Below are 72,089 nucleotides of genomic sequence, written 5' to 3'. Positions count from 1 at the left end.
TTTCATAGCTCTATAATGAGGGAAAGCAGCACAGAGCTCAGTGTATCTCCAGCCTGCAGTAAAAGCTTTATTCTGAAGTGTTTAGCAGCAGCCAGAGGCTGGAGTTTCCTGCTGATTCAGAATAAGAGCGTCCTCTGCAGGAGGAGAGGAGTATCACCTATTAGCCTCAGCTGGATCAAACTCAACTATTAACCAAACTAATAAAACTATAATAATAACTAAACTAACATTTATAACCAGATAAATCTAATCTAATCTAACTCAGTAAATACATTCTATATTAAAAGTCCCTGTTTATTTTTACTGAACATAATTTAACCCTTTTTTTGTCATAATAGTTACATTTATCACAGGTAATAATAACCAGTGTTACTGTGGTCAGTAATATTACTATAGTACAGTCCTCTGATTTAAATCACTGTTATACAGGTAATGATGTTTAGATTTATATACTTTAACCAAATCAATATTTTACCCTTTAAATGATTTAAACCATCAAATCATTACCAGAACAAACTGTATTTATTATTTATTTAATTTGTATTTAATTTAGTAAATATTGTTTACTATGTGTGTATTTTGATTAGTTATATATTATTTAATAATTAATTAACCACAAGGATGTTGCTGAGAACACAAAATATGCATTAACGTGTGTGTGTGTGTGTGTGTGTGTGTGTGTGTAGAGTGGAGCATGGAGGGAACATCAGATTGAAAACAGGACTAAAGAAATGTAAGTACACAAATACACACACACACATACACACAAACATACACACACACTCATACACACACAAACACTCATACACACAAAAATATACACACACTCATACACACAATCATACACACAAAATACACACACTCTCATACACACACACACTCATACACACAACAGTATACACACTCACACACTCATACACGCAAAAATACACACACACACATACACACAATCATACACACAAAATACACACACTCTCATACACACACAATACACACACTCTCATACACACAACAGTATACACACTCACACACTCATACACACAATCATACACACAAAATACACACACTCTCATACACACACACACTCATACACACAACAGTATACACACTCACACACTCATACACGCAAAAATACACACACACACATACACACAATCATACACACAAAATACACACACACTCATACACACAAAATACACACACTCTCATACACACACACACTCATACACACAACAATATACACACACAAAAATATACACACACAAAAATACACTCACACATACACAAACACTCATACACACCAACACACACACACACTCACACTAATACACACACACATTTAAATACACACTAATACACACACACACCCTCATACAGACTCACGCACACACTCAAATACACTCATACAAATATACACAAAAACCAGCACTCAAAAATATGGGAGGTAAATTCTACCAAACATTAAACTAAAAATGAAAACATTAAAATGAAAATGTAAATACTGTTTTGCGCTTTCTTTTACCAAACATGTGAAAAAATTATGACAAAAAAAAAAATAATTAAATCTTTGCATTGCAAAATTTGCAATTAAAGGTGTCAAAATAAAAAGGTAAAGGAAGATTAGCGCTGTCTGCTGGAGATTTACTTTTCATTTCTTATTTTTCTTTTTTTGTTTTTATCTTCAGCAGCAAATACATGTAAATTAACAGTAGGTGGAGCTACAGCTACTGAACCTCCGGAAAAAACACAAATTCATTTAATACCTGAGAAATGAAAAGTAAATCACCAGCAGACAGCGCTAATCTTCCTTTACCTTTTTATTCTATAAATAAAAACGCTACCATTGCATTTAGATTTTAGTTTTGATATTTATTATTCTTTTATTTTTCTTTTTACAAATAGCTTTTTTATTTTAGATTTGAGTGTAAAATACCCGTATGGTGATGAAGATGAAATGACAACATTTTGTATTTAAATGTTATTTTTGTCACATGTGACCCGTGCTCAAGTGAAAAATTAAATTTCACACGTTTGTGAAAAGAAATTTCATTTTAATTTTTCATTTGATTTATTTTGGTAGCATTTACCACCCATTCAAACACACACACACACACACACACACAAACATACACATACACACACACACACACACACACAAACATACACATACACACACACACACACACACATTTAAACACACACATTTAAACACACACAATCACACACACACACACACACACACACATTTAAACACACACATTTAAACACACACAATCACACACACACATTTAAACACACACAATCACACACACACATTTAAACACACACATTTAAACACACATTTAAACACACACATTTAAACACACACATTTAAACACACACACACACATTTAAACACACACATTTAAACACACACAATCACACACACACATTTAAACACACACATTTAAACACACACATTTAAACACACACATTTAAACACACACATTTAAACACACAATCACACACACACATTTAAACACACACATTTAAACACACAATCACACACACACACATTCAAACACAAACACACGCACACACACACACATTTAAACACACACATTTAAACACACACAGACACACACACACATTTAAACACACACATTTAAACACACACATTTAAACACACACAGACACACACGCACACACACACATTTAAACACACACATTTAAACGCACACAATCACACACACACACATTCAAACACAAACACGGACACACACACACACATTTAAACACACACATTTAAACACACACAAACACACACACACACATACACACACACACACATTTAAACACACACACATACACACACATTTAAACACACACACACACACAAACACACACACACACATACACACACAAACACACACACACATACACACACATACACACACACACACATTTAAACACACACAATCACACACACACACATTTAAACACACACAATCACACACATACACACACACTCACACACACACTCTCTCTCTAATGTGTGTTCTTGTGTTCAGACGGCTGTGATCTCACACTGGATCCAAACACAGCGAACAGTGATCTCTCTCTGAGTGAAGAGAACAGGAGGGTGGAGAGAGGAGAGCTGCAGCCGTATCCTGATCATCCAGAGAGATTTGATGGGTGGTCGCAGGTTCTGAGTAGAGAGAGAGTTACTGGACGCTGTTACTGGGAGGCTGAGTGGAGCGGAGACGTTGCTGTAGCTCTGAGTTATAAAACCATCAGCAGGAAAGGAGGAGGTTCAGACTCTCGGTTTGGAGAGAATGAAAAGTCCTGGAGGCTGATGATCTATAATAACAGTTACTCTGTTCATCACAATAATAACAGCACTGCTCTCCCTCCTCCTCCCTCTCCCTCTAACAGAGTAGGAGTGTATGTGGACTGTCCCGCCGGCACTCTGTCCTTCTACACCATCTCCTCTCATACACACACACCCTCCTCACACACACCCTCCTCACCCTCACACACCCAAACACTCACACACCTACACACATTCTACACCACATTCACTGAACCGCTCTATGCTGGGTTCAGACTTATATTTTATAACTCCTCAGTGCATCTGTGTGATATAGAATAGTGTGTGTGTGTGTGTTTGTTTATGACTGTGTGTGTATGTGTGTGGGCGAGAGATAGATTGTGAGTGATGGTGTTTGTGTGAGAGTGTGTATGTGCTTTTGTGTGTGTGTCTGAAAGAGAGAGAGAGAGAGAGAGAGAGAGAGAGAGAGTGTGTGTGTGTGTGTGTGTGAAAGAGTGTAAGTGTGCATTAGTATATGTCTGAGACTGTGTGTGTTTGTGTGAGAATGGGTGTTTGTGACTGTGTGTGTGTGTGTGCATTTTGTGAAAGAGAGTTTGTGTGCACTTATCAAATCTTCATCATAATAATATACAATTAAATTGTTTATGTTAATATATTGTGATTCTGAGTTTATAATTTATTATTGGTAATTAAATGATTATGATTGTAAATATATTGTTTATGATTGTGAGTTTATTGTTAATTATTGGTAATTAAATCATTATTATTGTAAATATGTTGTGTATGATTGTGAGTTTATTGTTTAAATACAGTAAATATTATAAATATAAATAGGACAGATATCAGTGAACAGAAGCTCTGAAGATCTCAGTGATTTTTAAGCTTCATCACAGAAATCTGTTATATGAAATGATTATGAGCGTCCTGTATCTGATATCTGAGAATATTCTGTACAGAAACTGATAATCTGATATTAAATTCTTCTTCAGATGTGAGATTATCGTGTGCTGTGTTCAGTTTACCTCAGAAATCTGATGATGGAGCTGGAAATTACGTTACACCTGAATTCCAATTAAACATCACGATAATTTTACACAATTTCAAAATAAAAGGTTTTTATTGTTAATGAAAATGAACAAAATAATGAAACTGCAGTTGAAAAAATTGTAATTTAAGTCAAAAAAACAGTAATTAAAAGAAAAAACTCAATTTGCCAGAGAGAACAGAGATGTTAAAATAAATGTAGGACACTGACATCAGACTCACTGAATATGAAAAAGAAATAAAATAAACTAAGAAAAGAAAGTTTATAAGAGATAAAAATGACTATAAAACTGGATACATACAGTGGCATGAAAAAGTATTTGCCCCCTACAGATTTATTTTGTTTTTGCTTTTTTGTCATACTGATATTTTTCAGATTATTAAACAAACTTTAATATCAGACAAAGATAACCTGAGTAAATATAAAAAGCATTTTTTAAATGATAATTGTATTTATTAAAGTAAAAAAAACATTCAAACTAATATTGTCCTGTGTGAAAAAGTATTTCCCCCTAAATCTAATAACTTAGTTGTGCCACCCAATCAAGCTTTAATGATAACTGATAACGAGTCTTTCTCATCTCTGTGGAGGAATTTTGTTCCACTCTTCTTTACAGAATTGTTTTAATTCAGACACATTGGAAAATAAACATCCTGTTTAAGATCATCCACAGCATCTCAATCAGACTTTAACTAGACCCTCCAAAACCTTCATTTAGTTTTTTTAAGCCATTCAGAGGTGATGTGTTAAATGATGATGTGTTAATTTTACACCAGATGTAAAGGAAAACACACCTTCCAAAAAGTTCCACTTTTGTCTCTTCAGTCCAAAGAATATTTACCCAAAGTTTTGAAGATCATCAAGATGTTAGTTGGTAAAAGTTAGACGGGCCATTGTGTTCTTTTTGGTCAGCAGTGTTTTTTTTTATCTTGGAAGACTTCCCTCAGTCTCTTTCTTATTATTGAATCATTAAAACTAACCTTAACTGAGGCGAGTGAGATCCTGCAGTTCTTTAAATGTTGTTCTGGGTTCTTTTGGGATCTCCTGGATGAGTTGTTCACGCCCTTTTGGAGTAATTTTGGTCGGCCGGTCACTCCTGGGAAGATTCACCAGTGTTCAGTGTTTTCTCCATTAGTGAATAATAGCTCTCACTGTGGTTCTCTGGAGTCCCAAAGCTTTAGAAATGACTTTATAACCTTTTCCAGACTGATAAATTAGCAATGACTTTGTTTTCTCATCTGTATTTGAATTTCTTCAGATGAGGGTATAATAATGTGCTGCTTTTTGGGATATTTTGTCTGCTTCATGTTGTCAAACAGGTTCTTTTTAAAATATTTCCTGATTCTACAGATCAGGAAATATTAAGAGGTTAAATAACTCTAAGTAACGCATTACTGACATCACTGATTTTGTACCACTTTGGGATGCCTTAAGTACCACCACTGGTACAGGTACCACTGTACAAAATAATTACTAGTAGATTTTCTACAAAAAAATTCCCCATTTCTTCCAAAATTTTCCCTTGGGGATCAATAAAGTATCTATTTATCATCTATCTACAGTGTTACGGTTCTGTACAGATGCATACAGTGCTGCATTTGTCCTGCAGATGTCACCATTACCCAGAGTTAGAAGTGAATACCAGTACAGTACAGGGCATGGAAATATTTACGCATTTACTATATGACACTTAAAGGCACACTAGGTAGGATTTCCTTAATTTTTGAACTTTTTAAAGAAGTGAAATTACAGCTTGAATCTCACTGCAGCGCTGCATTGAGGTGTAATAGGAGGAATAGCGGTGCTCTCGTGTCTGTGCCAGAGCTCCTCCTGTAAAGGCCCTGTCCCACTGCGATTGCGTCTAAATATCCACTAAAGTACGTCCAAATTTATCAGAAAACACTGCGTCCACTGAGTGAACGCGCTGCGTCCAAATTACATCCATATTCCGTCTAAATTGAAGTTGGACGCCGACTTCCAAATTTGTACGTCGACTTCCACTCTTTGGACGTCGACTTCCAACTATATATGGTTGTTTTTTCTAGTGAATCATCATTTCTTCTTGAGCTACAAGGGAGAGCACATCTATTCTCTTCTACACAACCATGGACCACAAATTCCTTGCAGTGATGGTGCAGCAGCAGAACATACTCCTCCATGTGCTGGACCAGACCGGGAGGAGGAGGAGGCGGCAGCAGGAGAGGACTGTATGGGCGGCGGCCGTCTTAGCGGAACCCTTCCTCTTGGCTGGCATCTTGGAAAGTGTGGAAAAGCGATGGACGCCAGAAAAATATTTTTATGGATGTTGACGTCCACCTGTACGTGCCGTCCAAATATCCACTAAAATCCGTCCGTACTGCGTCTAAATGTCCAAAAAATTACGTCCATATTAGTCGCCGTCTATTCCGAAAATTTTGGGAGGTACCAAAACCACTTTTGCGTCTAAAGTGGACGGCAACGTCTAAACTACGTCCACTTGGACGGTGCCGTCCAAATATCCACTAAACTACGTCCAGATTGCGTCTAAATATCCACTAAATATCCACTAAACTGCGTCCACTGAAATTTGGACGTACTTTAGTGGATATTTAGACGCAATCGCAGTGGGACAGGGCCTTAAGTTTTTCTAGACGGCCGCGACCAACACTCGTGAGAACTGCGCCTCTTTACAGCACTGCGACCTGCTTTCAGACCTGTATGTAGTTCTAACAGTTCTACAAGGACTACAAAAACCCGCCATTTGGAGTTGGTTAATTCTTTACAGAAGCTAAGTAGTAGTGATGGACACAGTAGCTCTTTTAGATTAACTAAATCATTAGAATCCATTCACTAAAAATATTCGTTCAAAAGATTCGTTCATTCGAACAAATCTATTGTGCTGTTCATCTGAGCTGAGGAGAAGCCCCGATGAATTCAGATAGTACCAGATAAAGACAGATTACAGGTAAATCAGTGGGTATTTCTGTTTTGTAAGGAGCTTAAAATGTTAATAAGAGAGTTAAAAGGTTATTAAAACAACCAGACTGTAAATATGTGATATATAAGTTGAGATAAAGTGTTTGGTTTAACTGCTAAAGCTGTAGGCTAGCAGGCGGAAGCAAGCAGCGATTAGCATTTGCGATTTGCATTAGCGATCGCAAAGTGTAAAATATGGCTGTTTGTAAGCTTAGCTTGCAGTAAATTGCCCCAAACTGAAATATACATTTTAGTCTACATATATATATTGATATATGAAGCATAAATGGGAAGAAGCTGGAGCCAATGTATGTGACCGAACCGTAAGAAATCGCCTAAAGGAAATGGGATTTCAATACAGGAAAGCTAAAAGAAAACCATCATTGACACCTAAACATAAAAGAACAAGACTGCAGTGGGCTAAGGAGAGGCAATCATGGACTGTGGATGACTGGATGAAAGTTATCTTCAGTGATGAGTCAAGAATCTGCATTGGACAAGGTGATGATGCTGGAACTTTTGTTCGGTGCCGTTCCAGTGAGATTTATGAAGAGGCCTGCCTGAAGAAAACAACCAAATTTCCACAGTCCTTGATGATATGGGGCTGCATGTCAGGCAAAGGCACTGGGGAGATGACTGTGGTTAATTCTTCTATCAATGCACAAGTTTACATTGACATTTTGGACAGTTTTCTCATCCCTTCAATTGAACAGATGTTTGGAGATAATGAAATAATTTTCCAAGATGACAATGCATCGTGCCATAGGGCAAAAACAGTGAAGGCATTCCTTGGAGAAAGACACATTCAGTCGATGTCATGGCCTGCAAATAGTCCAGATCTCAACCCAATTGAAAACCTGTGGTGGAAATTGAAAAAAATGGTCCACAAGAAGGCTCCGACCTGCAAAGCTGATCTGGCAACTGCTATCAAAGAGAGTTGGCACCAAATTGATGCAGAATACTGTTTGTCACTCATCAAGTCCATGCCTCAGAGACTGAAAGCCGTTATAAAAGCCAAAGGTGGTGCAACTAAATACTAGTGATGTATTTTGAATCATCTTTTGTTTATCTGTTTTTCATGATTCCATACTTTTTTCCTCAGAATTGAGTGATTCCATATTTTTTTCCCTGTGGTTGGTCAATAAAAGTAACATTCACTGACTTCCACAATGTTTTTTTCTTCATTTCTTTGAGTGTTCCTGAAAGCCAACAAGTTGCACTTTGGAATTACCTTATTATTGTATCATGTTTTTGATCAGAGTTTGTTTTACAGAATGAAATGTCTGAAGGAGTGCTCATCCAAGACTGGTGATTCCATACTTTTTGCCAGGGGTTGTACATGAAGATCATGAGTTTGTAATTAAGCTTGAATTTGCTAAAAGGCAGACATTCATTTTTTAGTGTATAAACTAAAGACTACACTGCTGGAGTCTCTATTTTATCGTCCACTGAAACTCTGTATGTGCTGATGCTGAATTTTACTTGCAGATCTGAAACCCTGAATCAGAAAAGGTTGGACATTATGGGGAAAAAAAAGACCAGACAGTATAAACCTCAGGTATTTTAAGTAAGTAAAGTAACCAGGTGATTTGGTCCAAAAACACCCACAAATAAAGAGGATATACAGTTTGCAGCAAATGTATAATAAAATGATCAAAATGATTAAGAACAATGTTCATCAAAGACTGGAAATAATCTGCATATTTCTCCCTCTACAGCCCATAATAACATTAAACCATTTAAAGAATTGGGAGGAATTCCAGTGTCTAAACATCAAACCCAACGCTTACATAATTTAGCGGCTCACATTTAGCAATAAAGACAACAGTGCTGAGCCAACACTGATTTTCCTACAACCTGAAACTTCTGATGCCAAAAACAACTATTTACATATTGCTAAAATCAAGCATAAGAGCTAAAATCTCTTGTTAAATTGTTAGAGCTTTAGACCTTATCACCACTGGCAGAGAGGAGAGCACTCAGCAAGCTGCTGAACACCATGGACAGTGTTCACCACCCTCTGCACAGCACCATCACCAGGCAGAGAAGCTCATTTAGTGGCAGACTGCTGTCCCAGTCCTGCTCCAGGGACAGACTCCAAAAGTCTTTTGTCCCTCAGGCCATAAGACTGTTCAACTCATCTCAGCACAGCAAACTGAAGACTCTGTGACACTTTTTCATTCCGGCAAGTCTGGTCACTCCATGGACTCACCCTCATCTCTGCAGACACACTCTCAGAGAAGCCCCATTACATTATTTGTATGGTTTTCTGTTCTGCACTACTAGTTTATTTACTGTCCGCAGTTTTGATCTTTGCAAATTTTGATTATATAACTGAATTCTTGCACTCTCTGTATGTCTGACATATCATCTTCTAAATCTCTAAATCTAAATCTTAGTTCACAGAATTCATAGAAAACACAAATATACTAATTTAACTTACATTTAAAGTATGTGTAACTAATTAACTAATGAATCAATATTCATAGTAGACACAATAATAACAGTTTTAGAGTGGAGTAAAATAATAGAAACACAAGGAGACACTTGTAAGATTCTACCATTTATTACACATGATGACATTCTTAAATAAAATCGCTTCACTCAACAGTTCTTGCATAGATATATTACAATACCAATTTAAAAAAGAATTATGAAACAAACCAGTAACAAAAATAAACTCTTCTTTTTCTTTTTTCCTTAATAAAGAACATTATCATACTAATATCATATAATACAAATCATATTTGGAAATGCTCTTTACAGCAAAGAAAACACAACTTAAAGGAACGGAGCGAGAGATCGGAGTGGAATAACTGGGAAAGAGCAGGAGGAGAGTGATGGATTTACAGGAGGAAACTTGGGAGAAGTCCGTAAATAGGAAAATCGACACAGAGACACTCTTTCAGAGTGTCAAACATTGACGGACTGATGGATGAAAAACTTCCCGAGCTGTTTGTGTTGAGGTTCAGCCTGAGTTAGGGTTTTCTCTGGAGTTCTGAATCAGTGTTGTGAATAAGGTTCATTCAGAGTTCTGAAAAAAAGATGTTGGTGGAGTGGGTTCATCTGTACACAGGAAATCCAAAGCAAAGTTTGGACACAGTTTTGTTCTTGAGGAGTTTATGAGGGAATGTAACATGTAACACAATACAAAACTGACGTAACAAACATTAAACACAAGACACTCGAGAACATGAAGACACACCTGTTTTAAAGTTGGTTCTACAGGACTGGAGGAAAGTTGGAAAGTTCTAGGCATTAATAGAGTAATGGTGTGGTAGAAGCTCCAAAGTACTGAGTAATTATAATAAAATATAAGATATGTTCCAATACACACAGCAAATTTCTGGAGTTCTAAAATCTGGAGTTAAGCAAAAATGTGTGAAAGTGTTAAATTGTGTGAGTTTATTCTCCAAATTAAACCACAAGTTGATTTGAGGGGAACTCTTTGGTGGTGTAGAGTTTATTTCAGAGTTTATCCCACAAGGTGTTGAGGAGCGTGACTGACCTCTTTAATGGGCGTGTCCCCCAATCCTAGCTCATCATCAGTGTGTAGTCTTGCCCACCAGGGCTCCTTCCATGAGGTGTTACATTACATTTTATATAATGGTCGTTTGATTAGCTGTTGTGTTGTTGGCTATTAGAGCAAGTTACCATCTTCTGTACTGTAAAATGTGACAAAGTGCTGGTAATGCACTGAGAACTGCAGTGCAGGATTAGAGCTGCCATGCAATGGAAAAATACACTGGCATACACTTGTTGAGGAAATCGTTATTGTAAACAGTAATGATGCTTTTTGTTGTCATTTCTACTCCTAAATATTCCAGGGTTTTAAAATATTACAATGTTTGTTAATAATATTAGTTTAATAACACGTTTGTATTGTTTGTTAACGCTGTGCAGGAGTTTATGTTAAAATTAACTCCAGCTGAGAGCTGTATTTTCCTCTAGATGGGATAAATATTTTAACTCCCTCAACAGTTCAGATTTAACTCCTGAACAGAGTTAAAAGGCCAACTGAGTTTATATTAACTCTCACAGAGTTTATTCCAAAAAACAGAATTTGCTGTGCAGCCAAAGGAAATTACAATGAAATGCCCAACAGGTTAGAGCTTTAAGATTCTGTAAAATATCTTAGAAATGGGTCATTTTACCAGTTATACCTGGTTCAAATACTAATCCTGACCCTGGCCCTAAATTTAGCCCTGGTACTAAACCCTACCCAGACCCTACCCTTAACCATCACCCATAACCTTAATTTAGCCCTGGTTTAAATTCTAAACCTTACCTTAACCACCTCAGCACAAAAGCTAAACCTCTACCCCTCAGATCCTAACCCCAGCCCTGGTCTAAATCTTAACCTCAGCCTAAAGCTAATTTGTCTGACCCTAAACTCAGCCCTAATAAACCTGCTGTCTGATTCGACTGCAGACTTTCAGAGGAATCTGTTTCACTCATTCTGCTGCGGGACAAACCTGCACTCGAAGGGAGGCAGATTCTCTCAAGGAGGCAGAATTCAGCACAACACCTGAAGGAATGGCAACTTGCTGACCTTACAACATTCTACCAACCAATTAATGTTCAGTATAGGGAGACTCCGCCCACATCGGTGAAGATGAGAGGATGTAGTGAAGTTTTTAGTTCTGCAGTATTTAGACTTTTAGATCATGATACTTTGAAGTCTGTGCCACATGTTTAATACAGTACTGAGACCCTAAGGGGCTTTAAGTGAAAGTGTTGCCCTGCAGAACTGCTGAAGAACATGAGGAGAGCTGATTTATATTTACAGCAGTGATGAATGAAGATCTGATAGGTTCATAGCTGCTTTAGAAGATGTAAGTTAGTGAGTCTGTGAGGGGTTGCTGGGATTGGGGTGAACTTGTATCTACAGTATGCAATTCTTCTCCAAGAAGAATATATATATATTTTTTGTTTGTTTTGTTTTTTAAATAGCAATGTTTAATGCGGTCCACCTTATGTTTTTATTTTGTGATATGTTATGGGTTAAAATATATACGTTTTATTATTTTTCTTCAAAATACCATTTAAACATACATAGGAAAGCAAAGTGAATTTGAAAATGAGGAGTATGACAACTACATGCATAAAAGTTACTACAGTAAAATTAAATATCAAATCCTCACAAAATTAATAAGGCCACAAAATTAGATATTTTAGTTCTCTGCATAGTTATGCATTCAGAGTACATTATTAAGAAACTCCTTCAGATGAGCATTAGTTTAAAAAAAAAAGAATAAACAATGTGTCCGCTACCCACGTTTTGGTCCGACCCACCAGTTGAGAATCACTGGTTAAGATGAGATTAGTATTAATTTACAATACAGAACATTTTAAAATAATGACACTGAATTTAAGGTGTGTCCAAACTTTTGACTGGTACTGTGGATCTGAAGGTGAATATTTGTGTACTTTTACTCCAGTGGAGGTCTAAAGGGAGGAGTTTAACTGGAGTAATATGTGATGTTGTGTATCTGTACTGTAACTGCAGTACAGGGTGTGTGTAGATCCTCCAGCACTGTGAGCTGCTGAGTGTAGATCTCTGGATCTAGGCAGCACTACAGTACTGACTATAGTACTGTACAGTATCTACAGACTAGAGGAGGGTTTAGACTCTGGAGTCTAGTCTCACTCGCTGGAGAAACTTTCTGAGTGAACAGTTAAGAGCTTCTGTAAGAGTGATAAACGCTATAAATGTAAATCTATAAATAAAGCCCTGTTTTCACAGTCAGACTGATAACAGTTCCAGTATTTCCACAGTTCTACAGACTGAACTCGCTCTGTAATCCTGATACATCACTTCTGTACACTAAAAACACGCGTTATTTACACTCTATTTTATATAAAGCTAAGAAGGAGAGGAACTCCAGGCTGTAAAAGCTGTTTAATCTGTAGTTTATAAACTCTAAACTCACCTTCTGACTCCTGCTGCAGAGCCGAGGCAGATTCTACAGGGAACGCCCCCTTCCTGTGAGGCTGTGTGGCTCCTCAGGAAAGTTACCGTAATGAATAGATTATAAGCGCCCTATATATTATATAGTATAAATATCTGTGGTTTATTATGATCTGGTGCTGGTTTTGATAGTAACACAGTCTGACCAAGAAGACCAGAATACCAGCATCCAAAATATAACTTATGCTGGTCTGTTCTGGTTTGGTTTGTTCAGAGAAACAATATGGAGACGAAATATATGGAAATATATATTTATAATACATAAAAAAAATCCATAATATACTACACTTGTTTAAATACATTTTAAAATGTAAGAATATTACATATGCACAAATATTTATATTCTACACCAATTAAATGTAAATACTATTCTGATTTTAGATTATTGTACAATATATAGGCATGAGCTCAGTAATTGTTGCTGACCTCAGAACTGCTCACTGTGTTTACATAGTGAGAATGTCTCATTAATATGAATGAGGCGGAAAGTTAACTCTGTTTTGAAATGAACCTTCTTAGTAATTAAAAGTGCATTGCTCTTTAAAAGTAATGCTGTTTGTTGTGTTGTGCTATTGCATGAAAAGGACAGTAGAGGGAGCTCTGGCCGTAGTTGAGATATAAGAAGCATGTGGAGGAAGAGAAGAAAAATAAATGGAGAGCGTTGAAGCCGATACATGCCTGAAGCCTGATTCTTATTATTTTTACAACTTAGCACTGACACAAAATTGGCGACGAGGATGTCGATTTCTGTGCCTTTACCCGCTCCATTCATGCCCTGCCCGGGGGAACCAGCAATACCATTTCCAACATGGATAAAGATGTTTGATAACTACATGCTGGTGATAGCTGCGTCGGGAGATGGCTGGCCTGATACCAGAAAGCGCGCGGTGCTACTTCATGCTCTGGGAACAGAGGGACAGAGGCTTTTCTACACCCTGCCGAATACCGGAGACACGTTTGCAGCCGCTATTACTGCCCTGAAAGAACATTTTGTGCCGAAGGTGAACGTAATTGCTGAGCGTCACAAGTTTCGCCAAAGAATGCAAAGACCGGATGAAACGGTAAACCAATTCTTAGCTTCATTACGGGAGTTAGCTGCTACATGTGAATTTGGGGACATGGAGGACTAAATGCTACGTGATCAGTTGATCGAGCGTGTTGCTAATGCTCGCATAAGAGACAGATTACTACTCGAACCGGACTTAACTCTAGTAAAAGCTACTACTTTGGCGCTGCAAATTGAAAGTGGACTAAGAGATGCTAACGTTCTGTCTGATGCTACCGCTGCTGGCGTTTTCGCTTCAGTAAGGGTAATACAACGCCAATCTAAAACAAGTCGCACAAATCGTCACGGGGACACAAAGAAGAAGCTACAGAATCCTGCTGCTGCTCACACGGGTAATCACCGTTCCTGCTTCCACTGTGGATCTTTCAGCCACCTCGCCAACAAACCTTCGTGCCCTGCTGTCGGAGTAAAATGCAACAAGTGCGGTAAAATAGGACACTTTTCGCGTGTATGTCGTTCAACACAAAAGGAGGTACGTGAAGTTGTAATAAATGAACCAACAGTTCTTTATATGAACAATGCAGTGCAAGACAAGATCCTCTGCACGGTTCAAGTGACTGTTAATGGACAATGCAAACCTGTTGAGCTGATTGTAGATACAGGCTCATCAGTGTCCATTATTCCAGAGAACATTTATCACAACTGCTTCCCAGGTGGTGTGCTAACTGAACCTACATTTGCTCTTGTTACATACGCAAAAGAGAAAATACATGTAAAGGGGTGCTTAAAAGCTACTATCTCTCATGATCATCATTCTGCTGCAGGTACTCTTGTTGTGGTTGAGTCAGGTGCTGCCCTCCTTGGCTTAGATTTATTTCAGGCATTGCAAATGAAACTTGAAGGACGAAAAGTCGTCACTACCAATACTCAGCCTACCTTTACCGCTCACCCAGCTGTGCCAAAAACTGTACTAGAAAATGCTGCTTCAGAAGTGTCAGTTCAGGAAATAGGGTATGCTAAAAACTTCCTTCACAAAGTGCATGTACTGCCAAATGCTGTTCCAGTACAACAAAAACTCAGGAGACTTCCCTTTGCAGTCAGACAAGCTGTTTCGGAGGAGCTCAAGGATCTCCAGGATAAGGGCATTATTATATCCCCTTGGGTTTCCCCAATAGTGGTGACACAAAAGAGATGGTGGAAAACCACGCATATGTGTAGATTTGAGGGAGCCAAACAAAGTCATTGTAGCTGATTGCCACCCATTACCGCACATGGAGGAACTGTTCTCAAATTTAAGAGGGGCTACTGTCTTTTCTACGATTGATTTAGCTTCTGCTTACCACCAAATGCCTCTGCACCCTGACAGTCGTGATATTACTGCATTTATCACACATGACGGACTTTTTCGTTTCTGCAGAGTCCCGTTTGGGTTGGCTTCAGCTCCCTCCGCCTTTCAAAAGATGATGTCAATCATTCTTGCAGGCTTGCCAGGTGTGCAGGCATACCTGGATGATGTCATCTGCTATGGCACTACACAAAGAGAACATGATGAAAACCTTCGAAGAGTGCTCCAGGCCCTGACTGATGCAGGACTCAAACTAAACATGCACAAATGCAAGTTCAATCAACCTTCCCTCAACTACTTGGGTCACACTATTTCGATGGAAGGACTGCTACCGGACCAGGACAGAGTTGCTGCTGTAATTCACGCCCCAGCCCCACATGACACCAGCCTCACATCTTCTTTGAGATCTTTCCTGGGCCTTGCATCATGGTATAGTAAGTTCATTCCAGATTTTGCAACTGTTAGCGAGCCACTGCGTGCAGTGCTCAGGGACTGCACGGATTCAAGGTTCAAGTGGACAACTGAAGCACAATCTAGCTTCACTTTTCTTAAAGAGCTGGTAGTCAATAGCCAGGCTCTAGCTCTCTATGACCCAGAATTACCAACGTATGTGACTACTGATGCTTCAGATTATGGACTGGGTGCGGTATTAACTCAATTACACCCTGACCAAAGTGAAAGAACTGTTGCTTTTGCATCCAGAACACTTTCTTCTGCTGAGCGCAAGTATTCCACGGTCGAACGTGAAGCTCTTGCCTGCGTTTGGGCTGTGGAGAGGTGGCGAACATACCTCTGGGGTCGTCGCTTTGTCCTTCGAACAGACCACCATGCACTTACCACATTGCTTACCTCCGCAGGTGCTGGCCGTGCTGGACTGAGGATTGCCAGATGGTCTGCGCAACTACTCTGCTTCACATACGATATTACTTACCGTCCAGGACACCAAAATGTCACTGCCGACTGCCTATCCAGATTACCAGTGACTACTACACATGAGGAAACAGAGGAACCTGACATGATTGCAACTGTCTTTAAAGAGTCATTGTGTGCCATTTCTATTCCAGAGCTCACTTCTGCCAGTGAAATTTGCCCAGACTTGTCTCTACTGCGCAACCAAATTCAAAAAGGTTGGCCCAAATGCAAACAAAATCTGCCTGAGAACCTTGCTCCATACTTTCAGGTACGAGATGAACTGTCAGTCCATGGATCGCTGATAACAAGGGGGCCAGATCGAGTTGTTGTTCCTGTTTCACTACGTCCTAGATTGGTTGATTTAGCACATGAGGGACACCAATGCATAGTCCGTACCAAGCAAAGGCTGCATGAACTGTTCTGGTGGCCACAACTGGATAAATTGGTACAGTCTGTGATTACTTCCTGCGTGGACTGTCAATACAGTGATAAGGTAACTAAAACTGCCCCTACTCCACTTACGCCAGTTGAAATGCCTGATGCTCCGTGGGAAAAGGTTGCATTAGACATTACGGGTCCATTTGAAACGGCTACATGGGACTGCCGTTATGCTATTGTACTCACAGACTACTACAGTAAATGGCCTGAGGTGGCATTTGCCTCTGCTGTCACTACAGATGTCATCTTACGCTTTTTAGCAACTGTGTTCAGTAGGGAAGGTAATCCATTTTATCTCGTCTCAGACAACGGTTGTCAGTTTACTTCTCATGCATTCAGTGAATTTCTAAAGGAGAGAGGGATACAGCACCTAAGGTCTAGTGTATATTACCCTCAAGCTAATGGGGCCGTGGAGAGATTTAACAGAGTGCTTAAGGACTGTTTACAGACATGTGAGAGAAGTCACAGTTCATGGAAAGAAGCTGTAACAGAGTTCTTGCACAACTACAGAGCTACTCCTCATGCAACCACCGGAGCCACCCCATTTGAGCTGCTGAGAAACAGAAAGATGCGCACCAAATTAAACATACTTCCGGTGGCACTTAAAAGCAAAGGCCATGCTCAAATCAAAAAGAGGGTGATACAAAAGCAAAACAAAATGAAGGAATACACAGACAAGAAAAAGGGAGCTAAAACAACAACAATCAAAGTGGGCGATACGGTTCGTGTCCGTAGACCGGAGCACGTTCACAAAGGATCTTCAAGATTCACAGAACCAAGAATTGTTGTGAAGAAAGTGGGACACAATACATTCACACTAAGTGACGGACGCAAGTGGAATGCTTCGAAACTTGCACATTTTCCAACACAAGCCCTACTTGGTTCAGAACAAAACAAGGACACTGTATTTGATACTGTTACACTAGCTGAAAACACCAATGAAGCTGCTGACATACTTAGAAGAAGTCAGAGGTCTAGAAACACTCCAAGATGGTTAAGCAGTTATGTGAGATTAAAAAAAAAGTAAAACCATTACTGTTTAGTTGTTATATGTTATAAGACCAGTGAAGAAGCCTTATTGTTTGGTTGAGGTACACTACAAAATGTTGGATTGAATTCACATGATTAACAAGTAATGCTGAGATGATCTTATACTGTGAAACTGGTTATTTTTCATGTATTTAATTTACAGATGCTGCCTTGGATAATACAGTTGTAAAGCTTATGTTGCTGTTCATTTCTTAAGTTGGTAATGTTACAAATCTGATTTTACAGTGAGTTATGTTGTGCAAGTGTTACATGTAAGTAATTGCTTCAGAAGAAAGGGAAAATGTTGTGTTGTGCTATTGCATGAAAAGGACAGTAGAGGGAGCTCTAGCCGTAGTTGAGATATAAGAAGCATGTGGAAGCAGAGAAGAAAAATAAATGGAGAGTGTTGAAGCTGATACATGTCTGAGGCCTGATTCTTATTATTTTTACAACTTAGCACTGACACAAAACTATTCATCAGTGGGATGAAATGGTGTTTAAATGGCAATAACAGTTTCTGGCATAATGCGTTATTGTGACAGATCTAGAAACATATAACGTTAAAATACATTTAGAAATATATTTGAATGTATTTAACCTATAAATACACGCTCATATATTTATTATTTCGAGTGAATTAAGCAGAGACAATTCGTATTAATCATAGATACACTGCATCAATTATACAGTTATTTGATTTATATGATTCTGTTTTAAACATATGTTTTTTATTAGTTTTCTGCAGTTTGTCGCTTTCCTACAGTCACGTGACCTGATCCAGCACACGGTGAACATCGCCCTCTAGTGGCACCTAGAGAATTTCTCCGGATCTTATCTTGTTTAATATATAAAGAAAGTAAAAATTTGGGTAACAAATAAATAAACAAGTATAAATACAGTGATTAATTTATTTAACATCTGGTAATAAGTATAATGTATTAATAATAATAATAATAATAATAATAATTATAACAACAACACTGACAATAATAATAATAATAATATTTCTTATTATAATAATAATTATTATTGTTGTTATTATTATTATAAGTGCTGCAGAATTAAAATTAATACAATATTAAATTAATACAAACAATGGATCATTATTATTATTATCATTATTATTAATTTTACTTGCTGTTAGTCATGTTTGATCATTTGTTTTTAAATATTTATTTGTTTGTATTAATTAAATATAAGCCAGTAAAATCATAATTATGATGAAAATTTATTTTCAGGTTGTAAGTCAGCGAGAGTAAAGTAGATTACAGTTTAATAATTAATAATATATTGATAATAATTAATAGAGAAGCTCTGAGCTGCTAAAATACAGTAAATTACCAAATACTAAAACAATCTGAGTGACAGACTCTCTGACCAATGAGAGCACGGTGTGGGCGAGGCTATATAGCTTTACCTGGGCTCTGATTGGTCAGTGTTAGGGCTAGAGGGAGGTTAGCTGAAGCTCCTCCATTATGATGTGAAATTTACAGAGTTTAATTTCCACATTGTGAGCATTATTTCCAGCGTGTAGATTAGGTTTATTTACAGTATCAGTAAGATATCAGTGCAGTATGAGTGTTATTCTCAGTTCTGAGCTCCATGTGAGGGATATTCAGGAGTTGGACTGAAAGCTGAGGACTTTTCTCTGAGCTGAACGTTACTGGAGCTGAACTGAGGAGCTGCTTCACGGGTTAAATTCTCTCTTTAGGTGAGGAACCGGATACTTTCAGGAGCGGAACTGCAGAGTGAGTTAGACTGAGTCTAAACTCATATCTAGCTGTATCTGTGGGTCAGTCTGAGGGGGAAAGGGGTTAGCGTTAGCTAGGGTACAGTTAGCCGCTCCGCTGAGGCAACTTTTATCCTTTTCCCGCGCTTTTCAGCTCCAGCGCGAGTGACCAGTTAGGGTTTTGGCAGCGTACAGCAGTGCTCTCATTCCAAACAAAGAGTTGTACAAAGTACCAATATTATATCTGACTAAGATTATTCACTAAGATTATTGTTGAAATGTAAGTTGAATTTGTCTATTAAACATGTTCTTATTTGATCTTACTGTACCAATTTCTGGTAGTAAATTATATTAAAGTGTAAAAATACAAAAGAAGCACTATTTTAGGTGCTTCTAATGTATATTTAACTGTAAAATACAAAAGAAACTCTATTTTAGGTGCTTCTAATGTATATTTAAGTGTAAAATACAAAATGAGCACTATTTTAGGTGCTTCTGATGTATATTTAAGTGTAAAAATACAAAATGAGCACTGTTTTAGGTGCTTCTAATGTATATTTAAGTGTAAAATACAAAAGAAACACTATTTTAGGTCCTTCTGATGTATATTTAAGTGTAAAAATACAAAATGAGCACTGTTTTAGGTGCTTCTAATGTATATTTAAGTGTAAAATACAAAAGAAACACTATTTTAGGTGCTTCTAATGTATATTTAAGTGTAAAATACAAAAGGAGCACTATTTTAGGTGCTTCTAATGTATATGTAAGTGTAAAAATACAAAAGGAGCACTATTTTAGGTGCTTCTAATGTATATTTAACTGTAAAATACAAAAGAAACTCTATTTTAGGTGCTTCTGGTGTATATTTAAGTGTAAAAATACAAAAGAAGCACTATTTTAGGTGCTGATGTATATTTAAGTGTAAAAATACAAAAGAAGCACTATTTTAGGTGCTTCTAATGTATATTAAAGTGTAAAAATACAAAAGAAGCACTATTTTAGGTGCTTCTGGTGTATATTTAAGTGTAAAAAAACAAAATACTTGCTTCTAATGTATATTAAATGTATATTAAAGTGTAAAAATACAAAAAAAGCACTATTTTAGGTGCTTCTGATGTATATTGAAGTGTAAAAAACAATGTTTTGGCATGTTATTACTGCAATTGAGAGTTGTACTAAGTACCAATATTATATCTGACTAAGATTATTCACTAAGATTATTGTTGAAATGTAAGTTGAATTTGTCTATTAAACATGTTCTTATTTGATCTTACTGTACCAATTTCTGGTAGTAAATTATATTAAAGTGTAAAAATACAAAAGAAGCACTATTTTAGGTGCTTCTAATGTATATTTAACTGTAAAATACAAAAGAAACTCTATTTTAGGTGCTTCTAATGTATATTTAAGTGTAAAAATACAAAATGAGCACTGTTTTAGGTGCTTCTAATGTATATTTAAGTGTAAAAATACAAAATGAGCACTGTTTTAGGTGCTACTAATGTATATTTAAGTGTAAAATACAAAATGAGCACTATTTTAGGTGCTTCTGATGTATATGTAAGTGTAAAATACAAAATAAACACTATTTTAGGTGCTTCTGATGTATATTTAAGTGTAAAAATACAAAAGGAGCACTATTTTAGGTGCTTCTAATGTATATGTAAGTGTAAAAATACAAAAGGAGCACTATTTTAGGTGCTTCTAATGTATATGTAAGTGTAAAAAACAAAAGAAACACTATTTTAGGTGCTTCTGATGTATATTGAAGTGTAAAAATACAAAAGAAGCACTATTTTAGGTGCTTCTAATGTATATTTAAGTGTAAAAATACAAAATAAGCACTATTTTAGGTAGTGCTACAAGTGCTATGACATAGGTGTAAACTATGGTCGTGAAGGTGATTAAAACGTATTTGTTTTATAGTTTTTTATTCTTATATTTTTTATTTGCCATCACTTTTTTAATTGCAATTAAACATTGAAGCAGGTGGTTTAATTCACCCAAGGAAAAAATTAATCGTTATTAAAAACATGAAAAAATTAAAAACTGTGGGTCGGCGCATGCGCACTGCCGTTAAGAAGCACGTATCGAGGGATAGCATAACTTGACAGAACACCAAAAGGCAATAGCCTTGTGTAAGTTACCAGTCTTGATCACGTTAGTTACTCACACAATATCACACAGAACTTCATGTATTGATTTTGTGAATAAATAATAAAACACTGAGATACTGTGAAGCTCTAAATATTTATTAATTAACCTGCAAATTTACCCGTTGTTTAATTTCACCGGATTCTGCTTTTTACCGAGTCCCAAAAACTGGAGAGACGCCGAGCCTCGCGGTGTGGTCACGACACCATCTTCTAAATTGTTTATTTAAAAATGTAAAATAGTCTAATAATTAAAGATTTGCTTGTTTAATTATTACACATAAGTCTGTGTCTAATTACTTGTTGCCTATTAAGCAGAGATAGTTAAATAGTTAATATAAATACTCCATACATCAGTATTTTTAATAATGGACACAATCCATATTCTGAACACATCATTACCTGGCTACCAATCACACAGCGAGTGGAGCTGCCCTCTTTTACATGACGGTCACAGGAACGCTGTGGCGTCATGGATGTTCCATGACGTCATCGCCGCGATAGCCTATAAAAGCGGCTCAGGTTGGTGTTTTGTGACTGTGCTGATAGAGTTGGAGATTGAGAGAGATACAGAGACAGAAAGTGATAGATAGGATCATGGAGGAACTTCTCCAAATGATGAGTGATCCATTACGGGCGGCTATACTGTTCACAATCTTTTGCAAGTCCGTTTGTTCTGGCTTTATGTTGGGGGGTGCTGTGGGAGCTGCCCTCGGAGCTGCCCTGGGATATAAGGTGGTCGCTGGTGTGTTGGTCGCTGGTGTGTTGGTTGCTGGGTCTATTCTGTTTCGCTCTGTGAGGAGGGTGTTTTGCGGCTGATAGCCCGCCCCCGGCGGCTGGGTCGAGCCGCTCTCCAGCGCTGATAGCCCGCCCCCGGCGGCTGGGTCGAGCCGCTCTCCAGCGCTGATAGCCCGCCTCCGGCGACTGGGTCGAGCCGCTCTCCAGCGCTGATAGCCCGCCTCCGGCGACTGGGTCGAGCCGCTCTCCAGCGCTGATAGCCCGCCTCCGGCGACTGGGTCGAGCCGCTCTCCAGCGCTGATAGCCCGAAGTCAGGTCGGACAGTCTCCACCTGCAGCTCACCTGAACAACAGCGGATCTCGCGATGATTGCGCTGTTTATTTACTTCTGGTGTGAATAAAACCGTTTATAAGTGAAACAGAGATAACATGAGTGTTATTAAATTTAGATAAAACCTTGTTATAAATATTCACAAAACATACTGTCATGTTACAGGTGTATTGTGTAGCACAAAATGAATAATGCGATTAAATTGGGCATTATTCAAAAGTCTGTTCCTCAGACACAGAAAAGTAAATTTTCAGACACTAAAGATGAATCACACATAAAACAATCCGCTTTAAAACAGTTTTTTGCAGACCAGCTTCTCTGTTCTTTGTTCTTGGAAATAAATACAACATCATTCTCATTTACACAGCTTTAATTGTTTAAATAGGACAGAAATGTAGATCTCAGTATAATAGTTACGTAGTGCTTTTAAAGATAATTAATAAGAGCAGTTCAGAATGCTTTATAAAACAGTTTAAATGATAGCAGTTGAGCTTTATTATTATATAAAATGCTGATTATGAACAAATAAATATTTTAAATACTGTATGAAAATGAACTTGCTACTAGATATGACAGTGTAAATACTGTGTTTTTAAGGGGTTTTAGAGGAGATATATATTTTATAATAAAAAGATTCACACGTGATTGGTGTCTGCGGATCTTCTAACCAATGAGGATTAAGCTCTGTCGTCATCAGGGCGTGTCTAGGCTCACGCAGTTGGTGGGGAGCAACTGCAGCATCTGCATAAAGCGCCTGGCGGTCGGGCACACTCGCGGGACTATAACGCCGGAAGTCATCGTCACGTGATGAAGGCGCAGACGCAAGTCGGACAAAAAAACTAACCGGCATGCACCGTACCGAGCCAGGCGGTGATCGGACTGCGCAGCGCCGGGTTAAGTCGAACAAGCCTTTTGGCTAGGTCTGCATAACGACAGAGCGATCTATTTTCTGATTGGCTCAAACGTGTGAAATGCCATGTGTGGCGTGAGAGCGTGTGAACTCGCTGAAAAGCGTGAGACTTGAGAACCCTGATAAGACCTACATTCAAAATAATTTTTTGCTGGATTCCTGGGGTCAATACCCACAACCAATTTGGACCATGCACTTCCGCCTAATTAGATTTTTTGCTAATTTGCATAATCTGCAAAACATACTTTTGCAAACTAGCAACCGTGCAACCTAGCAACCTGAAACTTTGCATACAGAATCTACCATACACACTCTAAAGGATGTTCAAAGGGTAACTTCATCAATCAAAATGGCTGAACCCCATCAGCCAATAAGCATTCATCAGGCATTTTAGCAGGCTGAATGTTGCCCAATCAGGATGAAACTTGGTAGCTATGTTCAGGTGGTAGTGACGTGCAAAGTGGTGAAACAATCCAGCCACTGGGGCGCTGTTCCAAAAAAACTACTAAATGTCAATCATACTGTAATATTGTGACATCTAATTGGTTTTGCCATATTAAATGCAGTGGCTCTGACAAATTTGTAAATACAACTATGTTGACAAAGTGCTTTATTTGTTCATAATTGCTAATTATTTCAAAAGAGCTATATTCAAACTAGTCTCTGGATATTTGACACATGACCTAAATTTTGGTCCTGTTGCACAACTGTAGAGTCTGCAGGTAAATAGTCATCAAAAACAATTGTGAAATTTTCATTTACAATAGTGTCCAGGCATCAAGAAATCTGTGCATCCATGGACTTTCTGACCTGAATTGCTGTAACTCTGCAGTATTTGCTCTAATCATCTCACAATGTTAAAGACCTCTCTACAATATCACTGTGATGAAGCGCCATTTAATTCAGAACTATATTTAGAACAACTTTACAATTACATGTCATGTCAACAAATTCACTCCTTGGTGTTAAGTTAAACTTCTTTGGTCAAAAACATCAGCTTATTTTGAAAAGGTCAAAAGGTCAATCTAAACACCACCTTGTGAACATTCTGGTTGAAGTCTCCTGATCAAAAACCATAACCTGTAGACAACTGTTGACTAATTGTAACTCATTTAATGAATATCCTGCCAACATTAACAGATTAGTATGTGAATTTAAGCACTGATCATTTTGAAAGGCCTCTGCTCAACATTAATAACAGGTGAAATATTTTTGATAATCTCTAAATGTGACAGAGGTTCTCCAATTATATTAGACCTTCTAACACCTCACCACCCTGTGCTCTAGTATGCACCATTGTGCCAATGCCGGTGCTTGAACCCACTGGTTGCCGCTTGCGGCTATATTTAGGGTTCAAGCACCAAAGGTGCGTAGAACCGTATTGTTTTTACTCAGATTTTTCTTCTTCTTCTTATTATTATTATTCTTTTTCTCCTGAAAAAGCATATCTACAGCCTAAACCGTAAGTTATAGAGACATGTCACTTGGTAGGCAGATGTAGTATCAGTGCCTCAGTATCTCGGTGGACAACAAAAATGGCACGATTGGTCTAGTGGTGGCACTATAAACAAGGAAATTCATTTTTCACATTTTTCTCAATAACTCAAAAACCATAAGACCGTTCAAAATTTTTTTTTTTGCTGGATTCCTTGGGTCAATATCTACAACTTTCCAATTTGGACCATGCACTTCGGTCTAATTAGATTTTTTGCTAATTTGCAAAACATACTTTTGCAAACTAGTCCTAGGGATTTTGACCAATCCTGGCATGTTTGGTATCAAAATACTCAGGAGAGCATGGGCTTCAAAAGTCCTCAAAAACATTAAAATTTGTAAACAACATGGCCACCATATGCAAATTAGTCTTCCGGATATATGCCCCATTTCTCAGCAACCGAAACTTTGCATACAGAATCTACCATACACACTCTAAAGGATGTTCAAAGGGCAACTTCATCAATCAAAATGGCCGAACCCCATCAGCCAATCAGCATTCAGCAGGCATTTTGGCAGACTGTATGTTGCCCAATCAGGATGGAACTTGGGAGTTATGTTCAGGTGGAGACATTATAGTGACCTGCAAAGTGGTGAAACAATATGGCCACTGGGGGCGCTGTTCCAAAAAACTACTATATGTCAATCCTACTGTAATATTTTGACATCTAATTGCTTTTGCCATATTAAGTGCAGTGCCTCTGTCAAAATTTTAAACTATGTTTAAAAAATGCTTTGTTTATTCATAATTGCTAATTGTTTAGAAATAGCTTTAGTCAAACTACTCTCTGGATATTTGGCCTATCACCTCCATTTTGGTCTTGTTGCACACTGTAGAGTCTGTAGGTAAATAGTTATTAAATAGTTATTGAGTCATTAAACTCAATTGTGAAATGGTCACTTAAAAGAGTGTCCAGGCTTTAAGCAATCTGTGCGTCCTTGGTATTACCACCCTAAATTGCTGTAACTCTGCAGGATTTGCTCTAATCATCTCACAATGTTAAAGACCTCTCTACAATATCACTGTGATGAAGCGCCATTTAATTCAGAACTGGATTTAGAACAACTTTATAATTACATGTCATGTCAGAACATTCACTCCTTGGTGTTAATATAAACTTGTTTGGTCAAAAACATCAGCTTATTTTGAAAAGGTCAAAAGGTCAATCTGAACACCACTTTGTGAACAGTCTCTTGATCAAAAACCATAACATGTGGACAACTTTTGACTAATTCTACCTCACTTAATGAATATTCTACAAACTTCAACATAATTGTATGTGAATTGTAGGACTGATCATGTTGAAAGACCTCTGCTCAACATTAATAACAGGAGAAAGACTTTTGATAATTTCTAAATGTGACAGAGTGTCTACAATTACTAAGCCTTCTTACACATCACCATCTTATGCTCTATGAGGCACAATTGTGCCAGTTGGTGCTTGAACCCGCTGGTTGCCGCTTGCAGCTATATTTTTTATTTATTTTTTCTTAATTTTAAATATGTTTTACTTTTTGTGTAAATCTTATGGTTTATATATATATATATATTTTTTTTTCTCATCCATATTATCACTTTTCAATCCCTTCTAAACTGTAAATGTTCAGCTGCATTGTAAATGAGGGTCACCAAGGTGTAAATAAGTGATCATAAAGGTTGATTGACTGATTATCAATTTAGCTGGTGAGTTGGATCAGCTGGATAATGAGTGCCCTAGAATAGGATTCACAAATACACAAAAAAAAATCATTATTCTTTATTAATAAACAACAGCCAACAGAAGAGGGCTCCACTCACTCTCTCATCCTACTCTCTCACCCCACTCACAACCATTTCATGGTATGTCTGTAACATTAGAGAAATCTGTTAAATTCCCTTTGAAGGTTAATGCCAGTTTTCCTTCGGATTCCTGTTCCAGAAAAAAGCAGCATAATATCTGCAACAAAAATAAGATGACATTAGAAGACAGTAATACTGCAGTAAACTTGTGTGTGGATGTGGGGACAAATGTTTTTACTTTCGTGACTTTTGTTTACAAGCTCAAAATCTCCAATGAATCTCCTTCAACGTAGTAAGTTCATAGAGGAGTGAGGAAGGTGTGAGAGCTTGAGACTGCTACTACACCCAGCTAATCCTTGTGCATTTCACCTTTTACATATTATTATGTTTTTTTTTTTCTTTTTTCTTTTTCATGGACAGATTTCATGTAACTTGCTATCAAGACACGTCTGCTTTGTGGTGTTGCTGCCCTCTTTTCTTTTTTTGCATCACTTTCTTTAATTTTCCTTAATGCCAATTTATCTCGAGAGCTTTTGTGATCAGCATTTTGATTCTAGCAACACTAGAAAAAAAAATTCTGTTAAAATGAAAGTAAAAAAATGAATAAAATTAATTTTTGAGTGTGTAAATGAAATAATATGAAGTAGTTTAAGAAAATAGAGTTTTTAAACTAAAATTAAAATGCATAAATCAAATGTAGATAATGAAGGAAAGAAATTGCTATAAAGCAAGTTTTGCTGTTTAAGAGAAATACATACTTAGCACTGTACTTTTAAAGAATAAACGACCATCCTTTTATCAAAATGTTTAAGCTTCAGAATGATCACTAGACATCTTATGGGGTACAATTTGGTGGAGAGTGTCAATATAAAGCAATGTCAACTGTCAAATTTTCCATTCACATTCATGCACTACGGGAGCAAGATCACAAAAAAATCTTTAAAAAGAATTCAGGAAAAAACTAATTAATGCTAACACTTTACAATAAGGATACATTAATTAACAGTACCTATGACGGAATGTCTCAACTAATTATCACACAAGTGAAGTGAAGTAGAGTGGGTACTCTGGGGGTGCTGGCTTGGTAGGTCTTAGAAACACTAGGCTCTGGTAAGAGAGCAGGGCTCAGAGAGATATTCATCCATATTTCTTACAGTGACTATAGTTAGTGCAAACTACTCACTATAAAGCAGTTACTCTACTAATAGGACACACATTTGAAGTGCTTCAGTAGTCAAATAGCGTAAAAGATTGACATAGGATTAACAAACATACACAATATCATTCACTTTAACTCCTGCAGTTAGCTCTGCTAGTAAAAAAATGGATGCAATATGTAACCTAGGATCAACATATGAAGCCAACTACAAAATATATTACTCATTATAGCGTTAGAGTTATCAACAAACGTACTTTGGTCAAATTGACGTACACAAACTGTAGATTATAGTGCATTTGTCATCAAATGAACAGTGGATCTGCTTCCAGCTCTGTTTACTGCACGAGGGAACTACAGCAGAACATGAAGGACAAAACACTAGCTACACAGGAAAATAGCATTCAACTATAAGGCTTTATCGCCATCTAGTGGGTGGTCTATGAACTACACCTTGCTGATTTAACTGAAACAAACAAAGTGAAGACTTTCCTACATTAAGGCATTATTAATCATTAACTAGTTATAAATAATTATTATTCATTATAACATTCTTAAGTTTAATGTATAATATCAATTAATAATTAGTTGTAAAGCTGACAATGATGCTGATAAGATACTCCAGAAAGGCCCATTTTCTAACTGTACCTGGGATTCATATTGTCCAGAAGGAGTCCTATTGTAATATGCATATGAAATGAATATTTTGTACACATTTGATCATATTCTTAGATGTCATACGATGCCTCTGATCTGGTTGGAACATAAAGGATTACTATGCCCATCATCAAAGGAAAGTTTTAAAAAACACTATGATATGTTTAAAATATAATATAATGGAAATACATTTTAATATGCACAGGTTTAAAATGTTTTTCTGTATATATTCAAAGATAAAGCAGCAATTTTAAGAGGCTAGCAAACCAATTAGTCTGGGTCTTCCCAAGGTTTCTTCCTTTTTCACTAACAGAATGGAGTTTTTCATTGCCACCGCACTCATTGGGCAGTAAAGACTAGCTGCATCTAATTATTTAGCGGTTTTATATTTTGACTGTCAAATTGACCTGGTTGGCTATGGTCATTGTTTGTAATAAAGAATTGCCTGAGTAATGGATTTGTTTGTCTGTCTTCTCCCTCTCCACTGTTATCTGTGGATTAGTTTCAAGGTTTTGTGTGATACTGACAAATGGTAAAAGAAGAAGACACGCCCATCCGTTCGTCTGTCTGTCAATCTTCATTATAGACTAAACAGTGCATGTTCAGTGCTGATTCATATGATAAAAGAAAAGATCTAACTAAACTAACTAACTAAAGGGATTAATCTGAAGATGGGCAAGTTTATTCACTGTAGCTATTTATAGGCAATATCTCAGTAATGCTGGTCTGTACTGTGTCTAAATGGGATGATTGGTGTGACCCACATTATCTCATCAAGAAATCTCACCCGATTCGAATGTTATCTCAATGGAATGATAACATTCGAATCGGGTGGCAGAAATTACTATCAGTATTACGGTTTGCTTCTTACTGTAGGCTTTAAAGATATATCATAAAATATTTCATTCTGATTTTGCGAGAAAGTGTGTTTAAATTGAGTATATATTTTATCAAATAATCACTTGTAGCCCATTTTGCTACCCCAAGTCTGACTGTCAGATTTTTCAGAATTTTCAGATGATAGAATTAAAAGGTTTACGTTCTATTGTGACTACTTTTGAAATAAATATTATGAAAAATAACTAATACCGCTACACTTGCACAATTATTTCAGCAGTTTTAGTTTAATGTTATTTTTTTTCTTCTTATATATTATTTATTTATCTGTTTCTTCTATATCTATTGCCACAGGTCAGCAAGGGTTAAATTGACCAATATCAGAGTTGTATGTCATGTGTGTGGTACTTGATCTAATACAACTTGTTTTATATCAGTACCATCAACGGTTTAAAAGCTATTGAAATTAATTCACAAAAACCTATTGCCACAGATCAGCAAGGGATAAAGATATAAATATAAGAGTTGTAGTACATCATGTGGGTGGAATTTGTTCTAATCCAACTTGTTCTGTATCAATATCATCAAGGTTTAAAAGCTATTGAAATAAATTCACAAGAAAACGTCACCACAGATGAGACAGTATTAGTATTACATTTAGAAAAATATTATGTGTAGTACATCATGTTGTTTGAACTTGATTTAACTTCGTGCATCACAGGATGTGTGCAGTCTACACATAGTTAGTATTTTCAACAACTGTTAGATTTCATCATCATTTTTTATTTTTGCTTTGGTTTACATAACGGGTGTTTGGCTCATTTGCAACAACGCTGAGAGCATTCCAAAGTAAACAAGGTATTGGAAGTAATTGATATTGTTAAAACAAAGATTTAGAAGAAACAGATAAATAATATATATATATATAAGAAGGTGTAGAGGTATCCCTTATGAAACAAAAATATATGGCAAAAGTACATATATTGTTTAATATAGGGCAATATATGCATGGACCATGTATGTCTATATATTGGTTAATATAAAAACACCGACAAATTCTCTAAACTCCAATTTTTTTTAGACCAAATGTTTTTATACATCAGCGCTGGAGAGCGGCTCGACCCAGACTTCGAAGGCGGGCTATCAGCGCTGGAGAGCGGCTCGACCCAGACTTCGAAGGCGGGCTATCAGCGCTGGAGAGCGGCTCGACCCAGACTTCGAAGGCGGGTTATCAGCGCTGGAGAGCGGCTCGACCAAGACTTCGAAGGCGGGCTATCAGCGCTGGAGAGCGGCTCGACCCAGCCGCCGGAGACGGTTTACCAGCGCCAAAACACCCTCCTCACAGAGCGAAACAGAACAGACCGATTGGCCAACACACCAACGACCCACACACCAGCGACCACCTTATATCCCAGGGCAGCTGCCAGGGCAGCTCCGAGGGCAGCTCCCAAAGCACCCCCCAACATAAAGCCAAAACAAACGGAATCGTAAATTAATGCTTTCAGTATAACTGCCCGAAGTGGATCACGCATAATATGGCAAATTTCCTCCAGGATCCTATCACTTTCTGTCTCTGTATATATCTCCATCTCCATCTCCATCTCCAACTCTATCAGCACAGTCACAAAACACCAACCTGCCAGTCTGAGCCGCTTTTATACGCTATCGCGGCGATGACGTCATAGAACATCCATGACGCCACAGCGTTCCTGTGACCGTCATGTAAAAGAGGGCAGCTCCACTCGCTGTGTGATTGGTAGCCAGGTAATGATGTGTTCAGAATATGGATTGTGTCTATTATTAAAAATACTGAAGTATGGAGTATTTATATTAATATACATTATATTTTATATGGTCAATATTCAGAGATTTAATGAATGGTTCCACTGAATGGTTCTAAATCCGTGTATCATTCGTTCATTTGATATTCAATTGAGAATCAAAATCGGAAAATTAAAAAACCAATTCGTTTTTTCGTTTTTTCGTTTTTGAATATAATACCAAAAAACGAATAACGGCTTGTATTTTGTATTTTTATTTGGTTATCCAAACAAAAATTGGAAATTTAAAAAACGGACCAGGAGCCGAATTTGATTTTGATTTTGATTGCCATCAGCTCCAGGAAATACAGCTACGTTGTTGTCATCAGTGATGTAGACACTGGGACCATGTACCTTTTCAAATGAAAACAGTGAGGGAAGAAGTTTACTACACCATGTATAGACTAACCAGCTAGCTAGCTAGGTTAGTTAGCCAGCTAGTCACGTATATAAAAAAGTATGTAGGCGGCAATTCACAGAATAACATTAACTAAATATGACATTTAGCTACGGAACGTTAGACAAACACCTGAAAGATCCTGCCGATTTTCTCTGTTGTCATATCGTCTTCTTTCACTGCAACGCGTTTAGTTCCTCTGAACAAGATAAAACTCTCCATCCTCAACTCCATCCAAAGCCTACAGCAATACAGACTGTGTAGATAACACTGCAGTGAACTCCCGCGCAACAGAAACCCACCAAGAATAAACAAATCAGTAACTTCCGGGGCACACAAATGGGTCAAGTTCAAAATCAAAATCAAATTCGGCTCCTGGTCCGTTTTTTAAATTTCCAATTTTTGTTTGGATAACCAAATAAAAATACAAAATACAAGCCGTTATTCGTTTTTTGGTATTATATTCAAAAACGAAAAAACGAAAAAACGAATTGGTTTTTTAATTTTCCGATTTTGATTCTCAATTGAATATCAAATGAACGAATGATACACGGATTGTTCTAATTACTTGTTGCCTATTAAGCAGAGGTAGTTTAATATCTACACACACACACACACACACACACACACATGTATATATATATATATCGCAAACGTAAAAAAGGCGAGGTAATCGCGGAGGTCTGTGTGCTAAGCTAAGGTTAAACCCACTCCGGCCGGTGTTCTGTCGAATTGTGCTACCCATCGATACATGCTTCCCAAAGGTACTGCGCATGCGCTGACCTACACAATTTAATGGGGGGTTTATGTGCATCAAACAACCTGGACGCACTGCCATTGCACAAAAGTGTAACTGGAAATAGTGCTTCTTTTGTATTTTTACACTTTAATATACATTAGAAGCACCTAAAATAGTGTTTATTTTGTATTTATTTTACACTTTAATATACATTAGAAGCACCTAAAATAGTGCTTCTTTTGTATTTATTTTACACTTTAATATACATTAGAAGCACCTAAAATAGTGCTTCTTTTGTATTTATTTTACACTTTAATATACATTAGAAGCACATAAAATAGTGCTTATTTTGTATTTTACACTTAAGTATACATTAGAAGCACCTAAAAGTGCTTCTTTTGTATTGTTACACTTTAATATACATTAGAAGCACCTAAAATAGTGCTCCTTTTGTATTTTTACACTTTAATATACATTAGAAGCACCTAAAATAGTGTTTATTTTGTATTTATTTTACACTTTAATATACATTAGAAGCACATAAATTAGTGCTTCTTTTGTATTTTACACTTTAATATACATTAGAAGCACCTAAAATAGTGCTTATTTTGTATTTTACACTTAAGTATACATTAGAAGCACCTAAAAGTGCTTCTTTTGTATTTTTACACTTTAATATACATTAGAAGCACCTAAATAGTGCTTCTTTTGTATTTTTATACTTCAATATGCATCAGAAGCACCTAAAATAGTGCTCCTTTTGTATTTTTACACTTTAATATACATTAGAAGCACCTAAATAGTGCTTCTTTTGTATTTTACACTTACATATACATCAGAAGAACCTAAAATAGTGCTTCTTTTGTTTTTTTACACTTTAATATACATTAGAAGCACCTAAAATAGTGCTTATTTTGTATTTTACACTTAAGTATACATTAGAAGCACCTAAAAGTGCTTCTTTTGTATTTTTACACTTTAATATACATTAGAAGCACCTAAATAGTGCTTCTTTTGTATTTTTATACTTCAATATGCATCAGAAGCACCTAAAATAGTGCTCCTTTTGTATTTTTACACTTTAATATACATTAGAAGCACCTAAATAGTGCTTCTTTTGTATTTTACACTTACATATACATCAGAAGAACCTAAAATAGTGCTTCTTTTGTTTTTTTACACTTTAATATACATTAGAAGCACCTAAAATAGTGCTTCTTTTGTATTTTACACTTTAATATACATTAGGGCAGCACGGTTCGACACGGTAGGACATTTCGAAAGAACACCGGCTGCGGGGGGTTGTAGCAGCCCGGACGTGTTTTGTGGTTGCTCCGGCCGGATACACGTGTGTATAGGAGTGTGTTTGTGTGTATCGGTGTGCGTATTTATCTGTATTAGCGGGGTTAAATCATGCTGAAGTCTAAGACCTTTGTGAAGAAGACGCGCTCGGGTGGGGTGCTGAAGATCGTGCGGGACCATTATCTGCGGGATGACATCTGGTGCGGGAGTGAGGTGTGCGTGGAGTGCGGGGACGGAGCTCCTGTGCTGCTGCGGGACCCCCAGATAGACAGCGACCTGTGTACTTATTGACACGACCTCCTCCCAGATACTAATGTAGTCCTGCACCAGGTAAACCACCCTCTATACCAAACACACACACACACACACACACACACACACACACACACACACACACTACCTCCTCCCAGATACTAATGTAGTCCTGCACCAGGTAAACCACCCTCTATACCAAACACACACACACACACACACACACACTACCTCCTCCCAGATACTAATGTAGTCATGCACCAGGTAAACCACCCTCTATACCACACACACACACACAAACACAATCTCACCAATGTAGTCTCAAAACCTAAAACCTAAATGACCAATTAGTACTTTTGGCAGTGTGCCAAGTCCTGCTGGAAAATGAAATCTTTCACATCACCATAAAAGTTAACAGTCAACAGAGGGAAGCATGAAGTGCTGTAAGATTTTGTGGGAAAACACTGCACTGACTTTGTATTTGATAAAACACAGTGGATCAACACCAGCAGATGACATGTCTCTCCAAACCATCACCGATCATCAGTAAATTTTACATTTTATTTGTAAATGAAGGGAGCAGAGTCTGGAGGAAGAGTGGAGAGACACACAGTTCAAGCTGCTTGAGGTCTAGGCTACGTTTACATTAAATGTTTTGCTCAGTGTGGCTCAGATCTGATTTTTTCATGGCTGTGTGAACGTGCTAAATCCTTTTTTTTAATTTTTTTTATCAGATTTGAATCACTTTCATATGTGGTCCTAAATCAGAAATCTGATTCATGGACATTCGACATAAATGTGAACGGTCAAATCAGAATTCATGTGTCTTTTTGCTTTTACGCATAAGAATTAGCGCTACGTGCTTCTCTCTCGTACCCACCCATCTCTCGGTGCTAACTCATCCATTTCCCTTTTATAAAGCTACGAGTCATCTCTCTAATATGAGGGTTTTTGTTGTTGGTGAAGAAGGCGACGTTTATACAGGTATCAATGTGCGCATGTGAGAAGTTTCAGGGACAGATTCGTTCACATTACACACAGATACAGATCACTTACATTTGTGAATGTGAACCGTCAAGATAGCCAAATCTGATCTGAACAAAAAAATCTGATTTGATCAATGTGGCTTGTAATGGGAACGTAGTCTTAGTAGGAAGTTTCCACAATCAGTGATGGTTCAACTGTGCTATAGGCAAGGATGATGTTTCTATGTTTTTTGGTACGCAGACACATCACAATATGCAGATCAGTCAGTCAATAATACCGCCCCTCTTCTGGGGCCTCATGTACTAAGACTTGCGTGGACTTCCTACTAAAATGTTCCGTACGCTCAGATCTGAAAAGTTCCGTACGCACAAAAAAATCCGGATTTATCAAACCGTGCGTAGGCAGAATTCCATGTACTTTCTCTTAGTACATCACAATCAACTTGAAATCAAGCGCAAATGCACGAAAGCATCACACTTGCCACGACTCCTCCCTCAATTACGCAGAGTATAATGTTATATTATTAATATTATTATTATTATTATTATTATTATTAATAATAATAATAATAATAATAATAATAATATATACGCATAGTGTATAATTACCCATGTTTTAAGTTTTATTATTCTAAGATAAATGCTTTCATTTAAATGCTTTAAATGAGTTGCCTTCCAAAAAGACACACGTCACGCACTCAGCTTGTTTTCTTATACTCTTATCCTCTTGGAAATCTAAAACTGCTTATAAGCCAGTCATCATCATGGGCCAAAAAAACATAATGGTCACGGAAAATGCGCTCTCAATGAATTCGGCCATTAGCAGTATTTTCCAGTAATGCCAACGCTGCATCTCCAACAACTCCAGCGCAAACCTAATCTAGGCTAAGTGGAAACACGTTAAACGATCATTTCTGTAAGACAATGAAACTGTCTGATTAATTTACTTTATTTTACCCAATAATGCTTACTTCAATGTTTGCATAAAGGATATCTTAGTAGTTGTAATTTCAATGCATCGCCTCTAAGTGTCGCCAAATGACAAAAACACAATACATACGCACAAAAAAAAGGCGTACGCCCAAAACAAAACTTCCGTGGGGGAACGCACTTTCACACGTTCAAGTCAAATTTAGTACATCAGACCGTGAGCGTGAAATATGGCGTACGCAATGTTTTTGTGCGTACGCACCTTAAGTACATGAGGCCCCTGGTGTCCAACTATCTGCTGCAGCTCAGCCAATCAGATCTCCCCCCTGCCCCACCCCTAAACCCATACATCACCCAGTGCCCCTCTCAAATTATGCCTCTCATTTTTTAGCCTTTTTCAATTTTGAGCTGAGGGTGGAGTCACAAAAAAATCACAGGGTTTAGTGCCCCTTTAAGACATCAAAGCTATACAGGAGCAAATGTGGAAATACATTGTAAAAATGTGGTTAAACAGACTAGAATCTATTTTAGAAGCTTAAGAGATGTTTCAAGAACCTTATAATATATATAATATATGAATTCTCCAGTTTTACTTTACAACTTCTTCCAAGAGCCTCTGAATCCTGTGTCGATTCTTTAAACTGTTCAACATAAAACTGTTTCTTTATACCCAAACATCTTGTATATCAAATCATCTTGTTGAAAATATCATATTTAGGAGTATTTATTGAACAATTTTAAAAGAAATCCAAAAGCCAGATGTTTCAAAAGGGCTTGGGTCCAGCGCAGTTTTCTGATTTACCTCCTCTGACACACCTACCAAACCCGGCAATTACCAGAGAGTTGAACCAGGTGCTCCAGAGCTGGAAAATGCCAGAATTCTTCAGGAATTCAGCCCTCCAGGCCTGGAGTTCCCTGACACTGTTGTGTGGCATTGAGCTAACAATCTATTTGTTTATATGGAATTGAAAATTAATTCATTTAAATGGCCTAATTTGGGGATATCTGTTTAATCACAATCACATGGTCTGTTCTGTCCTCACAGATCATTATAATTGACGATCCTTTAATCAGGAACGTGATCACCTGTGAACCACTTACAAACTACAATTAGATGTTTAGAATCTGATAGGTCTACCTTTGTTTACACTAAAATGTTGTGGACATTCCTACATATGTAATTCTTACCCCACAATACTTGAGATTTGAACAAATTCTAACAAACCCTAAAACTGTCCCTGAACTATGAAAATAAATTAATTCTGCAACATTCACAAAAGATGTATAAAAATGATCTAGCGTTTCTTTTGCAACATTCTTTCTCTTTATGCTTTTCACAAACTTGCTTAAACATTGTCACACTATTGACTAAACTGCTGTCTAGTTGCTGAAAACATACAATTACAGTAAATAAAAAAATGAACAGAAGTCACGTTAGATCAGTGTTTCTCAACCCTGTTCCTGCATATTCTACTGCATATTAACACTGTTCTGTATATTCTAGAGCTTTCTCTCTTTAAAGGCACTTAATAAAGTAAGTGGTGGTATGATGTGTCTAATACACTGCTGATATACATAATGATTGATCTATGGTCGATAGGGAGCTAAGGGACACCTCCTGACCCTCCTCTGCGCTCCGCAAAACCAGCAACCTGATTGGCTGTTTCTCCTGAAAGGCAGGACTTTCTCCTTTAACCGGCACCACGATTGGTTAAGAGACACACAGCTGTCTCCTCAATAATAAAGTTTTTAAAATTTTAATATAATACGGGAAGTTTACGGGAAAATACTAATACGGGAGGACGGCGGGAAAGAGGAGTAAAATACGGTAGTATCCCGGCCAAAACAGGAGGCTTGACAGGTATGTGGGTCAGCCAGACGTGACTCTTCCTGTAGCAGTTTTCTCCAGTTTCCAAGAGTCTTTTAAAGGTGTAGGAAACAGTCCTCACCACTCTCTCTGGCTTCATCTGTAATTTCTCTAAAGAAAAGAGTTCTACTTTTAATAGTTACAGAGTTCTCTGTGTTTATCTGTGTCTTTTTCTAGTTATTATGATGATGAAAGCGTGAAAATGCTGTGTGTAAATGTGTAAATGCGGCAGTAGAGAGTAACAGCAGCAACACCATCTGTTCCAGCTTTACTGCTTTAATACAGACTAAGGCTTTGGAAATTCAACGTTTTTGCATCCATTTAAAAGCTCAGTTTATTTTCATTGCTACAGCCCAAGTATATAACAGTAAGAGTATAATCTGACTACATTTTCGTCTGTTTCATTCAGGGAGACGTTTATCGAGCGGGAGCAGGGAGAGATCGCCAACGACCGCAACGATCGGGCCATCCGTGTGGCGGCTAAACGGTACACAGATCACCTGAGTAAAGCCCCGAATGTAGGAGAGCTGAAGGTTGTGCTGCTGACCAACGTCCGAGCCAACAAGGAGAAAGCTGAGCAGAGCGGCCTGCTGGCCTACAGATGTATGTGCTGTATATTGCACTTGAATTTACCTGAATGGGTGAACAGTTGGATGATATAATGGAATAATAGTGGGATGGATGGATGGATGGATGGATGGATAGTTAAATTGATAGATGGATGAAGAGTTGTATGATGTAATGGAATAATAGTGGGAGTGATGGATAGTTAAATTGACAGGTGGATGAACAGTTGTACGATTCAGTGAGATGATTAGCTGGATAAATGAATAGTGAGATGAATTGGAAGATGGTTGCTTCACTAGGGTGGAAATACTTGTGGATGGATAGTAGGATGATTGGATGGATGGATAAAAGACTGGCTAATGGAATGACAAATAAATATCTATAAAGGGATAGAAGGAAGTGTAGATGGATAGTTGAATAAATGTATGTGTGACTAGGTAGTGGGATGGACAGTAGAATGGATGTATAGTTAATTGGACGGATGGTGTGACTGGGCAGTGGATTGGATAGTGGGATGGATAGATGAATGGATAGTGGGATTAGTGGATTAATGAATGGATGCATAGTAGGGGTGTCACGATTTCGATATTTCACCGAAATCTATCAAAATGAGGTCATGGTCTCGAGCCTCGAAGTCAAAAAGAGGAACGACGATCCCTCCCTGTAAGCTACGCAAGCACGCGGGCGAGCACTATGCAAATAGATAGATAGATAGATAGATAGATAGACAGATAGACAGATAGACAGATAGATAGATACTTTATTGATCCCCGGGGGAAATTCTTGATGGCGCAGCATGCTACGCAAAAAGTCTTGAAGTCTTATTTTTCATGTTTAACTGTTATAATAGGATATAGTTAATTTAGTTACGGCTCTAATCGTTCTATTATTTTGTACATGACTGCTCCTGTATTTTTTTTATTATTTATTTTGTTATGTTGCACATTGCTGTTTTAATAGTGCACACTGCTGCTACCAAAAAAGCCACTAGATGGCATTACGTTTATCTTAATTAAATAATTAAAATTTGACCATTAGTGCCTAATGTGGTGTATTACAGATCACTTTAATCACTTTGCATCACTTATATCAAGCCCACCTTTTGAAGTAAGATATTGTTAATTTGATTAATCAAACCAATGACTGACCATAAATTAATCCAAAACTGACATAGGCCAGAAAGAAAATCGAGAATCGAATTGTGACCCTAAAATCGGAAATAAAATAAAATCGAGGATTTAGAGAATCGTGACACCCCTAATACACAGTTGGATGGCTGGATGGACAAGTAGTGAGATCATTTTAACAGGTGGGTGAAGGATGGCTGGGTGGGATTAATGGATAAGTTGGATGGACAGATGGATGCCTGACTAGATAGTGAAAGGGGTTCAAAGTGGGATAATTGGATGAATGGATTTGTGACAGTGTATTGGGATGGATGGTCAGAAGAATGGATGAAAGGCTGTGAGGATGGATACAGGGATAGAGTAGTGTATAGTGAGATGGACAAATGCATCAATAGTAAGTAATAGTAAGATGTATAGATAATTAGATGGATGTATGGATATCTATTGGGGTGGACAGAAAGATGGATGGATTGCAATTGTAAAGGATGAATAGATGCATGTATATTTGGATTAATGAATGAATGGATGGATAGTTGGATAAACAGATGAATCAGTAGGGTTTTATGGATGTGTTTGTGTGCAGGTGAGGAGTACATTAAGAGCCTGATTGGTAATCCTGAGCTGGTGGACAGTCTGGCACTGGCGTCTGATGATCAGGTGAGATCAGCAGAGATGAACCCTTTCCTCCCTGTAAGATTCCTCCTGTTTAAACTCACATTTTCCTAATAATCTTCCTGCAGAATGATATAACGGGCAGTAAGCTGATGTTCCCAGAACACCTGCCGCTGTCCAGAATCCAGGCGGGCATTAAGAGCGGCACTTTCCTGCAGGGCTCTTTCCGCGCCAACCGAGAACAACCTGGAGGCCACGGTCTTCATCCATGGGGAAGGAGAGGACAGCACTGAGGTACGATGTATATGTCTGAGTATACAGCTCTGGAAGAAAATATTAGATCAGTTAAAAATGATGAGTTTCTTTGATTTTACCTAATTGAAAACGTCTGGAATATAATCAAGAGGAAGATGGATGATCACAAGCCATCAAACCAAACTGAACTGCTTGAATTTTTGCACCAGGAGTAAAGGCATAAAGTTATCCAAAAGCAGTGTGTAAGACTGGTGGAGCAGAACATGCCAAGATGCATGAAAACTGTGATTAAAAACCAGGGTTATTCCACCAAATATTAATTTCTGAACTCTTAAATTCTTTATAAATATGAACTTGTTTTCTTTGTATTATTTGAGGTCTGAAAGCTCTGCATCTTTTTTGTTATTTCAGCCATTTCTCATTTTCTGCAAATAAATGCTCTAAATGACAATATTATTATTTGGAATTTGGGAGAAATGTTGTCTGTAGTTTTCTTAATATCATGCTGGCCAAATGCCAAAAAAGCAAAACATTGAGCACATAATTTAGTTGAATCTTTTAAGTAAAAAATTATTTAAATTAATTTTCTGCATTTTATACATTGTCTCTATATATTTTAAGAACAATCACTTAAAAGACATAACATATAAAAAGACCCATTAGATTTGAATATGACATTTTAATAATCTTTTAAATTAAGTAAATAGACTGATTTATACACTGCTCAAAAAAATAAAGGGAACACTCAAATAACACATCCTAGATCTGAATGAATGAAATATTCTCATTGAATACTTTGTTCTGTACAAAGTTGAAAATCACACAAAAATCATCAATGGAAATGAAATTTATTAACCAATGGAGGCCTGGATTTGGAGCCACACACAAAATTAAAGTGAAAAAACACACTACAGGCTGATCCAACTTTAATGTAATGTCCTTAAAACAAGTCAAAATGAGGCTCAGTATTGTGTGTGGCCTACACGTGCCTGTATGACCTCCCTACAACGCCTGGGCATGCTCCTGATGAGGTGGAGGATGGTCTCCTGAGGGATCTTCTCCCAGACCTGGACTAAAGCATCCGCCAACTCCTGGACAGTCTGTGGTGCAACGTGACGTTGGTGGATGGAGCGAGACATGATGTCCCAGATGTGCTCAATCGGATTCAGGTCTGGGGAACGGGCGGGCCAGTCCATAGCTTCAATGCCTTCATCTTGCAGGAACTGCTGACACACTCCAGCCACATGAGGTCTAGCATTGTCCTGCATTAGGAGGAACCCAGGGCCAACCGCACCAGCATACGGTCTCACAAGGGGTCTGAGGATCTCATCTCGGTACCTAATGGCAGTCAGGCTACCTCTGGTGAGCACATGGAGGGCTGTGCGGCCCTCCAAAGAAATGCCACCCCACACCATTACTGACCCACTGCCAAACCGGTCATGCTGAAGGATGTTGCAGGCAGCAGACCGCTCTCCACGGCGTCTCCAGACTCTGTCACGTCTGTCATGTGCTCAGTGTGAACCTGCTTTCATCTGTGAAGAGCACAAGGCGCCAGTGGTGAATTTGCCAATCCTGGTGTTCTCTGACAAATGCCAAGCGTCCTGCACGGTGTTGGGCTGTGAGCACAACCCCCATCTGTGGACGTCGGGCCCTCATACCATCCTCATGGAGTCGGTTTCTAACCTTTTGTGCAGACACATGCACATTTGTGGCCTGCTGGAGGTCATTTTGCAGGGCTCTGGCAGTGCTCCTCCTGTTCCTTCTTGCACAAAGGCGGAGGTAGCGGTCCTGCTGCTGGGTTGTTGCCCTCCTACGGCCTCCTCCACGTCTCCTGGTGTACTGGCCTGTCCCCTGGTAGCGCCTCCAGCCTCTGGACACTACGCTGACAGACACAGCAAACCTTCTTGCCACAGCTCGCATTGATGTGCCATCCTGAAAGAGCTGCACTACCTGAGCCACTTGTGTGGGTTGTAGAGTCCGTCTCATGCTACCACGAGTGTGAAAGCACCACCCACATTCAAAACTGACCAAAACATCAGCCAGACAGCATAGGTTCTGAGAAGTGGTCTGTGGTCCCCACCTGCAGAACCACTCCTTTATTGAGTGTGTCTTGCTAATTGCCAATAATTTCCACCTGTTGTCTATTCCATTTGCACAACAGCAGGTGAAATTGATTGTCAATCAGTGTTGCTTCCTAAGTGGACAGAGCTGAAGTGAATTTTATTAGAGCATTGTTGTGAATTAGATGTTATTTTGTTACTTGGCTAAAAGATGCTATTAATTTTTTTTTGTAATACTTGTATATTTGTTTTTATTTTTTTATATAATTATATTGTTATTGACCTGATAATTTTTGTAAAAAAAAAAAAAAAACTCTTTTTCTCTGCTCTCTCAGAGAAACAAACTCAATGGTGGAGGAGTTCATGTTGCTGGTGAATATCTCAGTGACGCAGAAGATCTATGACGAGTTCTCTGAATGCGCCCTGCTCAGAAAACACCCCTCATCCCCCGCCATCCAACTACAATATCCTCATCAAAGCTGCTAAATCCAGGGTACATGTGACGCTTATAACTCATTCTACTGTAAAAACACGACCAATGGGACATGGGACAAGTTACTGTATCTCAGGGGTCACTAATAGGCGGACCGCGGTCCGGGTCCGGACCCAGACGTTGTCCAATCCGGACCCAAACCGATAAACTACGGAGAAGGATTTAATTCTGACAGTGTTCATTTAAAGCGGCGGAACGTTTATCGTCTTTATGGTTTACGTGCTTTACAGCGCAGTAAACTCACAGACCAATCACGTGTGTTATAAAATCACCAAACGCTCTCCTCTGCCAATCAGATCTGTGTAGATGCGAGAGCGCGGAGCCACACAGACGAAGCAGGCGGTGAGAAGTCGGAGAATAAAGCGAGAAAAGCTAATACAGATGGTGCGCACCAGAAAAGGAAATCAAAATACTACCTTTATAAAATATACTAACAGTAATGTAACTGAGCGGTGTTAATTGTAGGAATTAAAGAGAACCAACCGAGACAAGAGTGCAAAATAGTCCACTTTACTCCACCTGATCAGAACTCCTCAGCAAAAAAAAAAAAACCTTTCTACTCCTAAAACAACCCTACCTCAAAACTAAGGGAACCCCCAGGGGACAAAAAGCATTCGCAACTTCCCACATCAGTTTTACCCACAACATAATAAAGTATGATACAGTAAAAATATTAAATTAAATAAAACTGCTGTTTAAAAAAAAAAAAAAGCTGATATTCAGCAAACATTTCTCCATATATTGTATGATTTTATCATTCATGTAATTATCATGACAGGCAGGCCTAAATCTAATATAAATACAATTATTATAATTATAAATATAGCATTTTGAAACAAACCTGACATACAGATTCACATTAATAGACTCGATAAGTTAAATTATTCAGGGTGTTCCCATTTACTGTATGATTGTTACAGGCCTATATAAAACAATACATATTTTTGAAATATACAAGTATGTGTAATTTGTTTTGTCTTTCAGTTGTTGATGACATAAAACACTGACAGGAGTACTATAGGCTTCTTCAGTATACAGTATATAATACTGACCCATAACACAAGTTAAAAATGGCAACGGTCCGGACCTTGGCCTGGCGAAATTTTCTCTAACTGGACCGAACTGAATTCTAATTAAACACCCCTGCTGTATATGGTTCCATCACTTTTGCCATGGATTTATGTGTGTGTAGGGTCTCTGTTGCGCTGTCTCTGCCTCTCTTGTGCTTACTTTTGCTCACTAGTGCTATCTCTTGCTCTGTGTCTTTTGCACTCTACCTTGAGATATAATACAGTAAGTCTGCCAGAAGGGAACCAAAACCTTTACTTCTTAAAAGACAGTGAAAGTAATGCTGCTGTTTTTGTAATTAATAAAGCACCACAAACATTTGTTTAAACAAGATGGAGAAAGATGTCTCTCTCATGGTGACAGTATGAGAATGAGATTACTCTTGTCTGCTGTTAAATAAATGCGTTTTGTGAGAATAATTATTGATTTTTGTATGTTTTGGGTACAAATTTAGAAAAAGGTATTGAAAATAACGTAGTTTAGGTGTCTGTAGTGAATTCAAAGCATCATATTGATATTGGAAATGTAAAAACAATACACAGCTAGGTCTGGGTAATGCTTTCTATGATATATTCACTGGATGCACATTTCACTGTGGATTGATGCACAAAATGCTTATTGCAAAACTTTGGAAATCCTAAGACTGTGGAGGCGAATGCTGCAGCCACTGTCAGGCCTCTTTCAAACTCCCATAATTCGCCACTTCGTCTTGCCATGAGCACGCTGGCCAGCATTCAGCCTCACTCACAAGATAACACCTCACAGCTTACACTCGATGCACATGCACATCTTCATCTCATCTCATCTTCTACTCTTCTTCTTTTTCTCTTCCTCAGGATTTGGATATTCGCACAGATTCAGCGAAAGCTCTGGCGGACTCTCTGAACGAAGCCACTCTGGAGGACTTTCCTTACTTCAACACGCTGCTGCGTATCCTGGCCACCCGCTGCATGATGCAGGCTGTCTACTTCTGCTCGGGGATGGACAGCGACTTCCACCACTACGGCCTGGCCTCGCCCATCTTCACACACTTCACCTCGCCCATCAGGAGGTGAGCAGGACCTGACATGCTCTCAGAATGATGTTCTTACCTTCAGTTAGTGCTGGGTGGTATACCGGTTCATTCGGTATACCGCGTGGTGAACTTGAACCAGTATGCATTTCTCTCATACCGCCATACATTTAATGTATTTGTTAACTGGAGAAAGAAGGGAATTGTAGCTGATTTAAATACTGTAAAGCCTCTAATGGCTTCAGGGATAACCTATAGTAAATTGATATTAAACATTTATCTAACTTGTGGAATAGAACTTTTGAGAAATATGTCTTTGAATACTTAAACATTGAGTATTTTTTGGTTTGTTTATAGGGTTTATGGAACTATTTATTGAAATATTTAATTTTGTAAAGGGAGCCGTGTTAAATTTGTTAGCGTATCTATTTTTAAGGCATTTTGTTTACATTTCTCAGCTATTTTTCTGATCTTAAAGTCTGATTTCTTCCTATATTGTGTAATTTCATTCGATAAAGTAAACCCAATAGTAATAAAAGCCTAAATTTAAAGCCTTAGTTTTTTATATTATATGTACTCCTAACAGTACAACTCACAAACCTATATTAAAGCCCAGTCATGCAAACAATTATAATAAAAATGCTGTGATATACCGTGAAATACTGCCAATAGAATAGGACTCTCTGGAGTAGATTGTACTATATTATTTATTTATACTTTTTTGCAACAAATGTACACTGTTCTCATTTCCCATTATATATCTACTAGAGACAGATTATATCTGTCCAGTATCATTTATTTTAATTTAATCCTGGATATATTAAGCTATCTGGAAGAGTGCATTATTAGTATTATGACATTTTTGATTATTGACTTCTGTTTCAAATCTAATAAAATTCTTGTTTTTTTTTTTTTTATATATCAGTTAGGGGTGTGCCATGTATCATATCATATGCAGCTCATTTAGAATTAAATTTCTATTTTGTTGCAGTAGTGTATTCTTTATTCTTTTTGTTTTGTCATTTCGCCAAAAGTATTGTTATTGCAAAAACACCATGAAATATCATGATATTATTTTAGCGCCATATCGCCCACCCCTACTTTCATTCACTGCCATTAATTTTCGAACATCTAAAGCCACTTCTAAAGTTCTACGTCCATATAGCCATCAAACCTCTTTGAGTAAAGTAGAGCAGGTCCCCAAGCTCCGATCCACAGCTGTACTAACCAGCACTCTTTTCTTTTTATCATCCCTCGTTCCTTTAACTGTAGCTGTGCAACCTTTATTTTAAAGTTAATGTTTATTTTTTATCTTCTCATTTGTTTCTCATTTCTACTCAGGTACTCTGATATCATTGTGCATCGGCTGCTGGCTGTGGCCATAAACGCAGACAGCACCTACCCGGACCTGATGGACAAACACAACTACAGACACAAGATGGCCCAGTACGCCCAGAGAGCCTCGGTGGCCTTCCACACACAGGTACAGCACGACTGATATAGCATAGTAATTCCCATTATAAAACAAAATAATGAGCCTTCATTTATTATGGTATATTGGCAATAATGAAACTCTTGGAGATATGACAAATAAATAACACTATATGACACTAAATAAATAATATATATATATATTTATTTATTTATTTATTTATTTGCACCAATAAAAACAATAAACACAAACTGGAAATAGCAATAAACAAAATAGTGCAGGTAGAGGCAAAAACCTAACATGGGCTTAAAAAATGCCTCTACCTAAATGATATCAAAATCTATTATAACAAATATAACATCAAAAATATCACAATTTAAACATGTAACAAAAAAATATATTCACAATACATTCATCAGATGATCTTTTAAACATCTTTTATAATGTTTTACAGATGTACATTTTTTTGCCAAATGATTAAAATTATTCCACAGTTTTGTCCCCCTATATCTTATTGAATACTGACCTCTACAAGAAAGAAATTTAGGAAGATGGAGATCTAAAGACTGACGGGTTGAATACTTATGTATTTCTGCATTTGTAATAAAATAATTTATAAATTGTTCTGGAAAATGTTCCTGATTCGAATAAATTTTAAAAATAAAGATACATATTTGGAATATATTAATATTATAAATAGAGAGAATTTGAAGTTTCTGAAATAAAGGAGCAGATGAAGTATTTAGATGTGATCGTGTTGCAATACGGACAAATCATTTCTGAAGAACTAGAATTTTACTAAGACTAGTAGAATATGTACTCCCCCAAACTATATTACAATATGAAAGATATGGATAAATAAGACTATAATAAAGAGTAAGAAGACATTTTGTGTTAACCAGATAACTAACCCTCCTTATTATACCAATAGATTTATTTATTTTTCTACTAACCCAGTCTATTTGCTCTTTCCAACTTAAGTTTTCATCAATAATGATTCCCAAAAACTTAGAACTTGACACTTTAGGCAACACCATAGATTCAATTGTAATTTTTGATAAGCTTTTAGAATACATTTTTCTTCCACTAAAAATTATATAATTTGACTTTTTTATATTTAAAACAAGTTTATTTAATTTAAACCAGGTTACATAAGCAGCTAAACCAGTATTTGCATCCTTAATCAATGTATCAAAATTTGAATGGCTATTTATTAGAGTTACATCATCTGCAAACATTATTGGGGAAAAATATGAAACATTAGACAAGTCATTAATATAAATAAGAAATAACAATGGTCCTAGAATAGAACCCTGTGGGACACCACAAAGCAATTCAGCTCTACTAGAATAACAACCATTTACACAAACAAACTGCCTTCTATCTGAGATATAGCTTTTTAAAAGATTATATGTAGTATCCTGAAAACCATATTTATGTAACTTTTCTAATAATATATGATGGTTAACTGTATCAAATGCCTTTGAAAGGTCTAAAAAAATACTACAAACAAATTTACTTTTTTCTTGTGCAGAGGTAATTTTGTCAGTCAGATGAAGCAGAGCCAAAGAAGTAGAATGATGTTTCCGAAAACCATACTGATGTTTGTAAAAAACTGAATTAGAATCTAAATGAAAAATAATCCTTTTATATATTATTTTTTCTAATATTTTTGAAAAACATGGCAAAATTGATATAGGTCTATAATTGTTAAAACAACATGGGTTATCTGCTTTAAACATTGGAATAACTTTGGCAACTTTTAAATCTGATGGCACAATACCAGTTTTTAAAGATAATGAAAAAATATAAGCTAGTGGCTGCAATATTTCATGCTTCACCTGTTTAACAAGAAATGCAGAAATATTGTCATGACCAGCTGAAGATATCTTTAATTCATCAATTATATCACTTATTTCTTGGATATCAACAGATTTAAAAGAAGATATAACAGGAAAAGTTCTGGTTATAAAGTCCAGTGGGTTACCATAACAATAGGGAATGTTATTTACTAATTCACAACCAATATTTGCAAAAAAACTGTTAAAATGATTAGCAATATCAGATGGATTATTGAAATGATTTTCACCATCTGACATAACTGATGGTACCTCTATAGCAGCTTTCTTCCTTTGTAACATCTGATTTATCACTTTCCATGTTGCTTTAGTATCTTGTGAATTAATCATAATTTTTTTACTGAAATATTTCTTTTTCGCATATCTAATAAAATGAGTACACTTGTTTCTATAGTTTTTATAAGTACTATGTGTTAAAGGAGTAGGATTTACAACATATTTTCTATACAAACAATTTTTTTTCCTCAACATCCTTAGTAAATCTTTAGTAAACCAAGGCTTATTAAAATCATTACTGTTTTTCTTAGTAGAAGTACAAATTGGAAAACATTCATCAAAACTAAAACTAATCACATTCATAAACTTTTGATATGCAAATTCAACATTGTTTTCATAATATAAATCACACCATGATGTACTAGTGAGCATGTTCCTAAATTTACAAATGTTTGACTTACTCATAATTCGTTTATTAATATTGTTCTTAGTATCTTTAACTTTAATAGAATTAACTAAAGAACACTGAAATATCGGAAAATGGTCTGATAGATCTGCCAACAAAACCCCAGATTTAATTCCTTCATTAAGAGAATTTGTTAAAATATTATCTATCAAGGTTGCTGAATTTTCGTTAACTCGTGTGGATTTATAAATAAGAGGAAAAAAATAATTTGAATAGAGAACACTAAGAAAATCCTCTACTTGAGTATCTAATTTATTTTTTAAAAGATTTATGTTGAAATCCCCTAATATATAACAAATTTTGCCTTCTACATTAATCAAGTCAAGTGACCTCGACAAACTTTCATTGAAATCTTTGATAGCTATATCAGGTGGTCTATAAATAGCACCAATAATTACATTTTTCCCATTAAAAGCATCTAAAAGTTCCAAAAAAACAGATTCCGCCTCAAACCCATCTGACTTTAAATTAAGATCATTCCTAATTTTAAATTCATAATTGTCATGAATGAACAGAGATACTCCACCTCCAGACCTATTATCTGTAATATAATGCATATAATTATAACTAGGAAATTTAAAAATATCTTTAAGATCCTGAGTAAGCCATGTTTCTGATAAAGCAATAACCGAAAATTTGTGTTTAAGCGAAGATAAGTAGTGAATAAATTTATCATAGTTACTAGAAAGACTCCTTATATTCAGATGAAAAGTAGAAAATACCCTAGAGGACATAGAAAAACATAAATCATTAAATTGTATTTCATTATAAAAACTGCAGAGATTAGAAACATCAACTGATGAAAAAAAATTTTAATCTGGATCAAGATTCAAAGTATAAGAATCAGTTGTAGCATGATCAAAAGGTTCAAAGATCTGATTTTCAAAGTCACATTTACAGTTCATAATTAAAAATTATGATATAAATATGTAAATTAAAAAAGTTACTGTCAATATTTAGTGAAGAATCAGTAAGCTAATTTCTTCTTTTTTGCTGTGATGGATTTTGAGGTGGATGGACAATGAGTCTGTCATATCTCAAGTATGCAATGTCACCTCTTTCTCGAGCTGCCTTCATTTCTGGAACCAGTCCTTTTCTTTGCGACCAGTGTGAATGTTTCTTTTGCTAAAAACAGTAAAAAATAGTACTCTGATGTGATAATTAGGGCTGGGTGATGCAGCACGATATTTCAGGGTATAATATCGTTCTTGTTATTAGAAAATGTTGGCGATATTATTTCATATGGTACGATATGGAACACACTCTGGGATTAAAAAAATATTCCATGTTCACTTCCAAGTTATGAAAGTTAAGAATGTTTTTTTTATTTTTTTTACCTTATTCTGTAAAGTTGGCTGTTTTTGGAGATACAAGGTTTTAACATGGCCATGTCAATCACAAGCTTGAAATTATGCATTTCATGCATTTAATCTTCATTATCTTATCTTCAAATGTCTTTCAGCTTTTCTTCAAGAACAGAGGAATCCTAAATGAAGAAGGCTTCATTCTCTTTGTGAGGAAGAACGCCACCATCATCCTCATCCCCAAGTTTGGCCTGGAGGGAACGGTGTTCTTCGAGAACAAAGACAACAAAAACCTGGACCACGGCTCAACTTTGACACTGAGGTTGTTACTGAGCACCAGTCCTGGCCTTGTTTTAAACTGAATGTCTTTAATTGTTCATTAATATGGTCAATATTAATCTGTTACATGTTATTTTTATACATTATAACATTATGGATGCAGTAATGATGTGATATCAGTATCACCTACACTGATCATGTTAGTATGATATTTAGCTGCTTAAGCATTTTAGTCTCTTAGCATAACTGTGGAGGACACAAATCCAGTTTAGTTAGTCAGTTTAGGATCCCATACTTTGGGGAATAATAAAAACATTGACTTTAATTTTGTATTTGGCCTATAAGCATACACGCAATGGAGAAAAGTAATTGGACACCTGCTCATTTATTGTTTCCTCAGAAATCATTGCTGTGAGGATTTGATTGCATTCTTCTACAAAAAGCATAAATGAGGTCACCTTTTTTGACCCAGGATGATCAACACCCCCTACCTCACTTATCCTTACGTTCCCAACATCATCCCAATATATACAGCTCTGGAAATTAAGAGACCACTTCAGTTTCTGAATCAGTTTCTCTGATTTTGCTATTTATAAGTATATGTTTGAGTAAAATGAACATTGTTGTTTTATTCTATAAACTACAAACAACATTTCTCCCAAAGTACAAATAAAAATGTTGTCATGGATGAAATGGAATGAGAAATGGATGAAATAAAACAAAAAAAAGAGGCAGAGCTTTCAGACCTCAAATAATGCAAAGAAAACAAGTTCATATTCATAAAGTTTTAAGAGTTCAGAAATCAATATTTGGTGGAATAACCCTGGTTTTAATCACAGTTTTCATGCATCTTGGTATGTTCTCCTCCACCAGTCTTACACACTGCTTTTGGATAACTATAAAACTCAAGCAGTTCAGTTTGGTTTGATGGCTTGTGATCATCCATCTTCCTCTTGATTATTTTCCAGAGGTTTTCAGTTTAGTAAAATCAAAGAAACTCATCATTTTTAAGTGGTATCTCATTTTTTCACAGAGCTGTATTATATTGGTATTGGATAGAGCTTCATCATTCCAGAGAATACAGTTATTCCACTGCTCCATAGTGTTCCTCAATGCTGGGGGGATGTATATTCCTCCATAGCCTATGCTTGGCATTAGGCATGGTACCAATAGGTTCATGTAGGTTTTCTGATAGACCAGCCATGTATGCTTGTGCATTTGCACATCTATGTCAGCAATAGATGAAGCTTAAAGTAGATGAATGCATTTTAATTAGATGGGGTGTGTCCACGAACATATCTGGTGGTTTTGCTCCTCCTTTATATAACTGAATGCTTTTTATTTTAAATCATTATTCTTTCCAGGGACCAACGCTGGCCGTGGAGGATCAGCACACCTTCCACATATTTGACAAAGTCAAAGTGACCATCAGTCTGGACGCCTCCAATATCCAGCACCAGAAGATCAGGATGGCCCTGGTGGAGCCAGTGGTACGTTTTTCTCTCTCTGTCTTTCCCTCACTTTAGATAAACAAATAGAGTACAGTGTAGAGGTTTCAGACACCTACACATACAGGTGCATCTCAATTACTCTACTTTATTAGAGTACAGTAGAGCAAATTACTTTATTTCAGTAATTTAGTTCAAAATGTGTAATTTTATATAGATTTATTACACACGGAGTGATCTATTTTTTCAATCTTTTAAGCGTTTATTTATTTTACTGTTGATGATTATTGCTTACTGCCAATAAAAAACAAAAAATCAGTGTCTCAGAAATTTAGAATATTATATAAGACCAATCGGTACTTTTGGCAGTGTGGGCAGTGTGCCAAGTCCTGCTGGAAAATGAAATCCGCTTCTATAAAAAAGTTGTCAGCAGAGGAAATATATATACAGTATGTTATATGATTTGATATAACACTGTGGACCAATGCATAATGAGTTTCACATTTTGAACTGAACTACTGAAATAAATTACTTATAATAATATATATAGGTGCATACATTTTACTATAAAAACTCCAGATCCCATTAGAACAGATGCAGTTTAACATAAATACAGTGTAAAAAAAAAAAAAGTTCTCAATTTGATTCAAATCAAACTAGGTATTGATATGGTGAAAATTATAAATAATACTAGAGATTTGCAGATGTTTAAACACAATAAACTACTGCTAAATAACAAACATCTACCGCCCAGATAAGCAGGTTTACCATGGCTAATTTTAAGTGACTGATCCAAGTCAGAAGCAGGCAGGGGAAACCTGCACTCTAAGGGTGCTGTTGGATTCTGGCATGGAGGCAGAATTTGGCACAACATCTGGAAATACAATCTGCTGAAATTACCACATTCTACAGAGCAGTCTTTTTAAAAAAACTAAAACTAAACCATATTTTATCCAATAATAGCTGAAATGTGTATCTGCATCTCACCGCTATCAGAGAAACACTGCTGCTGCTACAGCTCAGCCAACCAGCTCTCCCTCCTGCCCCGTCCTTAAACCCATACATCACCCAGTGCCCCTCCCAAATTTTTCCTCCCGTCCTTTAGCCTTTTTCAAATTTGATTTGAGGGTGGAGTCAGCAAAAATCTGTGGTTTTAGTGTTCCTTTAAGTAACTAAACTAACCCTATGGTGTTTCTCTTCCAGATCCCTGGCGTCAGTGTGGCGTTACCAGAACCAGGACCAGAAGCAAAGAAACCCAAACTGGATCGCTGAGCTCAGCAGAAGCTGTCCGACACTGCCATCTTAGTTTCTTTTATTTTCATGTTCATTTTTAGAAAATGAATGTAATATTCTTTTGAATGTGTGGCTATAGCTTGTGTAAACGATAGGGATTGTTGTTAAATATCAATTATGGATGTTTTTGTGACTTCCTAAAAACAAAAAAGACAAAACTCTAGACATGCACGGTCTTTTGGATGCATTGAAGTACAGACTTAAAGGACAGTCTCATTTTATCCTATGAAATGCTCCACTTGAAAAGCACAAATGCAGGACTTTGTACAAAACTATACAAAAAATAATCCATACATCATATAATAATGGAAACACTTCAATAAAACGATTTTAAGCTAAAACACAGTTCTCGTCATTTTCTTCAGATTGTGTTTTGTGTTTAATACTCAGAAACTGGTTTAGAAATTTAAATGGTTTAATCCTGTGAGGAACACTGATAAAGGACCAGAGCACTGATGATTCACCACACAAAGAAAAAATTATAATGGTGTAGAAACGAGGAGGTGGTTATAATATTTGGATATTATTTTTTTTTTGCAAATCAATAAAAAAATTGATTATGTAGCGAACTCAGCGGTTTAATACCTGGTGCTAATTGAGATGTTTAAATATTTTTAATTGGGCGCCAGTTATTAAATTAATTAAATTAGATTAATTAATCATATTAATTAATAACACAAGACATCTCAAGGTGTGGCTTCTACAGGTGACAGGAATTCTCATAACCAAGTTATCCAGAAAACACTGAAATCACAGGTTTAGTAATATAAAAAGTATTTTATTAAATCACACAGATGAGTAAATAATTCAATAAAATGTCATAAATGTAGCCATTAGATATCAAATCATAGTGTATAATAAATGAGAAACAAAAGAACAAACGTTATAATACTGGTATGAAAAGAATAAAGATTAATATAGCTAGTTTGATGACCGGCAGATGTTAATACCTACAGAAGCATTTCTGCTCGTCGCACCTCCGCCGGTGCCAAAGTACCAGCTGCAGGGTCTTCAGCTGGGAGCCATCCTTCACTGATGTTTCGCCCCTTTCATCTCCAGAACATCTCAGGATGGTGGGGCAGCGTACAGGGACGTCTCCCTGCCGCTCCCTGCAGCTGGATTTTGATGGTGAAGTTAACATGTGGCCTCCTGTTTTCCCCAACTCTTATTGTTTCTCCTCAACCAGAGCCAGAAACTTCCCTTTTCTGCTTCTTCTGAAAGATCCTTGATGACCCTCTTGGCCTTGGTTGATGTGAAGCCAATGTCTCTCAGAAAGCGATTTGTTGAGAGGCTCACAAAGCCTCGGCAGCCAACTTCGACTGGGTAAGTTGTTGCTCTCCAGCCTCTCTCTTGGCATTCTGCCACTAGGTCAGCATACCGTGACTTCTTCCTCTCATATGCCTCTGGAATGCCCTGTTCCCATGGCACGGTCAGTTCAACAGGACACGCTTTTCAATTGATGACCACACAACAATGTCAGGTCTCAATGTGGTAGTAGTGATGTTAGTGGGAAAGCGTAGCTGCTTACCGACATCTGCGGTCATTGACCAATCTTTGCCTGGGGTCAGGACTGATGTCCTGTCCTGTTGTGGGCAGCTTTGTATGGCATGTCCTGCTGGTATAAAGTTGACCACACGCTTCTGCTGGGATGTTGACTTCTCATTTACAAGGAGCCTTCTGGTTTCAATGTGTTCCGCCAGCTTCCTCAGCACCTGGTCATGCCTCCACCTATAGCGACCCTGGGCCAAGGCCACCCGGCAGCCAGCTAGGATGTGATGAAGATTTCCCACGGCTGTACTGCACAGGCTGCACCTTTCTTCAGTACCATACCACCGTGCCAGGTTTGCTGGACTAGGAAGGGTGTCATATGTGGCTCGGATGAGAAAACTCACCCTTGCCTGAGGCATCCTCCACAGGTCACTCCAACTTACAGATCTTGGTAAAATGCCCTCCCACTTTGTCCACTGGCCTTGCTGGCATTGGCCGATAGACTTGACCAAGAGCTTCTCTCCCTCCATCCTTGCCACCTCTGTGACTACCAGATTTTTCCTCTCCTTCACCGATGCTTTAGACCACAGCTTTAGTGACTCTCCCTAGCCCAGGCCCTGTCTTCCTTGTTGTGTTCTTCCCACAAGCTCTTGGTGCTGCAGTCTCGAGATGGCACTGTCCACACATACTTCTGCTTTCCATGCTCTACCTGTCTGGATTCTGGCACCAGCATTTCTGACATGGTGGTCACTTGACTGTCTGAGTTCCAGGACAAGCCTGGCCTTCTCAAGCCTGTAACCAGTAGTGATATTTCTCAGAGGCAGCTGCAGTGCATTTCTTCCAAATAGAGAGGCATAGGACAAGCATCGAGGTAGCCCAAGCCACTTTCGGATGTAACTATTCGCCTTGGCATCCAACTTCCTGACTACTGTTGTTGTTATTTCAGACATCTTTAGTGGCCACATCACACGATGGTAGAGTGTTGTCTGATAGCACCAGACTTTGTATTTTCCAGGAAGGTAGCTCTGGTCTATCTGCTTTAAGCCCTGTTTTAGTTGGTCTGTGACTGTCGTCACCATGTGTTTGTCTGAAAGATCCACTGAATATTCTCTGCCCAGGCTTCTAATCGATTGTTCTGCGAGCACCGGGATTCTTTCTCCTGCCACTTGGAAAGAAACTGAGGCCGTTTGTCTGCCCTTGCAGATCGACAGGCTGCGAGACTTAGTGGGTTTTATTTTCATCCTAGCCCAAGATAATAACTCTTCAAATCTCCTCAGGAGCCGTGATGACCTCAGGAGCCGTGGTGGCTAATAAGTGAGGATTTCTAAATAAGGGTCTAAATGTAATGAGATCAAAACGATCAAATGAAAACACTAAAATATGTAGATAATTAAGATATTTTAGGACCTACAAGTTCATCCTTTTCACCAAATAACTAGAAATGAATCTATACTAAGAAAAGAATTAAGGACAATAACCAAACTAGGCTTGACCAACCAAAACACCAATTACTGAAAGAAACACCCAAACTGCCTTACTCTGAGACGTCCACAAAGGGGCTCCCCATCGGTTCCATCCGCTGTTTAAACCTCTTGATCGCCTGATATCTAGCATCCCTAGCGGGTCCAATGTGAACCCATCCGCAGGGTAAAGATGGTGCTCTGTGGGCCAGCGGCACACCTGGTCGACACCCGCTTCTAGTCTCGGCACAGAGAAAGCCTCCCTGGAGCTGGCTTGACTGGAGTACCCTTTTTGGTGATCCGTCGGTTGATCTAGTTGGTTTACTGAATTAACTACCTTGGCGAGCAGAAGATCTCAGTAGATCATAAAATAGCTTAGTTATTTTAATCTAGAATAACTAATACCATATACTTGAAGATGATTAAATGAGTTATACTAAGAGTGCTAAACTATCAATAACCGGAGCTAAAAATACTAAACTAAGCTAACTGCTGTTACTCTCTGTCTATCCTTCCATCTCCTCTACTCAGGACCAGACCTGAAAATTAACCTGAGCCATTGGCTCACTAAACTGGACTTTTCCATCCACCTTCTCCAACTTCTCTCAACTCTTAACTGAACTGAACTGACTCACTCCTGGACTGTGAGTGTCTCTCTGGACCTGCTTTGGCCCTTGAAGCTCCCATTGGCTATGTGGCCCTTTTAGGGAAGAGCTACCTATGTGTCTGTGTTTTAATGGGTCTAAGAGCAATTTCAAACTTTGGCGGGAAGTGCTGCTTAGACAAAGGCCATAAAACAAACCCCTCCCTGCTTTTGGCTAGTGACAGATTTCTTATATTACTAATAGACCAGGCCAAAAGAAAACTCAATTAAACAGTGGATCAAAATACAGTCTTCAGCATACCAGTTTGTGAGGATAAATTCAGGAAACTTACAATTGAATCACAATAAATGTAAATTATATGTTTTGCCCAAAAACAGTTTGTAACATTCAAGATAATCCTAGAAAATACAACAATGGATAGTACCTTGTCAAAAAGAGATCAAGAGTCATGTTATTATTATTATTTAACAGTTATTATTTAACAGCAAATCACTTAAAAGATAATATGACATGGATGAGACCACTGATAACTAAATACAGCTAAATTATCAAATACTAGTTAAACCTTGTGGATTTAGACTGGACTGTGTAGGAAAATTTAATCAGGACACATCTAAACACGTATACCAGAAGTGGCATGAGCCCTTTAAATCAGGGGTTTCATACTCGCGGCCCGCACACTATTGAAATCAAATTTTAGTGTTAGTGCGGAGCGCCCGCAAGAAAGACGCACTCTCTCCCCGTCCACCAGCACAGCGCATCCCATTCATTTACATAGAGAGAGCCGCTGCACGAGCGCAGCCCCGCCCTCTGACAAAAACAGCTCAGCTGTGTGTGAGAGAGACACGCACATACACACACGAGCCTCTCACATACAGAACAGCTGCCTTTCAGCCACGGAGGAGAAGCTGAAAATGGATTTATAGAACTATAGATCACTGTGAGGTTGATTAAAAATCTTAAACTTATGATTGACTACACCTGTTGCATAATTTGAATTTTGAATTTGAATTAGAGCAACTGCCCTTCAAGATTCCTGTGCACGTCCCTGCTTATGTGTATATTTAAAGGTAAAAATACAAAGCAAGCACAATAGAGCATGTTTCCAGTAAGAAGTTCATGTACTATGTTTGGAAAGCCTAAATCTCACAGTTTCAGGGTAAAGTTACGGTAGCAAGAGTTTATTATACTCTCTCTCTCTCTCTCTCTCTCTCTCTCTCTCTCTCTATATATATATATATATATATATATATATATATATATATATATATATATATATATATATATATATATTTATTTATTTATTTATTTTTTAGGGGGGCCTTGGCGCTTTCAAGTTATAAACAGGTGGGCCGTTATGTAGAAAAGGTTGAGAACCCCTGCCATAGACCCAATGAGGCTTCATCTGCCCATCACTACCCGCAAGCATGAAACATCTGACCCATGAGGTTGTTTAAACTATAATGAACGATACTGAAAAAGAAAATAATAATAAAATGCTTCTCTGGCAAGCTTTTCTTTACAATCCACCCGTCTCTCTTTCGAGCTCAGTGTGACTCAAGTTTCCGCCCGTTCTTGTTTTTCCGCCTGTTCTTGGGCTCATTGTCTCCTTATAAGGGCGTTTTTTCCCAGCCCTGTCTCAATTCACTAGCCCACTAGTGAATTCAGACAGAGCCCAACAAGCCTTTTACCTTCCAAAGTGTGCCACTGTAAGTGAGCTGCTAAGGCATGGAATGATGCCATTCACCCCTATTCATTATTATTTATAGACTGGAATGGAAATAAGAAAAAAGTCACCGTCTGGTTCAATGTCCCAGTTAACATCAACACAATAAGTCCATTATTGTTGTTTTTTATAACAGCAATTATAATAAACTATACATTTATGATGCATGCATATTATTTTTTTAATAAAAATACAAATTAGTAAGCAATGTCTTAAAACAGCTAGAAAAAAAACACATTAAAAAGTTTTAGCAAAATGTATGACAAAATATTTTCAAGATTTCATTAAAACAAAGTGCTCTGCTTCTCTGCTACTAGATAGAACTTTACCAATAATATCTGCAGTACTGAAACAAACCCAGAACACATTCTGGAGTGGGTGTTCTCCTCTCTAGAGGTTTCCTGTTCTTCAGTTCTGCTGGAGTCTAAAGGGTTAATGAAAGAGAGGGAAACTGAAAGCTGCTGTTAACGGACACCATATCAGAAAGAGAGGAGAGCAGATTTCAGAGCTCAGCGCTTTATATTTCAGCCGGTAAGTTAAATATCTGTCTCTAATATGATTTCTATACAGTTTATATGGAGCTTACAGAAAAAAGAAGAAGCTCTGTGTGAATTTTCACACCGCCCTTTTTGTGTTAATGCAGAAAAAAATTAAATTATAAATATTAAATAATATAAAAAATCAATAGCACTTCAGCTGCATTACTCAGATCATTAAATATAACACCTGTGTATGATACAGATAGGTTTCAGAAAACAGGCACACCCTTTGGATTCTAGATACAAATCTGATTTGACTATTCATTTTATTTATTTAAATTTCAATTGTCATTCTGTAGTCCTCATATGCCTATATTTGAAGTTACGTGTCTAAGATGAACATCACTGGATCCTCTGAAATATGAGATTGTTTAAGAGTCTTAATGAGAATAATGCTAAATGTGAGCAAGTGCTACAGCTCACTGAACTGTTATCACAGCACAGCAGCACAGAAAAAGGAGGCTAGCAGTGGTATTAAACTGGCTGTCCTATAAGCTCTGGTTGTATCACAATCTGGATTATTATCTTTCTTCACAGATCATTAAAGTATTTAAAGAGGTGAATAACACGTTCAGTCTGGTGATGTTGAGCAGTGTGTAAAAGGCAGTTATGAAGAGAAAGTGAGAATCAGCTGCCCAGTGTTTCTCAGTCCTGGTTCTATAACAGTGTTCATCAGCAGGGTTTATTGCTTAACTACAGCACACTTGATCCAACTAATCAACTAACAAGTCCTCACTTAGGTAAGCACTTTTGCATTGTAAGTGTTTTGAGTCGGCTACAGCATCAGTAGACCTGTATCTGTCTCTCAACGTCAGAATAAAGCTCTGATTCTGATCTTCCTCTTGTTATCTCTGAATGATTGTGTTTTACATGTTATACTTACCGCGTTAAGCGTTTGCACGGTGGAGGCATGTTTTAGAGGTGGATGCACTGCTCCGCAGCAGCGCCAAACTTCTCTAACGCTGAAGAAACAATGGAATCCAAAGGGAGTCAGCAGACAGCAGCATGGCTTCCATGTGCAGCGTGCAAGCACCTTTACAGCAAGAAAACACTAAAACTAGCAGGACAGTGCTGCAACAGAACCACAGAGCTAACCTAGCTATGAAAGACCAAGTTACAGTGTTTAAAGTCTGGTTCTGGGCCAACACTGTGCTACTTGTTTTAGTGTACTACTTGTTTTAGTACACTTTCAGCTCGCCTCAGTAAAGACACTGTAAAATGCTGTAAAAATTTGACCGGAGTGTGAGGTCTCCAATTGTCCGCTGGCATTCTGTGCTGCTGTTTCTTAGCACTAATTTATCTGGTTTTCTAGTATTTTAACCTGTTTGTGTGTGTTGGGCCACATGCTCACTTGTGTGTTACAGAACACAGAAATACAGTGTTAATACACTGTGTTTAAACTAATGGGGTAAAGGGTGTCTGCATGGTGCTATTGTTATTCATCTCATGGTGGCTTTGCTGTTTCCTTAATATGGGTGAAAATTATTATTCTTATTATTCTTATTATTATTATTACTACCAATAAGAGGAGTCAGTCAATCCCAGTCATACACAGTAAATCCAATATCAAAGGTGAGGCAAAAAATTTACTTAAAAGGAGATAAAAATGAGGGGTCTCCAATACTGTAGATGTAAATTACACTATAAATTATATTTAAAGCTCCACTAGCTTTTGTTATTACTACTAAAATGTACTACATAAATAGTGGAAAATCCACCTGCATGTAAGCTATTTTTTCCATCAGAAAGTAAAAAGCACACAAAAATAATTACAACCATCATCAATTTGTCTCTTTTAGCATGAAATATTTACTTTATTGTAATCACGACTGAAACAAGACATTTCTTCTTTGTCTACAGCTGATAAAAGAGCGTGTTTACAGAGTAGCACTGTTAGCCCTCACCACCAAACAAGCACAGCATGAAATAATATTAATAAAAGAACACAGTATCAGTAAAAGCTTCTACAAGCCCCAGACTAAAATGTATATTTCAGTTTTTAGCAATTTACTGCAAGCTAAGCTCACAAACAGCCATATTTTACACTTAACATGATAAATTTACACATTTAACCCATCGCTATAGACTGAGTTCAGCTGATCTAGTGAATTGCCATACAGTTTATATAAAGCTACATTATTCTGTTCAGACTCCAGGAAGTATGGTTTATCGGGATTGTCTAGTCTCACCACACTCACTAAATTGGGTAGATACATGTGTGATGTTTGAAATACTTATTGCGAATATAAATAAACTGCATTACATATTATTTTATATGAACTTTGCTACTAAAATTACACTTTATTGAGGTTCTAGTGCACGGTATGAATGCTGGAATGATGCTTCCCATTCAGCCCTATTCATTATTATTTATAGACTGGAATGGAGATAAGTCAATGTGGTTCAATGTCTCAACACAAGAAGTTAATTATTATTGCTTTATATAACCCCAGATAGCCAGCGACTTTGGCCCGGACTCGTTTCTAAGTCGGCACTGCTGGTTTAGAGTCGTAAGCAGAAAAATACTTCTGGCCCACAGCTGGCCCAGTGTCACTTTCTGACTGTTCTACATCAGTGTCACTGAGCAGTTATTTTGGTCCTGAAGCACCTGACCTGTTGATTCTCTGAACACAGGCAAACGACCCTGTACCAGCACTGCACTAACAAAGTGGAAAACTGACTGTTCCCCACTGTTAGCACTTTTCTACCAAAGCTGACTTGTATATTTTCTTTTTATTTACAGTTACAGATGACTCCTGTCAGTAAGAGTACTTACTCCCGCGGTCATGCCGGAACAATCAGCATCCCTAGACCCCAAAACCAACCGTCGCGCACCCCCCAAACCTGACAAAAAACCTGGTCCCCACAAGGGTGACCCCTTAAAGGTTGTTGCACTGAAAAAATTCCATTGGGAAAAACTAGATAAAATATATGCAAATTAAGACAAATATATGTATATTAAGCAAAAAAAAAATCTGCCAATGGGGTAAGCAAAATGTTCTTAGTAAGATTTCTTAAAAAAAAGCAATGGCAAAGTCTCAAAATGAGTGAAGTAACACCTAAATCAAGCAAAATAGTTACTGTTTTTGGACACAATAATCAGAATATCTTGATTGCTGCTTGATTGTGCTTATTTTGAGTTCAAATTACTTAAAATAAGATACAAATTCTAAGTAAGAATGATTAAGATAATTATCCCTAAAATAAGCAAAATAATCTAACACTTACACAATGCTTAGTAAGACAAAAAGTCTTATCAGAGAAGAAAATAAGATTTATTGCCTTAAATTTAGACAATTTCACTTACTAAGATTTAGTTTTTTTTTTGCAGTGTGGGGATAGTCCTACTAGGTGCCTCACGAATTTTCCGCTCTGGCCCAAAAATGACATTTCTGACCAAGACTGTGTGTGTTAACTGCTGTGCTCCACAGCGCTTCGATAGTTTGCTGCTGGTATTGCAGTGGAGGGCCCCCCGATACCGCTTAACACACTTTGCAAGTCTAATGTATGCAAATCGGGTCCGGAAGGAACACTGCGCTTGCGCGTCTCGGTAACAGTTGAAGCGGCTCACAAACGAAGGATAATTTTAGCCCTTCTTCTTTTTGAACACGCTGAACCAACAAAGGTGAGTACAACATTCACTTCTTATACATCTGTTACCTGTTTTAACAGTGTAAAAGACGATTAGGATGGTTAGTTAGGTGGGTTAACCTTCAAATATGAAACGACTGGTACGCTATTTAGTGTTAGCTAGCGGGGCTAACTAGCTAACTAGATATCTAATGTTCTGATAAAGAGTTTTTTCTTCCCCTCTATTGGTAAATACTGCAGCGGTGCCACAGTGAAGCAGTTTATTTGTGTTTTAAGCTGAGTAGGTGGTCGCCAAGTCTGAATATGATGGGGGCAGGGAAGTGTGTGAGTGTAACGCTGCTGTGGGGACACTACTGAGTGGTTAGTTCAGCAGCTTGTAGGTAAAAGCTGCGGCGCCACGGGTCGAGAGAGACCCTCCACCTGGGGGCAGTTGGCTCACGGGCTGTCGGTGTAGTGCGGGGCTCGCAGGCGGTCGGTGCAGGGCTTGCAGGCGGTCAGTGCGGGGCTCGCGGGCAGTCGGTGCGCTGCGCGGCTTGCGGGCAGTCGGTGCGCTGCGCGGCTTGCGGGCAGTCAGTGCGGGGCTCACGGCTTTGTCTACAGCTGATAAAACAGCGTGTTTACAGAGTAGCACTGTTAGCCCTCAACACCAAACAAGCACAGCATGAAATAATATTAATAAAAGAACACAGTATCAGTAAAAGCTTCTACAAGCCCCAGACTAAAATGTATATTTCAGTTTTTAGCAATTTACTGCAAGCTAAGCTCACAAACAGCCATATTTTACACTTAACATGATAAATTTACACATTTAACCCATCGCTATAGACTGAGTTCAGCTGATCTAGTGAATTGCCATACCGTTTATATAAAGCTACATTATTCTGTTCAGACTCCAGGAAGTATGGTTTATCGGGATTGTCTAGTCTCACCACACTCACTAAATTGGGTAGATACATGTGTGATGTTTGAAATACTTATTGCGAATATAAATAAACTGCATTACATATTTTATATGAACTTTGCTACTAAAATTACACTTTATTAAGGTTCTAGTGCACGGTATGAATGCTGGAATGATGCTTCCCATTCAGCCCTATTCATTATTATTTATAGACTGGAATGGAGATAAGTCAATGTGGTTCAATGTCTCAACACAAGAAGTTAATTATTATTGCTTTATATAACCCCAGATAGCCAGCGACTTTGGCCCGGACTGGTTTCTAAGTCGGCACTACTGGTTTAGAGTCGTAAGCAGAAAAATAGTCAGTGTCACTTTCTGACTGTTCTACATCAGTGTCACTGAGCAGTCGTTTTGGTGCTGGTGAACGACTGTGGCACCTGACCTGTTGATTTTCTGAACACAGGCAAACGACCCTGTACCAGCACTGCACTAACAAAGTGGAAAACTGACTGTTCCCCACTGTTAGCACTTTTCTACCAAAGGTGACTTGTATATTTTCTTTTTATTTACAGTTACAGATGACTCCTGTCAGTAAGAGTACTTACTCCCGCGGTTATGCTTCTCCTCTCACACACACACATACACACACACACACTGCTACAGCACTACTCCACACAAAAAACTTGGTCCCCACAAGTGTGACCCCTTAAAGGTTGTTGCACTGCAAAAATTCCATTGGCAAAAACTAGATAAAATATATGCAAATCAAGACAAATATATGTATATTAAGCAAAAAAAATCTGCCAATGGGGTAAGCAAAATGTTCTTAGTAAGATTTCTTAAAAAAAGAATGAGTGAAGTAACACCTTAATCAAGCAAAAAAGTTACTGTTTTTGGACACAATAATCAGAATATCTTGATTGCTGCTTGATTGTGCTTATTTTGAGTACAAAATTACTTAACATAAGATACAAATTCTAAGTAAGAATGATTAAGATAATTATCCCTAAAATAAGCAAAATAATCTAACACTTACACAATGCTTAGTAAGACAAAAAGTCTTATCAAAGAAGAAAATAAGATTTATTGCCTTAAATTTAGACAGTTTCACTTGCTAAGATTTGTTTTTTTTTGCAGTGTGGGGATAGTCCTACTAGGTGCCTCACGAATTTTCCGCTCTGGCCCAAAAATGACATTTCTGACCAAGACTGTGTGTGTTAACTGCTGTGCTCCACAGCGCTTCGATAGTTTGCTGCTGGTATTGCAGGGGAGGGCCTCCAATAACGCTTAAAACCCTTTGCAAGTCTAATATATGCAAATCGGGTCTGGAAGGAACACTGCGCTTGCGCGCATAGGCGTAGGAACCGGGGGGGATGGGTGGGACATGTAGAAACAGGTGGATTTGTCCCCCACAAAAATGATACCTCAGATCAGGGGCGTCTCCAGGAACGACTCGTTTCACTCAGCTCAGCTGTGCTATTAACGAGGAGAGACACCACTGAGCGCGGTGTGGGAAATCTCAAGTTCCGCCTTTCAGTAGAAACAGCCAATCAGCTTGCTGGTTTTGCTGCGCGCGGAGGTGAGTGGGGAAGACCCACCCCCCTCCCCGGGCAGGATTTTATTTTTTTTATTTTTTTTCGAGATTTACCATCGGGGTGCAGCGAGCTGACGTTAAAACAGATCTGGATATAAAGCGATTTTCCTAGAAGAAAGGGAACGGATCTAAACATGTAAACTGTGAGAAGTTGGTTAAAAAGACTCATCTGAATCAAAACACACAGATAAAACCCATTTAATAAAATACAGCTTGTGATAGTCTTTGTGACTTGTAGACTAGGATTGCAGGATTACTGTAAACTATAATGAAGGAAAATTATTTTAGCTAGCTTAACTAGTTAGCTAGAAGCTGGATGTTGTGAAGAATTGTTAGCATGTGCCAGAGATTTCTTTAGCTGACACTCTAAGATTCTTCTTCACCTCATTGATCATTCTGCGCTGTGCTCTTGCAGTCATCTTTACAGGATGACCACACCGAGAGAGTAACAACAGTGCTGAACTTTCTCAATTTGTAGACTGTCTTACCGTGGACACATGAACATCAAAGCTTTTGGAGATACTTTTGTAACCCTTTCCAGCTTCATGCAAGCCAACAATTTTTGAACATGGGATTATTGAAAGCTCTTTGTGCGAGGCAGGATTCCCATCAAGCAATACTTCTTAACTCAAAACTGATGTGTGTTTTTATAGGGCAGGGCAGCTTTAACCAACACATCCAATCTCATCACATTGATTTGACTCCAGGTTGGCTGGCTTCAATTAGCTCTTAGAGAAGTCATTAGTCATTAGTTCACCTACATTTTTCCCCTCACTGTGAATGTTAACATGTGTTCAATAAAACCATGCAAATATATATTTTTTGTGTGGTATAAGTTTAAGCAGACTGTGTTTGTCTATTATTGTGACTTAAATGAAGATCAAAACACATTTAATTACCAATTTATGCAGAAATTCAAGTAATCCCAAAAGGGTTCACATACATTTTCTTGCAACAGTATATTGGTGAATTACTGTTACTTAGCATTTGTCTTTAATATGTTTTGCTTTTATTTAGGCAAATAGTGATCACTGAGGAAATGGAAAGTGGGGGAAGCAAGTGAGATCAAGGCTGTGGAAAGACACTTGAAACATTTCATAACCTGAGGCCATGTTCCTGGTAAGGTAACCTGTATAAACAGCCTGAAGCTGAGTATAGTGCACTTAAAAACAGACTCACAAAGCATTAATTTTAATGGTTACAATCGTATTGTGTCTTCTAAGAGAGAGGTAAGTCAAACAGTGTAAATGTTTTTGTTTTGTTTCAAAATGGCCTACTACCTCTGTTAAGCTCAAAAGATTTAAGTGTCATGTTCTGCCCTCGCAATTTTATAGTGTCTCATTAGAGAGGTAAGCCAGAACCAATTTTTATAGATTTTGTTATTACTATTTTTTTTACTATGTCATATCAGTTTTTTGTACTCAACTATACCTGGCAGTAGGGTTGGCCGGTATGACGGTATTTCTGTATACCACAGTATTTAAATATGGTGACGGTATATTAACCACGTTTTCTCAAAATGATGAGATTTATCAGTTTATCCTGCTGCGTGGGGTGTATGAGTTACTTACAGGTAAAGTTACAACTGCTTCTCAATTTTTTGAGATGAGTTTATTCCTCATCTCCTGTATCTCTACAAAACAGGTTTTTTTTTTATCTCCCTCACGCTCATATTCTAATCCCATACAGAATTCTGCAGTTTCCTCAGGGTTTTCTGTCGTTATTTCTTGGCTAGCTCTAGCACTGTAAAAATACGTAATTCCGTGGACCACGGGGCGCTGTGCGCCGTAGTGCGTTGCCGAAATCTGACCACCATGAAATCTGGCACCCCTTCGCAAGCCAAAACGGCACAAGACCACCCGCTGTTAAACTGCTGTTAATTTATTTTTCCACTGAAAGAGCGCTTAAAAATAAATTAACAAACACAAAAATGAGGGTATTCAATCTGTAATTTCAGTTCGTTTTAGTTTTTTCTTTTAGTGACCGTTTTTATTAGTTTCAGTTAAGGATAACTTTCAGTTCTCGTTATTTTGTTCGTTTTCGTTAACAATAATATTTGGTTACTTAACTATATGGTGATTCTCATGCCATAGCTTTATATAAAATAAAAATAGTATTAATGTCACGAATACCCAGGCAGGGAGACGAGGAGGCGGACACAGGTGCAGGTAAGGGCGATTTAAATAAATAATTTATTAAATAAATAACAAAGAAACAAGGAAATGAGGAACAAGTAAACGTGTAACAAAGAAACACAAATAACCAATAACAAACGAGCGATGATAATAAATAACAAACAGGGAATATATATATAAGGGAAATAAACTAGAAAATAAACCAGGAAATAAACTATAAATGTGAAAACAAGAAATAAACGAGAAACTAAACAGAGCTAATAACATAAACAAACAAACTAGAGAATATAATAATAAACAGGGAATATATATACAATGGAAATAAACAGGAAACTAGAAATAAGGACTATAAACAAGAGAACAAGGGACTAAGGCTATGAGAAACTAGAAAAACACTGAGATAAGCAATGGAACACAGAGAGAGACAAACGACAGGAGTTGGTGCAAAGACCGACGAAGACAAAGTGGCACAGAGGACTATTTATAAGAACATGAAACACACTAGAATAGGAAACACCTGGGGCAAAGGGGCGGAGCTACAAATTGACACAGGTGGAAAAGTACTGACAGGAGACACAGGGGAGCACAGGTCACGTGGGGAAGACACACAGAGACACGAGACAGGGCTAAGACCTGACAGAAGCCTCCCCCTAAACGCGCAGCTCCCGAGGCACGTAAAAATGAACCCCGGGGGCTGGCGGCAGGGAGAGGCCGGGGAAAACAGGAGTCGAGACCGGGGACTGAAACGGAGACAGGACAGAGGACAGAGACTGGACAGGAGACGGAGACAGAACGGGAGACTGGACGGGGAACTGGACAGGAGACGGAGACTGGACGGAGAACTGGACAGGAGACGGAGACTGGATGGGGAACTGGACAGGAGACGGAGACTGGATGGGGAACTGGACAGGAGACGGAGACTGGATGGGGAACTGGACAGGAGACGGAGACTGGACGGGAAACTGGACAGGAGACGGAGACTGGACAGGAGATGGAGACTGGACGGGACTAGACATGGGAACAGGGACAAGGACATTAACAGGGACAGAAACTAACACTGTAACTGGGACGGGAACAGAGACAGAGACAGACATGGGTACAGGGACATAGACAGTGACCAAAACGGGGAGAGACACAGGGACCAGAAACACGGGAGGGTGCCCAGGACTGGCAAAAGTCTGTGGGGAAGTCCAAGGAGCCAGCCTGGGCACAGGTCTGGGGTTAAAGTCCGGGGACCTCGGTGCCTGCCTGGGTATGTGGGACCTGGAGCCAAACACTGTCCTGGGAGCAGAAACTGGTGGGGTGGCGACTCGGGCAGCGGGAGCTGGTGCTGGTGGGGTGGCAACTCGGGCAGCGGGAGCTGGTGCTGGCGGCGCGGCGACTCGGGCAGCAGGAGCTGGTGCTGGTGGCGCGGCGACTCGGGCAGCGGGAGCTGGTGCTGGCGGCGCGGCGACTCGGGCAGCGGGAGCTGGTGCTGGCGGCGCGGCGACTCGGGCAGCGGGAGCTGGTGCTGGCGGCGCGGCGACTCGGGCAGCGGGAGCTGGTGCTGGCGGCGCGGCGACTCTGGCAGCGGGAGCTGGTGCTGGCGGCGCGGCGACTCTGGCAGCGGGAGCTGGTGCTGAGGCTTGAACAGCTGGAGCAGACACAGAGGCTTGAACAGCTAGAGCAGACACAGAGGCTTGAACAGCTGGAGCAGACACAGAGGCTTGAACAGCTGGAGCAGACACAGAGGCTTGAACAGCTGGAGCAGACACGGAGGCTTGAACAGCTGGAGCAGACACGGAGGCTTGAACAGCGGGTGCTGACACGGAGGCTTGAACAGCTTCAGCAGAGACGGAGGCTTGAACAGCTTCAGCAGAGACGGAGGCTTGAACAGCTTCAGCAGAGACGGAGACTTGAGCAGCTTCAGCAGACACAGAGACTTGAGCAGCTTCAGCAGACACGGAGGCTGGAGCAGCTTCTGCAGACACGGAGACTTGAGCAGCTTCTGCAGACACGGAGACTTGAGCAGCTTCTGCAGACACGGAGACTTGAGCAGCTTCTGCAGACACAGAGACTTGAGCAGCTTCAGCAGACACGGCAGGAGTCCGGGGGCGTGGCTCAGCAGCTGAGAGGTTTTCGGAGCTGGGCGCGTAGAGATCCAGCGCTGCTGCTGTGAGTCCTGTAGCCGCGGGTGAAACAAAAACCCGGACTGGATCTGCAGCCTCGCCGGTAAAGTCCATAGCAAGCAGCGCGGGGCCGCCGGTAGAGACCGGCGCGGGAAAAGTCTCTAAAATGGTCCCGGAGCACGGCTGGGTTGCCGCGGAGATAGTCCCAGAGAGCGGCTGGATCGCAGCGGCGGAATCCAGCTCTGCAGCCGCCATGAAAGCCAGCTCCTCAGCCTGAGGTGCTGGCGCTGCAGCTGTGGGGCTCAAAGCTGCGGTTGCCGCAAAAACCCAGACCAGATTTTTACTCTCTCCGGCTGAGTCAAGCGCTGGGAAAGTCTCTGCTCACGGCTGGCTCGCCGGGTTGGAGGGCGGCGTCTCGGCAGCGAGAGTCACGGAGCGTGGCTCGGCCGCGGGCTTCACGGAGTGCGGCGGCTTGGCCGCGAGAGTCACGGAGCGCGGCTCGGCCGCGGGCTTCACGGAGCGCGGTGGCTTGGCCGCGAGAGTCACGGGAGTAGGGATGGCCTTAGGAGCTGTGCGGCCGAGAGCCGGGTAGAGCACCGCCCCTGGGGGGAACGGCAATGGAGTGCGGGCTGGTGCAGGGTAGAGCTCCTCTTCGTCCTCGGAGCTGCTGGGAGCGCACCCGAGAAAGTCCCACGGATCCCGCTCCTTGAGCCTCGGGTACACGGAGGCACCGAGGCTAACCGCACCAACCCTTAGCGCCCCCCCAAGAAAATCCTCCCCGGAAAAGGGCTCCTTTTCCGTCTGGCGGGACCCCTTAGAACGCTTACCCCGAGGCCTGCGGCGTCCATGAGGCCTCGAGGTTTCCTGCGCCGGGATCCCGCCTGGAGTACGGCGAATCGCCATCCTGGTGCCAGTCCAGGCAGAACCTGCTGTGTCCATGTTTGGTCGGTCTTTCTGTCACGAATACCCAGGCAGGGAGACGAGGAGGCGGACACAGGTGCAGGTAAGGGCGATTTAAATAAATAATTTATTAAATAAATAACAAAGAAACAAGGAAACGAGGAACAAGTAAACGTGTAACAAAGAAACACAAATAACCAATAACAAACGAGCGATGATAATAAATAACAAACAGGGAATATATATATATATATAAGGGAAATAAACTAGAAAATAAACCAGGAAATAAACTATAAATGTGAAAACAAGAAATAAACGAGAAACTAAACAGAGCTAATAACATAAACAAACAAACTAGAGAATATAATAATAAACAGGGAATATATATACAATGGAAATAAACAGGAAACTAGAAATAAGGACTATAAACAAGAGAACAAGGGACTAAGGCTATGAGAAACTAGAAAAACACTGAGATAAGCAATGGAACACAGAGAGAGACAAACGACAGGAGTTGGTGCAAAGACCGACGAAGACAAAGTGGCACAGAGGACTATTTATAAGAACATGAAACACACTAGAATAGGAAACACCTGGGGCAAAGGGGCGGAGCTACAAATTGACACAGGTGGAAAAGTACTGACAGGAGACACAGGGGAGCACAGGTCACGTGGGGAAGACACACAGAGACACGAGACAGGGCTAAGACCTGACAATTAAAAACAGATCACACTACATCACAGACTATTTCCTGGAGCCTGGACCCGGCCTGAGGAAAGTGATAGGAAATCCCGGGTTGGGTCCGGGCAGAGAAATAAAAGTCAAAGTATCCTGCTATTTAAAAGAATGGAAAATTAATAACAATAATAATATAGTGCTGCATACTCGAGTTTAGATTGTCTGCCTGAACGTGAAGACTGACTGAATTCTCACCGCTTTCCTGGCGCGCTGTCGGGTTCGGCTGAAGAAAATGGTCTGTGACGTGACGTAGAACTATGTTCAATGTAACAAATCACACTGTGATTTTTGTGCTGATCTAAAAGTTACAGCTCACCTACGTGTTTAAAGCTCTTCAGGTGGATTAATGGGTGCGCGGCTTCTTCTACTGCCTACCGGCTGCATGAAGTGCGGTCTCTCTCTCAGGGCAAATCATTCAAACGTGCGGATGAGTTTTCCACACCCGATTAAAAAGTCTGTCTGGCTTAAAATAGTTAGAGACGGCTATTAAATGAATAAATCAACATTAATTGAAAAGACCAGTGAGATGTTCTGTATGCTAAATAACAAAGAAGGCAGCAACAAGCTAATAAGCTAACAATTACATTTAATAAAAACAGAAAATAGATATGACATAGGAAAATAACCAACTAAACTAAGCTCAAAGTGCTAAAAGAAATGTACTCGTGTAACGAATTCTAAAAGTACGAAACAAAATAATGGACCCACATGTACAAAAAGTGATA

The 72,089-nt window shown here is 38.5% G+C and overlaps 1 protein-coding gene and 1 pseudogene across 1 annotated transcript in view; both read left to right on the top strand.

Moving 5' to 3' along the window:
- The window catches only part of LOC125789952 (uncharacterized), a 116,205-nt gene extending 112,164 nt beyond the window's left edge, over positions 1-4,041 (top strand). The window contains exons 14-15 of the mRNA XM_049473049.1: positions 687-733; positions 3,051-4,041. Coding sequence (XP_049329006.1) covers positions 687-733; positions 3,051-3,631 — 628 coding nt within the window. The 3' untranslated portion in view covers positions 3,632-4,041. The remainder of the gene's footprint in view (positions 1-686; positions 734-3,050) is intronic.
- A 30,123-nt stretch (positions 4,042-34,164) lies between these two features.
- On the top strand, positions 34,165-53,920 carry LOC125789948 (exosome complex exonuclease RRP44-like; annotated as a pseudogene).
- Positions 53,921-72,089: the final 18,169 nt, after the last annotated feature.

This window comes from Astyanax mexicanus, unplaced genomic scaffold (genome assembly GCF_023375975.1).
Source record: "Astyanax mexicanus isolate ESR-SI-001 unplaced genomic scaffold, AstMex3_surface scaffold_33, whole genome shotgun sequence".
Taxonomy (NCBI): domain Eukaryota; kingdom Metazoa; phylum Chordata; class Actinopteri; order Characiformes; family Acestrorhamphidae; genus Astyanax; species Astyanax mexicanus.
The sequence above is the reverse complement of the archived record's forward strand: the minus strand, read 5'-3'. Positions and strand labels throughout refer to the sequence as shown.